General features: G+C 42.0%; 2 protein-coding genes and 3 long non-coding RNA genes across 5 annotated transcripts; 1 reads left to right on the top strand and 4 right to left on the bottom strand.

Moving 5' to 3' along the window:
• Window positions 1-248: 248 nt before the first annotated feature.
• On the bottom strand, window positions 249-1705 carry LOC123483131 (myelin-associated glycoprotein-like). Its single transcript, XM_045212627.1, has 3 exons — window positions 1230-1705; window positions 707-958; window positions 249-576 (listed from the first exon to the last, which is right to left on the bottom strand). The coding sequence occupies exons 1-3, from the start codon at window positions 1273-1275 to the stop codon at window positions 278-280; spliced, it is 597 nt and encodes a 198-aa protein (XP_045068562.1). The 5' UTR covers window positions 1276-1705; the 3' UTR covers window positions 249-277.
• A 31180-nt stretch (window positions 1706-32885) lies between these two features.
• LOC121543795 (sialic acid-binding Ig-like lectin 12) lies at window positions 32886-36607 on the bottom strand. The gene is made up of 10 exons (XM_041853946.2): window positions 36530-36607; window positions 36370-36445; window positions 35730-36092; window positions 35247-35537; window positions 34724-34975; window positions 34333-34593; window positions 34122-34218; window positions 33932-34017; window positions 33717-33792; window positions 32886-33573 (listed from the first exon to the last, which is right to left on the bottom strand). The coding sequence occupies exons 1-9, from the start codon at window positions 36596-36598 to the stop codon at window positions 33719-33721; spliced, it is 1569 nt and encodes a 522-aa protein (XP_041709880.2). The 5' UTR covers window positions 36599-36607; the 3' UTR covers window positions 32886-33573; window positions 33717-33718.
• Window positions 36608-39631: 3024 nt separating this feature from the next.
• LOC121542468 lies at window positions 39632-46328 on the top strand. The gene is made up of 3 exons (XR_005995911.2): window positions 39632-39720; window positions 39915-39975; window positions 46084-46328. It is a non-coding gene; the product is annotated as an uncharacterized LOC121542468 (long non-coding RNA).
• Window positions 46329-52891: 6563 nt separating this feature from the next.
• On the bottom strand, window positions 52892-60657 carry LOC123483129. The gene is made up of 3 exons (XR_006658085.1): window positions 60407-60657; window positions 60192-60267; window positions 52892-52918 (listed from the first exon to the last, which is right to left on the bottom strand). It is a non-coding gene; the product is annotated as an uncharacterized LOC123483129 (long non-coding RNA).
• Window positions 60658-60677: 20 nt separating this feature from the next.
• LOC123483130 lies at window positions 60678-61324 on the bottom strand. Its single transcript, XR_006658086.1, has 3 exons — window positions 61218-61324; window positions 60808-61068; window positions 60678-60691 (listed from the first exon to the last, which is right to left on the bottom strand). It is a non-coding gene; the product is annotated as an uncharacterized LOC123483130 (long non-coding RNA).
• Window positions 61325-72089: the final 10765 nt, after the last annotated feature.

The following is a 72089-nucleotide window of genomic DNA, read 5'->3' as shown; positions in this document are numbered from 1 at the left end:
TGACTCCTCCCACTGATGAGAAAAATGCCAAGATATCAAAACAGAACAAAACAGCTATCAAGAAACAAAAATCTACATAACTCCCTCCAAAAAGAAATAAAAGTGTAACTTACCCCTTCTTGGTCGACAGGCAAGCTGACATGATAATTAGTATTACTACCACCACTAATGCAGCAATACAAATTGAAACGTACAGCATGAACATCTTAACAGATAAATATGATTTATTCAATGTACCCATACTATTCCTTATGATATAAATATAGCATAATAATAATTAATTATTGATACACTTCCCTCCACTGTTTCCCTTACCATTTGTGGGCACAGTGAAGGACAAGGTGGCATTGCCCTGTGTGTTGCTGGCATTGCAGTGGATGGTCTCTGAGAAGCCTAGTGCCCTCTGTAGGGTCACCATGGTAACTGACCCATGCCTCTCCACCCTGGTACTGGGCAGGGGCCCTGCTGGAAGAGACCACTCCACAGTGCCGGGGGGCTCCGAATCCACAATGCACAGACAGGTTACCATGGAGATGTCTAATGTGCATGCAGAGCCCACTTTGATCTCAGGGGGGTCTGGGATGAGAATGACAAACATTTTGGTTTCAACTGAACATGTAGTGCTACATCCTGAAGAGTATTGTCTTCATATTATATACACAGAAAGGACATGATCCTTATTGACAGAACATCGGCATCTACTTACACTCTACATTGAGTTTCAGTGGGCTGGATTGACCTCGTCCCACTGTGTTGATGGCAGTGCAGAAGAGGGCTTCAGTGAGTCTGGTCACATTCTCCAGTGTGATGGTAGGTCCCGTGGTGGGCAGAGGCCCTCTGCTGTTGTGCCAGCGGTAGCTGTGGGCAGCAGGGTTACTGTCACTGGAGCATCTCAGCTCTACAGAGTCTCCCTCCTTCACACTGGACACTCCCTCAACCTTCACATCCACTGGGGCATCTATAAATATCAACATTAGTAAGAATGATATTACTATGTAATACAGATCTTAGGACAGATTCAGTGGATCAATCACATGCTAAATCTATTTCAATTTAAAAAGTGAAGTATGCCAAATCCAGGATCTGGACAAAGTTCATGATTCCTTTTCAAATTAGTTCAATTTAATTTATTGTTTCACTTTTGTCATATGCACAGAAGCATTCTGTTTTCACAGAAATCAAAGTGTAAATCTTCCAGTGTTATTAACACACAGGTGTGGTCCACTTACATTTGACATTGAGTATTTTAGACATTTTCACTGTCTTCCCTCCCATGTACGCTGCTGTGCAGACAAGAGACTGGTTGTGATCAGTGATGCTGGGGGTAAAGGTCAGGGATGATGTCACTTCCCACTGGCCGTTGGTCAGCTGCTGTGATTGGACACTGGGTGTTCCGGAGTGGCTCCAGGTGAGGAGAGGGGGATCAGATGGGCAGGAGTGAGACACAGAGTAGGAGGCAGATACCTCCTCCCCCACCTTCACCTCCTCCCTCACTGACAGAGAGGGGGGGTCTGGAGAGCCTGAAATCAGCAAAGAGAAGAGAACAGTTATTGCAGTTCTTTTGAGGTGTGCATCCACTAGTTCTTGGGTCTGTCCTTTCAGCACTATAATTGTAATCTAGAAGAAGCTATAGCTATCATTAGGGTAAATAATGGGATACTGTATTACATAAATTGAAATTCTCCTTGTCAATTCTTCCCAAGGGAACTTACTGCTCACTGCAATGGAGACTGTGTTACGTTTGTAGGAATACTTGTCATGGTCTTCGATTTCAATCCTGAAATAAAAGGGTCCTTTGTCACTGCGATGGAGCGGGTCGATTCTGAGTGAGCAGTTCTTCTGCCGGAGGTCTCCCACCAGCTTTGTACGACCCTTGTAGTCTTTGAATACTTTGGAACTGTCTGGGTGGTATATCACATCATTGGTGTCTTTGAACCAGATGCCAGTGAATTCAGAGGGCTTCTCATCTGGTTCTGGGTAGTTGAATGAGCAGGGAATCACGATGCACGAGCCCTGCAGGCCGGACACTGAGCTGGGCACCTCAGCAGTCCATGACGAGGCATCAACTCCCATCACTCAAATAGCAGTGGAGGAAATGTTAGTCAGAGGTGTTGGACACAGTCAAGGAATATGAGTATATGAATGGAATGCAGCTAGTTAGTTCAGCCTACTCAAACACCCGGCTCAAACAGAAAGGGATGCTATGTTAGCTAGCTGGCTATCCAAGGCTGGAACTCTTCCAAGTCAAGGTAAGCTTTTGGTTTTATTAATTTAAAGCCACCAGGGCCCGCCGGTGTAAATGCTAACTGCTTGCTGCTGACTGTACACTGTAGTCCATGATTGTAGCGGGTTTACTAACGCGTTGGTTCTAGCAGCTATGTTGGCTATGACGTGACAACGATGTAGGCTGTGTGAGGTTAGTAGTCATGATATGAAGGTTAGGCTTGGAAAGTTTTTTTCGCCTGGTCACAGACAGCTGATGTGTTGTGCACTGAAGTCCACAAACAAAGGGAAAAGGTGAAAGGAGGAGAGCGTGTAGATAGAGAAGGAATTTTATATACAATGAACTGTTTGTATATGGCTGGTATGAAAGTTAACTGTGTTTGCGTGTGATCAGGTGTGTATTCATTGTGGCGATTCTGTTGAAAAACGTTTCTTAAATGGACGCAAACGGAATGAAACAGGGATAAACATACCTGAATTGGTCCAATAGAAACTCTCATTTGCAACTGTTGGACTAATGATTATACTCTAAATCAGCTAAATGCAGGCAAGAGTGTGCAAAGCGGTATTGACTGTGTCACTGTCTGTCACCTTGATTACTCAAAATTCTCTCAACCTGTGCACCTACGTTGTAAACATGAATTCCTAGGCTAGGTTGTATCAACCTCATGATGGGTACAGGGAAAACTTGAGCATCATGTAGTAGCCTAAACCAATCGATGTTACATTGAGCTGGGTGAATGGAATGTGAATGACAGTCATCCAATATGCTGTAATAGAAATAAGGCCATGTTCATAAACGGCACAGACTGCCACTGCATTTGACTACAATATTTTTTACTGTATACAGAATCTATATTTGTAGCCTACCTCCAAGCCAAATGCTCCTCCCCTCAGTGCTGGACCTGAAGGAATAAGGAACATTTTATTATCACTAGAAGGTTAGCATTGCATATGATACTTTTAATATCTAAACTCCAAATCACTTACTTGCGTAGTTTGACAATTCTTGCTCGTTCATGTCAGATAACCACCCTCCTTCAGAGACTAAGGTCTCCTTCAGAGACATCTAAAATGATTTCTTTATTTTTGCCATCACGACTTCCCATATTTTGTCTCTGACTGATGGTAGGTGAGTTAACAATTCCCTTGATGGTTAACCGGCCTCCGCTCAGTACCCTGCCCTGAACCTTAGACACCGTCACTAGCCAGCTATCACCCAGTACTGCTGCCCTATGTACATAGTCATTGAACACTGGTCACATTAATAATGTTAACATACTGTTTTACCCACTTTATATGTATATACGGCCCAGCATTTCAAAACTTGTTCTGTGAAAGTTCCCAAATATTCTCACAACACAAAAACTGTCCAGTCGTGCTGATGATTTTTGAATGTTTGTATAAAACATTCGCCTGATGTTGCAAGAACGTTCCTAGAACATATTTAATCTGTTCTTTAAAGGTTCCTAGAATGTTTCATTAGGTTGTGGGAACAGTCTGGTAAGAACATAGTGGGGACATCAAAAAATATATGATCCCAAAACACAGAAAACTGTCCACTTGTGCGAGTGATTCTACAATGTTTATTTTAGGGTGCAAAAAAGCCTTTGTATTCAGGACAAAAGTTAATTGCTTTGCCACATTTTTTCAGTATTACTTTAGTGCCTTGTTTCAAACAGGATGCATGTTTAGGAATATTTTTATTATGTACAGGCTTCCTTCTTTTCACTCTGTCAAAATGGTTAGTGTTGTGGAGTAGCTACAATGTTGTTGATCCATCCTCAGTTTTCTCCTAACACAGCCATTAAACTCTGTAACTCTTTTAAAGTCACCATTGGACTCATATTGAAATCCCTGAGCGGTTTCCTTCCTCTCCAGCAACTGAGTTAGGAAGGACACCTTTATCTTTGTAGTGACTGGGTGTATTGATATACCATCCAAGTGTAGTTAATAACGTCACCATGGTCCTCTGTAGCTCAATTGGTAGAGCATGGCGCTTGTAACGCCAGGATAGTGGCTTCGATCCCCGGGACCACCCATACGTAAAAATGTATGCACACATGACTGCAAGTCGCTTTGGATAAAAGTGTCTGCTAAATGGCTTACTATTATTATGCTCAAAGGGATATTCAATGTCTGTTAGTTTTTTACCCATCTACCAATAGGTGCCCTTCTTTGCGAGGCATTGGAAAACCTCCCTGGTCTTTGTGGTTGAATCTGTTTGAAATTCACTGCTTGACGGAGGGACCTTACAGATAATTGTATGTGTGGGGTACAGAGGTAAATTCAAAATCATGTTAAACACTATTATTGCACACAGAGTGAGTCCATTCAACGTATTATGTGACTTAAGCAATGTTTTACTACTGAACTTATTTAGGCTTGCCATAGATGTCACAGATATTTTGGGGCAGCGTGCAATTGTCATGATGACTGAAGGAATGTCCACCAGAGCTGTTGCCAGAGAATTCAATGTTCATTTCTCTACCATAAGCCACATCCAACGTCATTTTAGAACATTTGACAGTACGTACGTCCAACCGGTCTCACAACCACAGATCACATGTAACCACGCCAGCCCAGGACCTTCACATCCGGCTTCTATACCTGCGGGATCGTCTGAGGGGAGAGGGGGGGAGGGGTGCTGAGGAGTATTTCTGTCTGTAATAAAACTATTTTGTGGGGAAAAACTCATACTCATTGGCTGGGCCTGGCTCCCCATTGGCTGGGCCTGGTTCCCATGTGGGTGAGCCTATGCCCTCCCAGGCCTACTCATGGCTGAGCCCTGGCCCAGTCATGTAACATCCATAGATTAGAACCTAATTTATTTATTTCAATTGACTGCATTCCTTATATGTACTGTAACTCAGCTAAATCTTTGAAATTGTTATGTTGTGTTCAGTATACTTATTGACTCAAGACATTTAAGCTTTTAATTTTTTGTTAATTTGTAAACATTTTGAAAAACATAATTCCACTATTACATTATTTTGTATTGGCCAGTGACAAAACAAATCTTACTTTAATCAATTTTAAATTCAGGCTGTAACACAACACAATGTGGAAAAAGTCAAGGGGTGTGAATACTTTCAGAAGGCACTGCAATTTGGCTGAATAGGCTTGTGCACATTTACATGAGTGTTTCATTAGTTAGTTAAGTTACTGACTGACTAAGCTAATTCTTATTAATGTTTTTGGTGTTGCATTTCAGGTGATGGGCCCGTTTTCATGAAACATCTCAGAGTAGTACTGATTTAGGATCAGTTTTGCCTTTTAGACCACAATGAATATGATTCAATTGACAAGGGGGAGCTGGTCCTAGATCACTGTTCCTAATCTGAAGACTCTTTGTGAATATGGGCCCGGGAAGAAAGTTGTTGCCCAATACCTTGCACAGTAGTCGTTTCACCACAGGGCCCTGGGGGTATTACAGTTAATGCTTATGAACTGAATATTCTATGTTAATTTTTATATATCAATCACACTAACAAAAGGGTTCAATTGTTCATGCTAACATTGCTTTGGTGATGAAAAGCACATAATGCATTTATGGTCATCTCACTATCATGCCACTGCATGCTGTGACATGGGCCTGGATGGTAACGCACATCCTCTTCAAGCTGCCTGACTGAATACTGGGGCCTATAGTGGTATCGAAAGCAAGGGCCTTACCTGGGAGTACAGCAACAATCCCTCTCTCTCTCAAATCAAATTGAATGACATTTTATTTGCCACGTGCTTCATAAACTACAGGTGTAGACTAACAGTGAAATGGTTACGGGTCATTTTACAACAATGCAGAGTTAAAGTTAAAGGTACAAAAATGAATAATAATAGAAAGTGACATGAGGAATAAAAACACATGCTATGTGTAGTTCCCACCGTAAAGCATGGAGGAGGAGGTGTTATGGTGTGGGGGTGCTTTGCTGGTGACACTGTCTGTGATTTATTTAGAATTCAAGGCACACTTAACCAGCATGGCTACCACAGCATTCTGCAGCGATACGCCATCCCATCTGGTTTGGGCTTAGTGGGACTCTCATTTGTTTTTCAACAGAACAGTGTCCCAACACACCTCCAGGCTGTGTAAGGGCTATTTTACCAAGAAGGAGCGTGATGGAGTGCTGCATCAGATGACCTGGCCTCCACAATCACCCGACCTCCACCCAGTTGAGATGGTTTGGGATGAGTCGGACCGCAGAGTGAAGGAAAAGCAGCCAACAAGTGCTCAGCATATGTGGGAACTCCTTCAAGACTGTTGGGAAAAGCATTCCAAGTGAAGCTGGTTGAGAGAATCCCAAGAGTGTGCAGAGCTTTCATCAAGGCAAAAGGTGGCTATTTTAAGAACCACAAATACAAAATATATTTTGATTTGTTTAACACTTTTTTGCTTACCAGATGATTCCATATGTGTTATTTCATAGTTTTGATGTCTTCACTATTATTCTACAATGTAGAAAATAGTCAAAATAAATAAAAACCCTTGAATGAGTAGGTGTGTCCAAACTTTTGACGTGTACTGTACATGGATAAAAATGTTTTCACACTGGACATGAGACTTGCATTTGTTGTATTTTAGACCTGTTGAATCATAAGCTCTAAGTGTATTTGTCTTGATGTTTAAGTTACCACAGAAGATAGTAAACGTGAAGACCAATGTGACAAACATGCTATGAAAAAGTAATTGTTTTATTAAAATAAAAATTAAAAGTAGTTCTTTAAACAAAACTTTACTGCATTTGGTCATCCCCAAAATGTGGCCTTTGAAAGCCTTGATAACACCATCCTTCCTCAGTGAATGGTCTGCGGGAAGCTGACAACAGGGTGGCAGGTTTGTTGATGCGCTGCGCTAGAGTTTCATAGCCCAGTAGACTCACCTGGGGATAGGGGGGTGGACACATGTACAGTGGGGAAAACAAGTTTTTAGTCAGCCACCAATTGTGCAAGTTCTCCCACTTGAAAAGATGACAGAGGCCTGTAATTTTCATCATAGGTACACGTCAACTACGACAGACAAAATGAGGGGAAAAAATCCAGAAAATCACATTGTAGGATTTTAATGAATTTATTTGCAAATTATGGTGGAAAATAAGAATTTGGTCAATAACAAAAGTTTCTCAATACTTTGTTATATACCCTTTGTTGGCAATGACACAGGTCAAACGTTTTCTGTAAGTCTTCACAAGGTTTTCACACACTGTTGCTGGTATTTTGGCCCATTCCTCCATGCAGATCTCCTCTAGAGCAGTGATGTTTTGGGGCTGTCGCTGGGCAACACGGACTTTCAACTCCCTCCAAAGATTTTCTATGGGGTTGAGATCTGGAGACTGGCTAGTCCACTCCAGGACCTTGAAATGCTTCTTACGAAGCCACTCCTTTGTTGCCCGGGCGTTGTGTTTGAGATCATTGTCATGCTGAAAGACCCAGCCACGTTTCATCTTCAATGCCCTTGCTGATGGAAGGAGGTTTTCACTCAAAATCTCATGATACATGGCCCCATTCATTCTTTCCTTTACACGGATCAGTCGTCCTGGTCCCTTTGCAGAAAAACAGCCCCAAAGCATGATGTTTCCACCCCCATGCTTCACAGTAGGTATGGTGTTCTTTGGATGCAACTCAGCATTCTTTGTCCTCCAAACACGACATGTTGAGTTTTTACCAAAAAGTTCTATTTTGGTTTCATCTGACCATATGACATTATCCCAATCCTCTTCTGGATCATCCAAATGCACTCTAGCACACTTCAGACGGGCCTGGACATGTACTGGCTTAAGCAGGGGGACACGTCTGGCACTGCAGGATTTGAGTCCCTGGCGGCGTAGTGTGTTACTGATGGTAGGCTTTGTTACTTTGGTCCCAGCTCTCTGCAGGTCATTCACTAGGTTCCCCCCCGTGTGGTTCTGGGATTTTTGCTCACCGTTCTTGTGATCATTTTCACCCCACGGGGTGAGATCTTGCGTGGAGCCCCAGATCGAGGGAGATTATCAGTGATCTTGTATGTCTTCCATTTCCTAATAATTGCTCCCACAGTTGATTTCTTCAAACCAAGCTGCTTACCTATTGCAGATTCAGTCTTCCCAGCCTGGTGCAGGTCTACAATTTTGTTTCTGGTGTCCTTTGACAGTTCTTTGGTCTTGGCCATAGTGGAGTTTGGAGTGTGACTGTTTGAGGTTGTGGACAGGTCTCTTTTATACTGATAACAAGTTCAAACAGGTGCCATTAATACAGGTAACGAGTGGAGGACAGAGGAGCCTCTTAAAGAAGAAGTTACAGGTCTGTGAGAGCCAGAAATCTTGCTTGTTTGTAGGTGACCAAATACTTATTTTTCACCATAATTTGCAAATAAATTCATAAAAAATCCTACAATGTGATTTTCTGGAAAAAAATGTCTCAATTTGTCTGTCATAGTTGACGTGTACCTATGATGAAAATTACAGGCCTCTCTCATCTTTTTAAGTGGGAGAACTTGCACAATTGGTGGCTGACTAAATACTTTTTTTCCCCACTGTACATTTTTCTTAAAGTCTGGGAGACATTTTCAGGGAGGAGAGAGCATGAGTACCTTCAGTCCCTACACCCAAACGAGGGCATTGCGTTCATCCACCTCTGGCCTGCTGGCCCCCCTACCTCTGCGGAAGCACAGTTCCCACTCAGCCCAGTCAAAACTGTTCGCTGCTCTGGCACCCCAATGGTGGAACAAGCTCACTCATGACGCCAGGACAGCGGAGTCACTCACCACCTTCCAGAGACACTTGAAACCCCACCTCTTTAAGGAATACCTGGGATAGGATAAAGTAATCCTTCTACCCCCCCCCTTACCCCACCCCAAAGAATGAAAAAAAAAAAAAACATATTGTAAAGTGGTTATCGCACTGGCTATAAAGTGAATGCACCAATTTGTAAGTCGTTCTGGATAAGAGCGTCTGCTAAATGACGTAAATGTAAATGAGTTTTGGAGTGAGTACAGTAAATCCAACCAATGGCCCTGGATAATATGTTATGTCATCATCACAAAGGCAGACTGCCATAGCGAAGGAGGTTTACACAGTGCATCAAGTATACTATTATGAGTGGAGCTTACTTCTCTGTGCTCGTGAGAGATTGCAGGTATTTGGTGAAAGGCACTGGAGGTCCTTGGAATATGCTGTCTTTGTAGCATCTGGAGAGAGACAAATAGAGGTAGCATGTCCTTGAAAGAGAGAGAGTCCTCATCCTTGACCTCCCACTGGCCCAGGGCCTTCTGCCTAACCCTCTAATCACACTTTATTCTGACAGGGAGTTACTCCAGGAGTAGACAGGTGTATGGTGCCTAGAGCCTCTCCACTCCTTATATGAGTAGAGTATTAGCTCTTGTAGTGTCGAGATAACGATGCTAATTATGCTGTGATGACAAGAAATCCGCTGACACTGTCCTTGATTATAATAGTTTATTACATCAAAGATTTCAGCGTCAATTTACAGACTCCTGCAGACATCTGGAGAACAACTGACCCAATCTCTAATATGTTGTTCCTCTCCGTCCTTTGTTCCAACCATGGTATTTATAATATGTAACATGATATGGGTGGTTCTCCCATAAACCAATCCCAGGCCTTCACATAACAGACTTCCTCTGTTTTAGGGGGCCCCTATAATGCTTTCCAGATGCTTCTGCAAGCTGAGTCAACTTCCTCTAACACACCATTTGCAAACGTCAGCAAAGTCATAAACTGTTTAGACACTACACTCTTGAAATGGTATTATGCAATGTAAAGGAAACAATAATAAGTCTTACTGAGACAGAGTGCTCCATGTTCCTGTTGGTAGCAAGTCTCAACCTGGATGTGTCCTGCCTTAGAGTGGTTGCATCTATCTCCACCAGGCTATAATAAATCAGATTACAAACCTGCAGAGATAAAACTAAATAAAATGGTACCTGTATTTAGGATGTATATATCAGTGTACCAACTTCATGATTCATGTATTTTATCCTCTGAACCAACAAGGACACTCTAATACATTTAATTTTTTCAGTATATAGCCATGGCAGTACGGTCAATCAGGAATTCCATGCTTCCTTTTTAGCCTTCTTAGACATAACTAACAGGGAAATACTGGTAACTGGGTTATTCAACATCACTTCACCCGTCCTCTTTATATACTGTGAACTTCTGGCCCCATATTTACAAAGTATCCAAGACTATGAGTGCTGATCTAGGACCACTTTTGCTTTTCAGATCATGAACAATATGACGGGGGGACCATATCAAGCGTCTAAAATTAGGAATTATATCAGGTGTGTTTTTAAAAAGTTGAACAGTCAATTTTTACACAATGTTTTATTTTTTACAGTTATTCTCAATTCTGCATTTCTGACTGGATTTATAAAACCGGACGAAATAAAACCTTCCCCTCACTTATTAGATTATATCTGAGCCTCCTTTTCACAGTTTAAAACAAACAAACATGGTTAAAGAATGTGTGATTGAACCTGCAATCTTCAACTCTGCAGCAAAATCATTAATCCTCTGCGCCACCAGTGGATAGCTGTGGTAGTGCATGGGGATTTTCAATCTTAATATGGTCAATCAGGACACAGAACACAATTTCTGAGTTATTAAAATGTTCCCATTCTCATATGCTATAATGAAACGTTTTAAAGAAAAAACGCACCCAATATCATTCCTAATTTTAGACGCTTGATATGGTCCCCCCTGTCAAATTGTATATGATCTGAAAAGCAAAGTGATTCTAGATCAGCACTCATAAACCCCATTTACACCTGGTTCTAACTTGCATCCTTTGTCCTGATCTTGTCCACATTCTGATTGTGCCCACATTTTTAGACTGGTGTAGACAATCAAAAGACACATTGTGATCAACTTTGGGTTGACAATTAGACTATAGTTTAAAGCTGGACAATATGGACAAAAATCCATATCGGGATAAATTGACACATTTTTAAGAGATAAATTACTATAAATTATATTTTTGGAAAGTGCTGAGTAATATGGACAAAACGTGATATCGTGATACATTTAGCTATTCTGCGATAAAAAAAAAAATGAAAAATGTTTTCCAGTACCAAGTAAGATGCCTGAGATGGTAGCTTATGATTCAAAAAGCAAACTATTTCATCCAACATATCCAGGGAATGCATGATTGATATTTTGATGTGCAAGCTGTCTAAATAGGATCCAGAATGATCAGATTTATTTTAGGCTCTTCAGAGAATTTGCCGACATCTTTGTGCATATTGGCCTATAGGCTATATTATTCACCACATGAGGAAGTGGGAACTCAAAACACAACTAGATTGACGACTCTAAATATGATATTGTTGCTTAATAGACATGTAGGCAGTAAATGTAGGCTAATAATGTTCTTCAAAAACTTGCCAGCGCTAGGCCTAAACTACTTGATGTAAGCCTATTCACTGCAAATGGCATGCTCTGCCCCGCTCCGCAAGCACATACAAAACCATACTACAGCCTACTCCTGTTGTAAAGTGGTGCCATGAACTCAATATTAAGAGGTGGGAAATAAATGACATACTCACAGAAAGCTGTGACTCTCCTCTCTGTAACTAGAACAATAGTAGTTGCTTTGAAAACTGTATTTTTCCCACAATTGCATTTTGAGCAAAGTAATCTGATTGTGCTTCTCAGAATGCATCTCTCCCTCCTCGGTGCGCACAGTGGGGGGAGGGAGAGCGGCTTGCTCACAAAGGAGCAGACAGCGAAATATGGACAGGCAGATACTTTCACAGCAGGAATCAACATAATGCATAGGCTATTAATGTTGACCAAATAATGGTTTTAGAACAATCTACAGGAACGTTGTGTAGCAATGTCATCAAAAATGACTGACATAAGCAAAATGCTTTGGTAAAAGGAAGGCAATGTCTGTGTCGATAATCTTCGGTTTATCACCTGGGGTCTACTCTGGTTGCTATGTTTTACTGTCAAAATAAGACTCCAGATAAAAAAATGTTTTCAATAGAGATTAATTACATACATCTTTATGAACATTAACTAATTTGAGGAAGTGGAAAACACCTGAGGAAGTGGAAACTCAAAACACATTTACTAGATAATTAACTCTAAATATAATATCCACTGCTAGCCATGTATTCATCCAACAGTAAATGTAATGTCCTAAAAAACTTTGCAGTTGTGGGCTACTACCTATGTCCTTGCAACAGCCGGTGCGCATTTAGCACGCGAGCCGCTCAGTATCTCAAAGCCATATAAATTATATTTTTAGTAAAATAGTTGCTATTGAGCTGAATACTGAAAGTTGAGAAATAAAAATGATAGCTACAGAAAGCTGAGACCCTCCTCACTTCGACAAGAACAAGGGGATGAAGATTCCAAAGCTGTGTTTGTCCCAAATTGCATTTTGAAATGTTAAATGATCAGAACGCAAATGGTCAGAAGGCATTTTTCTCTCGAACACATTGGGGGAGAGGAGAGGAGAGTGGCTCACTCATCACAGCAGCAGGCCCCAGCGAGGGCACAGGCACAGCAGGGCAGGGCAGACACTTTCATTACAGGCATCATGATGATAGTGCACTTTACTGTTTGATTCAAATCATTGTTTTAGCCAGCCAAAAAATAGCACGTTTTGAGTGACGTGACAATGTAGAATGTGCTCTTTCCACGTTTCTAGGCACCCTTTCCATTTTTTTTCCATCCATGATCTTGGCTGTGATCTAAGTGGACAGAGTCGGAGCAGCTTTCTTTCCTGATGCCATGTTTGAATTTGAATGTGAGTTTAAATGACCTCAGCTCAGCCCATCTTGGTATGGGAGCCAGCCATGCCCACTGACCAGCCAAAAGCTCATTATAGATAGTATAACAGAGAAATTGTGCAAAAAGCTAAAACAAAATATCTGTTTTAACAGGCCCATGGACTGCCAGCCATGTCACCTTTTTCCATTCTTTTATTTTTATATAAAAAATATGTTTTTGTGTGTGTCAATTTCGACCAGCCCACCCAACAAAAAAATTGTCCAGCCCATCTGGCATTTGCCAGAATTGCCTAATGGCCAATAGGCCCCTGCACTTTTCAAATGTCCTATGAATGCAATAATGTGCAGATTGTGTATAAAGTGTATAAAATGTGGTTGTGATTGTATGATTAAATGCTGTTCAAATGTCCTATGAATTAAATTAAAACTTCAATACAGTCCTCAAATGTGAATTGCCATTAAATTAGCATGCTGAGAATGGTTTGGTAATATTATGTATAACTTAAATAGAACATTTTCTAAATGTTCTTTAAATGTTCTGAGGACCTCCAAGACAAGTTAAAAAGTATATTGCATGACCATCTACAGAATATTAGCTTAAACCTAAAACAAATATGCTATGAACGTCATAAAAACAGACTTATTTGGAAATTGTGGAACATTCTGCAACTCGATGGGAATGTTATGCGCAAGCTTTCGCGAATATCACAAGAATATTCTTGCAACATCCCAGACAACTCCCATAACTGAATTAAATGTTCTGGGAACCTTTAAAGAACTCAGAAAGGCAACTCATTCTTGCAACATCAAAGGAGTGTTTTTGTGCACCCCAATACAATTTTTATCTGAATGTCAGCACAACTGGACAGTTTAAGTGTTTTGGGAACCTATCTCTTGTCATGTCACTACAATATTCCCATCCGACTGTTCCCACAACCTAATTAAACATTATGGTAACCTTTATATCATCAGCACGACTAGACAGTTTTTGTGCTATGAGAACATTTGCTGCCAACTAACGAATGTCCTGGGAACTTTCACAGAACCAATTTTGGTTTGCTGGAAAAACATTGCTGGCACATTGTGTTATTACATTACCTGGAAACCTAATGAGAACTTTTGGGGAATGTTCTATGGTGGTTGTTACAGATGTTGTGCACAACAGTTTAGAGAGTGTTTGGAGAACATCCCAAGGATATTTCATTTGAAACATTTATATTTTATATACAGTACAAGTCAAATGTTTGGACAAACCTACTCATTCCAGGGTTTTTCTTAATTTTTTACTATTTTCTACATTGTAGAATGATAGTGAAGACACTATGAAATAACACATATGGAATCATGTAGTAACCAAAGAAGTGTTAAACAAATCAAATTTAAGATTCTTCAAAGTAGCCACCCTTTGCCTTGATGACGCTGTTTATACACACAGCATATTTACTTTTATTCCGGATTCTTGACATAGCTCACTTTAATATATATGGGTACAAAACAGTGTACAAAAGATTAGGAACACCTGCTCTTTTCATGATGACATAGACTGACCAGGTGAATCCAGGTGAAAGCTATGATCCCTTACTAATGTCACTTGTTAAATCCACTTTAATCAGTGTAGATGAAGGGGAGGAGACAGGTTATAGAATGATTTTTAAGCCTTGAGACAATTGAGACATGGATTGTGTGTGTGTGCCATTCAGAGGTTCAATGGGAAAGACAAAGATTTAAGTGCCTTTGAACAGGGTATGGTAGTAGGTGCCAGGCGCACCGGTTTGAGTGTGACAACAACTGCAAAACAACTGCGTGTTTTTCACGCTCAACAGTTTCCCTTGTGTATCAAAAATGGTCCACCACCCAAAGGACATCCAGCCAACTTTACCCAATTGTGGAAAGCTTTGGGGTCAACATGGGCCAGCATCCCTGTGGAACGTTTTCGACAGCTTGTAGAGTCCATGCCCCAACGAATTGAGGCTGTTCTGAAGGCAAAAAGGGGTGCAACGCAATATTAGGAAGTTGTTCCTAATGTTTTGTTCACTCAGTTTATATAGATTGCTTTTGGATTACTGTTACAGTGCTATTTGGGTTGTTAATTTGATTCGTTCGGACATTTCTTAATTTATTTATTATTAATATTTATTTTTTTGTACTTGTTTGACATTTTGTTTGGAGCTTGTTACCTAACAATTTCGCAGCACCCGCTATAACATCTGCTAAACTGTGTACGTGTCCAATAAACCTTTATTTGATTGAACCTCTTAAAGTGTAATGTCCTTTACAATATTTATTTTGACTTTGCTTTCCACATTGCCAAACTCAAAGGTTTTCAGAAGCTACGGGTAAAATCTCTTGAAATTAGTATTAAATCTTATACAATTGTATCCTGTACCATTCCCCCATGTTCACTTTAGTCAGGGCTATTACTCACACTCAGTTAGTACCACTAAAACCCACATAATTAAATCAAACTGTTTATCATATGCATTGTAATTCACAATTTCTTTCAAACAATGTACTTGTTATCAAGTGTTTCACACTCTGTATCATGATCTGTGCTGTGACCATAGAATTGGGAAGATAATACTAGAATGGACATGAAAGGTCTTATAAAAGGTCAGCCATTTTGTTGAGGGAGTTGGTCAACAATGGTCAGCCAGTGTGGTCAACAATGGTCAGCCAGTGTGCTATGATAAGATACTGTGTAAAACAATCAACTTCAAGAATATCTGCACAGTATGTTTATAAGCTAGCTAGCCAGCCAGTTTAAGTGGAATGATTCCAACATTATTTTAAATTTACTGCCAATATGCCAACATTCCATTCAAACAATGCAGTCAATCCACAGCCATACACTGGCTGAAATCAGTTGATGATAGGACTTACATACAGCTGTTTACATATTTAAGAGGCTATTTATACTGAAAATGTGTATAAAACCTGTATATACAGTATTTCGAATTATATGGCAATATTGAAGGTTAACAATAATTCTGTTACACAGTTTCTGATACATCACATGCCTTACTTTTATTTTCCTGCATAAGTAAAAGCAGGAAATGCATCACCTATGCCTCTACTGCCATTCATTCCAAATAGACTGGGTTGGATTTCTCCCTGACCACAATGGCTGGCATTTTCATACATTCTGGAACTTTGAGGGTTTATGACATAGCCCCTCTAGTAATTTAATAGGATCTCTATGGCTGTGACTAGGTAGACATATTTCACTAATCTATCCCTTAATATTGATAAAGATCAGTAGTCATGCCCAATTCTAAATACAGTAACAGTTCCAAGCAAAAATGCTGCATACAGTATATATCCTACACTAACACGATTATTAAAATGGTCTTTACCTTATAACAATGTCTGGTCTTCGAGTAAATATGTGTATGGTGAGAAAGTGCTGGTTCAACATAGAGCGCCCCTCGCTCGCTTGTCATGTAGGGCTTTTCAGATCAAGTTGAGCAGTGACTCAATCAGGAAGTGGTCTAACTGTAGGACCTCATACATACAGTAGATAGTGGTTATAGCACCTGAATGCATCAACTAAACATTACCATTAAGATGATAAAGTGTTGAATGTAACAGTGAGTAATTAACAGATTACAAGTAAAGAATGTGCTAAACACAAATGCTGTAACACTTTTTGGTATTCCTGAGTGTAGCCTGACCCTTCAATGCTATCACTATCAAAACCCCTATGGGTGTCCTATTTTCATCTTTCAGTGGCTATGCGTTGCATGTAGTAGCCTACACAGGATGTGTCTTCATTATTCTATGTATTCTTGAGGAGTGAGTGAGTACACTCTATGGAGAGAACAGTAGAGAATCAGACCAAAGGCCTTGTGTAAATCTACTATTTTCACACCACCCCTTGCTCCCTCTCATGGTCTGTCTATGTAACATATCTGATATATTCATATTCTGGGTACTGTAGTCATATGGTCTAGAGGAAATCCTGACTTCCATGTGCAAAGAAATTCCAACTCAAACAAACGAAGTGGAGAAAAAAAACATGTAAATGTAATACTGCAAAATTAACATATTTAAATAGAGTAAAAACAAGTGTACAGTAAGTCCTGACCTAAAGACATTGCTGTCCCGAGTTTCAATGTCCCAACAGGCTCAGAAATGAGACTACAGGTTTAGTTCATTTCGGACAAGTTCTTCCCAATATTCTAAGCGTCAGAGGTATTCTTCCAGTTTTCAAATTAGTGTATAGCTGTCCATGGAAAACAGAAGTCAATGGTTCTTTCCTGGGTGACTCAGGAGTTCTGGTCATCTACAAAGGCTGGGTTACACATCTCTCCCCTGTTAAAACAGAAACTGCTGGTCTGAGGGCATGAAATGGGCAGGTGGACGTAACGGATGCAGCTGCTCCTAGAGAGATGCTCCAGCTTGTTCCCGGCACAGCCGTACTTGGGGACCGCCCACAGATCCTCTTCCTGTTTAGCCAGAAATTCCTCCAGCTTGGCCTTGTCCTCCTTGCGGCGGCCCTGGGACAGCTTCCCAAGAGAGTGGGACATGTGGCCGCTGGACCCTCTGGGACAGGAGGAGATTACTGTAGACAGGTAGAGGGGTAGTCTGTGGATCACAGTGCATATGAGATATGGAAGTTAAATACACTGTAATCAGTCATGAGGAAAAAGGACACATACTGGTATAAACCACCTAAATGACTGTGGTGGTGCTAGTTGTGTAACCCACTTACAGATGCTGCCTGCCAACAATTCTACAAATGTGTTGAGAGTAAGAAGTCATGAAAACATAATAGAGCCATAAAAACTGCAGCAATGTTATTTCTTACCAGAGATGAGTTTGGAAGTGTCTTGCCTCTGCGGTTTTGCCTCTGCAGTCAGCAACTGATGGAGAAGTGGGTGACTTACTCTGTTTATGGCAGAGGTCCCATAGGCCTTAGAGAGGTGTGAAAGGGCCTAGACACCATTAAACAAAAAGGTTTCACTCAAATCCATTTAGACAAGATTAATGTATCAATCAGAGGATTTCTGATTAGTTGAAACAATACAACTTCACGTCATCATTGCTGATGAATGAATTTGGCTCTCAGTCAATTGAAGATCAGTGGTACAAAAGAATGGGGAAAAGGGCCTCCCAAGTGGCGTAGCGGTCTAAGGCACTGCATCGCAGTGCTAGAGGCGTCACTACAGATCCGGGTTCGATCCGCCTTCAGCGACCTGGAGACCCATGCGGCGGCGCACAATTGGCCCAGCGTTGTCCGGGTTAGGGGAGGGTTTGGCCGGCTGAGATGTCCTTGTCCCACCGCGCTCTAGTGCCTCCTTGTGGCGGCCGGGTGCATGCACACTGACTTCTTTCGCCAGCTGTACAGTGTTTCCTCCAACACATTGGTGCGGCTGGCTTCCGGGTTAAGCGAGCAGTGTGTAAAGAAGCAGTGCGGTTTGGCGGGGTCGTGTTTCGGAGGACGCATAGCTCTCGACCTTCGCCTCTCCCGAGTCCGTACAAGACTGTAACTACCAATTGGTTATCACGAAATTGGGGAGATAAAGGGGTAAAAAGTACAGGTATTTATAATTAAAACATTATATTGGAAATATTGGAAAAATGTAGTGGAAAAAGGAGAGAAGGTGATATGCAACTGGCTGGCATGAGGCCAAGCGTGATGACTCAATCACAATTTAAGACATTGTTTGGATGGCTGACCATTTGTGGGCTATCACAGGGGTCAAACAAACCTTATCTGTGGCAATCTCAAAGAAAAGAGGTTCCCACAGAAGTCCTGGTAGCACAGACACTGTTGGAGGTGTGAAGACAGATGAAAACGTGAAATTGACTAAATGAATGTTACTGTTAGAATTGAATTGTCATGTTTAGATTGTTTCAAGAGTTCATAAAGAGCATGTTTTATTGTACTTTAAGTGCTATGGATGTATTGTTCCAGGGAAACTGTTATTTTGTTTGTCTGATGGTGGATAGTTCAAATAGGAGTGACACATGGGTGCGCTCCTATCATTTCAATTGAGTTGATTAGATTAGAATCTGGGTGTGTTGTTCCTGTCTTTTGTTTTTACTAGCAAGGTGCAAAGAAATGTTCATTCAGGTTGAGGGTGAGTGTCTGTTTGAAATTGGTTAAATTCCTCCAGAGACGCACAGGGCCTGTTGCATTTATTCACATATTATTGGAGTCAGATTGATTAATGTAGTTTATTATTATATTCAACATAATTTCTAAATAATGGCTGGATGATTTCTACACCTGACATTGTGCATTGTGTTTGTTCATCTTTCAGCCCTCTACTCTTCCTCATCATTCCTATGTCACATAAATATATGATGTAATACCTTCTACAAACCAACAGGAGGAGACTTGTCGATATACAGAGGCCACCACAACATGAAGAGTTTTCACTAGATAACACAGCCAAAAAGTAAAAATTGTCTACATTGTACAAAATATATAAAAATGAATAATTTACTTTTTGGTCTTAATTTAAGGTTAGGGTTAGGCACAAGGTTATGGTTAGGGTTAGGTTTAAAATCTGAAGAAGAGCAATTGTAGAAATAGGAGGGGTTTATGACTTCGTGGCTGTGTTAACTAGTGACGACACCTAAGAAGAGGTAGACAAGTGGAGACAGCAGCTCATTGGTGACAAATAATTACTTCTGCTTGACCTTTACATTCTTTGAGTACTTGAAGTTGATTTATGAAGTTGATTTATGATAATAGATGTTTGTTTTTCCCCACACAGCAGATCAATGTGGAGCAGAGTGTCCCAGTAAGAACATAAACTGTGGTAGAAAATAAGGATGAAAAATAACTCAGTAGTAGATTGGGAGATTCAGGAACAAACATTACAGACTATATTAAAATGCAATTAAACAGTTAAAAATAAAAATCTGTTGTTGTTGAACATTTACACATGTTCATATTTAATCTGATCTGTAGCAGATTTTCAAGTTACTGTAGTTTATAATTCTACATCTCAAGTACATACAGTATATCTCAATATGGCCTGTTTTGACAAATGACACTATACTGTATCTGTCTGTACATTCAAGGGGACCACAGAAGCACTGTGCTGACCTGAGTGTCAGTTACACATGAGTGGATTACAGTTGAAAGGGGCAACACAAAAACAATAATATACTGTATATACACTTCTCAACTGTTATAACTGTATAACCATTCATACCAGGTTTATTCTGAAATCAACCAAGCTATAGATAAAAACAAACGTTTCATAAAAGCCATAACACCACAGGCAGAACCCAAATAAAATAACATTTTCTTTAGCCTTTAGAACCATAGAGCTACATAAAGCTAACAAATATAAGCAGTCCCCTACACCTACATTAGGTAACATTGTAATATTGTACTGGAACATTTGACAGACTGAGTACAATGGCCATTGAGCCAGCTGACTCCCACATGCGTCTACAGGAAACCAGATAAGAGATATTGTCAACAACAACACCACCTCTATTGTTTTTGATTTCCTTTGTATTTAGAGCAAAGTTCTTCTCAGATCTCAGATATCTACTGTAAATGTCTGCAGTAGGCCTACAGTACATACCTCCATGTTGCCATATAGGTGATTGTTGGTGAAGTAGTTTGTGTGGATTTCATTGCTGGTGTCTTTCTGCTCTTTCCTGTGGATAGAGTTAGGGCCACTATGTGATGCATTCTCTTTATATGACACAACAAGAGTGAATGTAGGCTAATGGTCTTTAGCAACTCAGCAAGGGTTCTAGGTTATGATCACAGACATAGCCACGGGAGGTAGGGGTGCTGATGGGTGCTGCAGCACCTTCCTATTAAATCAGAATAAATAAAACAATTAAATAATAATAATATACATATTTTTTAATTGTCACAAAAGTATTGCACTGGGCCTTTATTACTCCTGTATGAGCGGACCAAAATAGCTGTTGAGAAAAAAATTAATCACTCCCACCCCTAAACAACTTCCATGATCACAGATAGAACAGCCTGTCGAAAAATACCTTGGATGCATCCATGTCCTGCATACTGGTTACTGGCTGGGCTAAACTGTGTACGTGACCAATAGATTTTGACCAGACTAACTGAAGCCCTCTATTGCACTGCCATCAACACAGACGGACATGGGCGCTCCAGAGAATGGACAACACGGTAGATTATAAGGACCAAGCCTTTACAACTTCTATTACCCAGCTTCTCCTTTAGCCAGGTACAGTCAATTAAGAGTCACTTCCTAGTAAGGGGATACACTTGAAACATTAATGTTTCTCACTAGTTTTGGTTGTCATGACAAGTTAACAGGTGTATTTCCTGAAGATCACAGTCATTAGGGCATTTCCAGGGTTATTGTAGTTCATTGCACTTCTGTAAGTGGTCTGTTAAAAGTATTCGGTGTGGCTGTAAACTAATGGTTTCATATTCTCCCAACAGACCCTCCAGAAGTGTTTGCGGATTACTTGGGCTGAACCAATGAAACCACACATTTGACTTGTCAGTGTGCTGTGGATGCCCACCCCCCTGCAGAGATCAGTTGGACAAGTGCATCTATAACTATAGTCAACATTTTCACAGTGGGTTCAACCTCAATGTCAACAAAACAAAGGAGATGATTGTGGACTTCAGGAAACAGCAGAGGGTGCACCCCCCTATCCACATCGACGGGACCGCAGTGGAGAAGGTGGAAAGCTTGAAGTTCCTTGGTGTACACATCACTGACAAACTGAAATGGACCACTCACACGACAGTGTGGTAAAGAAGGTGCAACAGAGCCTCTTCAACCTCAGGAGGCTAAAGAAATGTGTCTTGGCACCTAAAACCCTAAAAACTTTTACAGATGCACAATTGAGAGCATCCTGTCGGGCTGTATCACCACCTGCTATGGCAACTGCACCGCCAGCAACCGCAAGGCTCTCCAGAGGGTTGTGCGGTCTGCACAATGCATTACTGGGGGCAAACTACCCGCCCTCCAGGACACCTACAGCACCCGATGTCACAGGAAGGACAAAAATATATTTAAGGACATCAACCACCCGAGCCACTGCCTGTTCACCCCGCTATCATCCAGAAGGCGAGGTCAGTACAGGTGCATCAAAGCTGGGACCGAGAGACTGAAAAACAGCTTCTATCTCAAGGCCATCAGACTGTTAAACAGCCATCACTAGCACATTAGAGGCTGCAGCCTATAGACATAGACTAGAAATCACTGGCCACTTTAGGGAATGGAACAGTAGCCACTTTCTTTTTGGTGTTTTTCAGAGTCAGTAGAAAGGCCTCTTTAGTGTCCTAAGTTTTCATACCTGTGACCTTAATTGCCTACCGTCTGTAAGCTGTTAGTGTCTTAACGACCGTTCCACAGGTGCATGTTCATTAATTGTTTATGGTTCATTGAACAAGCATGGGAAACAGTGTTTAAACCCTTTACAATGAAGATCTGTGAAGTTATTTGGATTTTTACGAATTATCTTTGAAAGACAGGGTCCTGAAAAAGGGACGTTTCTTTTTTTGCTGAGTGTATATATTCTTAATTCATTCCTTACTAAGATTTGTGTGTATTGGGTATATGTTGTGAAATTGTTAGATATTAATTGTTAGATATTACAGCACTGTCGGAGCTAGAAGCACAAGCATTTCTCTACAACCGCAAAAACATCTGCTGAACACGTAGCTAATTTTCCCCCAACATCGGACACCCCCTAACTTCGGACACTCTCTAGCGGTTGGAGGACTAAATCACCTTGAGCTCAACATTTAAATGGACTGGAAAATAACGACACCCCTCTAGCTAGCTGACCACCGATTTTCAGTGCAATTTGTGTAAGTTAAATTAGGTTTTGAGCGTTTTCAAAAAAGTTATATATGTACACATTTTGTGTAACACGCTGCATATTGTAAAATTCGACTGCGCGACAGACCACACATAATTTAATATCCAACTTTTTACCTCTGAAATATAGCTAACGGATTGTCTAATGTTACTAGCTTAGTTGCTAAATGTTGATAGAACTGCTAAGACAGCAAAAAGGAAAGAAATTGTAAGCGTTAGATAATACATATCACGAAAACAGCGGAATGTTGTCAAGCTTTATCGTATCAAAATTGGAGTCCTCTGACGGAGGCATTTTGCACAATCTGCACAAATGTATTTTGAACCATTAACTTTTTGACAACTATCACTGTTGGTTATGTTTAATCTTACAACAGCTACATAGAGGCAGTTTTTAGTGAAATTGTACAATGTATGCATCAATATTAAACTAATTGGGACACTAATTTTCATTACAGATAACATCAAACAAAAAACGTGGGTACACATTCAGTTATTGTGAAAACGTTCATTACCTTTCAATGCCTTAGCTCTGAAATGTAAATGTTTATACATTTTCAGATTTAGTTATCTTTCTAAAATGTGTATAGTATGCCAAGTTATTTAGCTACATGTATTAACACCACAGCATGGAGAAAGTCAAGAGGAAGCAGTGGAGTGAGGTGGACATGTTCCATGCCATGGAGGACTGCGGGGCAGGGATGGCTATCCGCCAGGCTGCCAAGGTTAGGCATCTTTTGTTTTTAGGAGATTACGATGTGTATGTGAATTTTATCTGCTAGTAACAGTTTTCTTTTCTTATCTTTCAAGGTGCATGGTGTACCTCGGCAGACCCTGGCGGACAGGCTGAGCGGCCGGGTGACCCATGGTTGTCGCAGTGGACCACCCACATTGCTTGCACCAGAGGATGACAGTTCTCTGATGCAGTACTTTATCTACTGCGCCAGCCATGGGTTCCCCTTCACCAGACAGAGGCTGATGAAATACGCCAACAAAATACGCAGGTATTTGTTGTTCTATGTATTTATGTATGTAGATTGGTGGACTGACTGTTCTCAATGTGTGTGATGTAAATGTGGATGTGTATGGTGATGCCAAAACAAACATTTTCATCCTGGATGGACAATTATATATTCTATTCTATTGTAGGTTTCGGCACCCAGGGGAAACAATCCCACCACTGGGGAAGAGGTGGTGGGAAATGTTCAGGAGGAGGCACAAGAACCTGAGCATGAGGAGGCCGGATACCCTGGACAGGGGGAGTGCTAAGTGTGCCACACGTCCGACGATGGACACCTTCTTCACTTCTTATGAGAAGCACTTGGAGGAGAGTGGGTTGAGAGAGAAACCCAGACAAATCTATAACTGCGATGAGTCTGGGTTTCGTAGCGACCAGAGCAGGCACAAAGTGCTGGCTCCCCGGGGCGCAAAACACGTGTACCAGCAGGCTCCTGGGACCAAGGAGCACATCACAGTGCTGGCCTGCACCCCCCTCCCCCCTCCCCATTTATCATCTACCCCAAGTGTTTCCCCGGTGGCCACTACACACTGGGAGGCCCCCCCCCAAGCCTTGGCTACATTGACGGGGACCTGTTCAGGAAGTGGTTTCTGCACTTCATTAAGCATGCAGTGAAGGAGCGCCCTCTCCTTCTCCTCTTCGATGGGCACGAGCCACATGGACCTGGAGGTGCTCGCGGCGGCACTAATGGAAGGGGTTATACTTCTTTGTCTTCCACCACACTGCACCCATGTCCTGCAGCCGCTGGACGTGGCATACTTTGGCCCTTTAAAGGCTGTGTTCTCCAAGGTAGCTGGAGACCTTAGCCATTTTAACCACTCCTACATGGTAAACAAATCTGAATTTGCCAGAGTATTCCGCTACCCGTACCAGCGATGCAAGGACATGCGCTATGTGGTGGAAGGGTTTAAGAAGTGTGGCCTCTTCCCTTTTTGACCCTTCAGCCATTGAAGGGTCCCGTTTAATGTTGTCTCGGTCCCTACTGAGTCCCACCACTGCCTCTCCTGGAACCAGCAGCACTGTGCCATCCATCAGCGCCTCCTCCCCAGCGACCACAGGAGGACCCTCAGCCCCATCTCCAGTCCCAGTCCCTAATCCTGTCCCAGGCCTAGCTCTAGAAGAGCACCCCCTAATAGAGGGTGGACTGATAGCGAAGGACCTGGGGCACATCCTTACTGTCCTGAAGTATCGGCTGGACGGATACAGAAGACTCCCTGTGGTCGCAACATGCCTCACCGGGGAGGAATACACGCGCTAGTGGCAGGAGAGGGGTGAGAAGGAGAGGGCAGAGGCAGAGGCAGAGAAGAAAGAGCGTCGGGCAGCCCTCAGAACACAGAGGGCACAGGATCCGCAATTTTTTTATTTAACCTTTATTTAACCAGGTAAGCCAGTTGAGAACAAGTTCTCATTTACAACTGTGACCTGGCCAAGATAAAGCAAAGCAGTGCGATAAAAACAACAACACAGAGTTACATATGGGATAAAACAAAACATAAAGTCAAAAATACAACAGAAAATCTATATACAGTGTGTGCAAATGTAGCAAGTTATGGAGGTAAGGCAATAAATAGGCTATAGTGCAAAATAATTACAATTAGTATTAACACTGGAATGATAGATGTGCAAGAGATGATGTGCAAATAGAGATACTGGGTTGCAAATGAGCAAAATAAATAACAATATGGGGATGAGGTAGTTGGGTAGGCTAATTTCAGATGGGCTGTGTACAGGTGCAGTGATCGGTAAGGTGCTCTGACAACTGATGCTTAAAGTTAGTGAGGGAGATAACAGTCTCCAGCTTCAGAGATTTTTGCAATTCGTTCCAGTCATTGGCAGCAGAGAACTGGAAGGAATGGCGGCCAAAGGAGGTGTTGGCTTTAGGGATGACCAGTGAGATATACCTGCTGGAGCGCAGACTACGGGTGGGTGTTGCTATGGTGACCAATGAGCTAAGATAAGGCGGGGATTTGCCTAGCAGTGATTTATAGATGGCCTGGAGCAAGTGGGTTTGGCGATGAATATGTAGTGAGGACCAGCCAACAAGCGCGTACAGGTCACAGTGGTGGGTAGTATATGGGGCTTTGGTGAAAAAACGGATGGCACTGTGATAGACTACATCCAATTTGCTGAGTAGAGTGTTGGAGGCTATTTTGTAAATGACATCGCCGAAGTCAAGGATCGGTAGGATAGTCAGTTTTACGAGGGCATGTTTGGCAGCATGAGTGAATTTAACTTTGGATTGGAGATTCTTAATGTGAGTCTGGAAGGAGAGTTTACAGTCTAACCAGACACCTAGGTATTTGTAGTTGTCCACATACTCTAGGTCAGACCCGTCGAGAGTAGTGATTCTAGTCGGGTGGGCGGGTGCCAGCAGCGTTCGCTTGAAGAGCATGCATTTAGTTTTACTAGTGTTTAAGAGCAGTTGGAGGCTACTGAAGGAGTGTTGTATGGCATTGAAGCTCGTTTGGAGGTTTGTTAACACAGTGTCCAATGAAGGGCCAGATGTATACAAAATGGTGTCGTTTGCGTAGAGGTGGATCTGAGAGTCACCAGCAGCAAGAGCGACATCATTGATATACACGGAGAAAAGAGTCGGCCCAAGAATTTAACCCTGTGGCACCCCCATAGAGACTGCCATAGGTCCAGACAACAGGCCCTCCGATTTGACACATTGAACTCTATCTGAGAAGTAGTTGGTGAACCAGGTGAGGCAGTCATTTGAGAAACCAAGGCTATTTAGTCTGCCAATAAGAATGCGGTGGTTGACAGAGTCGAAAGCCTTGGCCAGGTCGATGAAGACGGCTGCACAGTACTGTCTATTATCGATCGCGGTTATAATATCGTTTAGGACCTTGAGCGTGGCTGATGTGCACCCATGACCAGCTCGGAAACCGGATTGCATAGCGGAGAAGGTACGGTGGGGTTCGAAATGGTGGGTGATCTGTTTGTTAACTTGGCTTTCAAAAACTTTCGAAAGGCAGGGCAGGATGGATATAGGTTTGTAACAGTTTGGATCTAGAGTGTCACCCCCTTTGAAGAGGGGGATGACCGCGGCAGCTTTCCAATCTCTGGGGATCTCAGAGATGCCATGTTGGGTTGTGCTGTGACTTCTGTCAGCACTGGTTCCACTTTAGGTGTGTGCAGTGGGATCAAGTGGTAGCGGTGGAGCTGGATTATTATTGTGATTTTTGTGACAATATAGGGATGGAGGTCGAGATTTAATTGTTTGTTTTGTTTGTGTTCATATTAAATTATTTATTTGTACAAAAAAATAAATGTCTAAAATAAAATATATATATATTTATTGAACCACTCTTGTGTATTTCTTCCTTAACTTTCCATGTGCATCTCTGCAACTCAAACTCCAACAGTGTTTTCATTGTTTATGTCAATGCACATAACTGAAATTAAAGTTTTATGTGACGTAAATTATTAATACTCATATTTTTGAATTCAACTGTTATCTACTTTCTCAAAACATAAGATGAATCTGTAAAACAAATGATGAGACATTATTTGGTTACAACACTGAATATGTTGGTGAAGAAACCTCCACAGGAGGGCGCACCGGGCTACACAATGAAAAGTTGACAGGCAAGTCTTTTTTACCGGAAGGCTAGTCAACTATCTAGTAAAGACTTCGGAAACGAGGTTGGTGTCTCTTTTTTGAACAAAATTAAACGGATATATCTTGTAATTGAACAGAATAGTAAGGTGGCCAATAACTGGGGGCCGTATGCCGATAATACGGGACGTATTTTTTTGCTAAACCGCTTATCAAAAAGCTGATAGTAGTAGTATTTCCACTGAAATGTCAAAAAAATTTACATCACCAATAATCACATAACATTGATGGCTTGATCACAAGATAATACTGTTGAAGGTAATGTATTTTTAAATGCTGTTGAATATGCCGATAATACGGGGATCCAAGCTATATGTGACCAATAACATAACATTTGATTTGATTTGATTGACAGTTTTAGTGGAGGGGGAGTTTGAGGATAAGGACACTATATCCTGCACTGCCAGGAATGAGTATGGGGAGGCCTTTCTCACCATATAATTAGGAATTAGAATACTAAAATTTAATTAAAATATGAATTATTAGAATAATTTAATAGGATCGTTATGTTTCTCACCCTTTCAATGACGTAGGTAGGAGATCACACCATGCCCACAATTCATTACACTAAATCAATTTATACATTCTATACCTTTCAAAACATATGAAATATTTGCTCAAAATAAACGTTTTGTGAAACAAACTATTTTTTTAAAATTCAGATTCGATAATGCATACAGAGCTATAATCAAAACCTAATACAAATTAATCATTGTCTGTATTTTGATTTTATATTCCTGTTACTGGTATGTTCTTATAGAGTGGGTCAATAAACCTAAAGCTACAGTATATTGACAAAAGCAGTATTGTGAAATAGCTCAAACCCTGTGGAAATAAACAGACATTGAAAATCTCAATAAATGAAAGAGCAACCCCAAGTGGAGAAACACTGAAAGTCCCACACTCGTATTCAGATCCTCAGATTACCCTCAAAACACAATTGCAACAGACAGCTGGGGAAGTGTGAAACAAGCTATTGTTAAATACTGGATATTTTATTGTGCATATTTAACGTTTAGTAAAAACATTGCTGAATTACCCAAGCCATAGATATTAAACAAAAGCCTTGTAAAAGCCATTACACAAAGCCACAGCCCAAATAAGAATGTACCATATTCATTAGCCACAAGAACCATAAAGCTAACAGATATAAGCAGTCACCTGTTCTGCTACATTGGGTTAAAATGTTAATATTTTACTGGAACCTTTAAAAGACTGAGGACCATGCCCACTGAGCCAGTTGACTTCCACATTCTTCTTGTTGTGTTCACACGTTAGCATAGACTGCATCGTCTCCACCATCACACTGGTATGGGTCGCCATCCTCTTCAGCCTACAGGAAACCAGATCAGAGATATCGTATCATCATCATCATCAACAACACCTCTATTGTTTTTTAAATCCTTTGTATTTAGAGCAAAGTTCTTCTCAGATATCTACTGTAAATGTCTGCAGTAGGCCTACAGTACATACCTCCATGTTGCCATATAGGTGATTGTTGGTGTAGTAGTTTGTGTGGATTTCACTGCTGGAGTCTTTCTGCTCTTTCCTGTGGATAGAGTTAGGGCCACTATGTGATGCATTCTCTTCATATGACACAACAAGAGTGAATGTAGGCTAATGGTCTTTAGCAACTCAGAAAGGGTTCTAGGTTATGATCACAGACATAGCCATGGGAGTTAGGGGTGCTGATGGGTGCTGCAGCACCTCCTGATAAATCAGAATAAATAAACAAATTAAATAATAATAATATGTACTGAACAAAACTATAAACACAACATGTAAAGTGTTGGTCCCATGTTTCATGAGCTGAAATAAAATATCCCAGAAATGTTCCAAATGCACAAAAAGCTTATTTCTCTCAAAAGTTGTGCACAAATTTGTTTACATCCTTGTTAGTGAGCATTTCTCCTTTGCCAAGATAATCCATCCACCTGACAGGTGTGGCATATCAAGAAGCTGATTAAACAGCATGATCATTACACAGGTGTACATTGTACTGGGGACAATAAAAGGCCACTCTGAAATGTGCAATTTTGTCACACAACACAATGCCACAGATGTCTCAAGTTTTGGGGGAGCGTGCAATTGTCATGCTGACTGCAGAAATGTCCACAGAGCTGTTGCCAGATGATTTAATGTTCAGTTCTCTACCACAGGCTGCCTCCAACGTCGTTTTAGAGAATTTGACAGTATGTCCAACCGGCCTCACAATTGCAGACCACATGTAACCAAGCCAGCCCAGGACCTCCACATCCGGCTTCTTCAACTGTGGGATCGTCTGAGACCAGCCACCCAGACAGCTGATGAAACTGAGTATTTCTGTCCAATGTTCCCTCTAAGCTGCGCGTGAGTAGCCACGAGCCTGCCGCTCAGCTCCCCCGGGACTGCTGCACAGAAATATCAGCCCACAGAGAGAGAAGCATGAGATTGAACTTCACTGAACTCTCTAGAGCTGGTCGATCTCCAAGGCATTCCTAGTTGACCGCCAAACATTTCTGTAAAAAACCCAATGATAAAGCCTTGTGTTCCTACTTCTTTTTATTCGTCTCGGACTGTTGGTGGTAGGTGCACCCGAATCAGCTGCCCTGCACACCGGGTAGGCGAACTGTTGCCATTTTGAACCATTTCATGTGTCTGAAGGCACAAACTCTGCCTTCCTGGTGGGCCCAGAGAGCAAATTAGGTGCACTATAGGTCTACCGCTGGCCAATCGGATGGCTCAGATAACGGTGTCTGCAGTAAAGTAGCAGACATATAAGAAAGCTACAGATACTGTGAGATTTCAAACGTTTAAAACCATGACTAGAGAGACTAGCAAAGAGAATGATTTTATAAGTGAGTTCATGTTTAAGTTCTTACTCAGCACAGTCAACACTTTGTATTCAACACTTTTATAAGCCATAAAATGCACGTTCTTCCTACCCTTACAAAAAAAGATTGCAGTTTTGTAACTGCAGAAAAAAGTCAATTGTGGTATTTTGGACGCAGTAATTGCAGAATAACTACAGAGTATTGCAGTTGAACTGCAGTTATACTGCACTTTAACTGCAGTTACACTGCAAAATTACTGCACAAAAAAACAGTGTTATATTGGATACAGTATTTGCAGCATACTGCAGTTATACTGCACTCTAACTGCAGTTATACTGTGCTCTGACTGCAATCTGTTTTCGTAAGGGTATTTCCACTCAGCACTACAACAAGCACTGCAGCAGTAATGAATGAGTAGGAAAGTGTATCTATAGGCTTGCGTTGTTGTTATTATTAGTGGCTTTGGACTTTCTTAATATCGAGGAATATTTCACTTTCTCTGTTCATAGGAGTAACAACATGAATTTGTACATGAGGCAGAAATAATGCGATGCGATTCGAGTTTCGCCATCAACTGGAAGACGGTGTCCCTTTATGGTCAGTGTCAGCGGAGGAAAGGGAGAGCGGTGGCGGACCTCAGTCTGCTGCTCTCTCCCTCTGCTGAGACTGGCCTTCAGATGCTGTCACCATCAGCCCAGTAAATAAAGAAATGGCCGAACAACAATGCATTGGCAGGGCAATTCAAGCAAAGACAATATGCAGTGATAATATATCGGGCCTAGAGCTCACTGCACAAACCTCATTGCTGTAGTACTGTTTTTAATTGGTTAATGTTGCATAGGCTTCCATTTTTTAAGTCATGTTAAAAAATAATCTGAGCGGTAGATCTCGGCTTGCATTTTGACTCAAATTGATCTTGACTCAGAAAAGGTTGGTGACCGCAGTTCTAGAGTTTTCCCTGTTAACACTATCAACGTTGCCATTTACTGTGGCAATTGTGATCGAATCAATGCAATATTAGCCACTTTCATTGCAACATACCGAAACAAAACAAACTATAAAACAGATTTTGTTGTAGGCAGAACACATCGGAGTAGGATTCTATTGTCTTGACATGCACTACTCTACCATACTCTGCACAGACCGTACTCTACACAAACTGTTGCGGCATAAACAATCAGAGCTGCAGTAGGCTTATAGGCAAATAGACCATTACCATATATGGATCTGTGCCATTTACTTTGAACTGGACTGTGTTTACAGCATTAGCGGTCGTGTGTAGATGAGCTTGTTTTGAGATCAAAGTGAGAGCTGCATGTAGCCATGGGTGCACATTTTGTTCATATCCTTTGCAAGTTAGTGAGTTATTAGCCCAGTTATAGATCATTTGTAGTCAGAAATAGGGGAGTGATTGCTTCCTACAAGAGCACAAAACGTATTCATCTTTGAAAAGTGAGTCAGGTAAAGAGCTTTTTAATTGTCTTAAAGGTGCAGTGTCATATTTTGAGACAGGCTTGAATAAGCTAAGTAGCCAATAGGCAGAGGGTAGCATAATTCTGTAATAATGGTATGGAAATAATAACGCATTTTATTTTGTAAAGTGGTTTCTTGCATCAAACAACAACAACATTTTTAGTCACCTCCTTGTCTGAAGGACAAGTGGATAAACAGGTTAATGCCTACATTGAACACCACACATTGGATGCTACTGTAGGCTGAATGATAGAACAGCTATTTCCATGTTAAAATGTTATGAGATGCATTCTCTCCACTGTTTTTGATGGTAAGCCACTTTGGTAGGCCTACATTATGATCAAATAGCCACAGTAGCCTACATGGCCACTGTTAAAACTAACTTAAAACTGGTACAGCCTCAGTGTTCACAGTAAACGCACACTGGAAGTTGCACAGAATTTTCACAACGTTCAAGTATGCGCTCAGTAGACCTGAAATTTCCTCAGTGCCTAAAATAAATAGAGGGAACATTGCTCCACACTATATCAAAGCGTAGGTTTAGGTCTTGTGCTTCAATTGAGTGGAATTGTACAGCTCTACAGTGGATGGTTAGGACAAATCCACTTGAACGGCCCTCCAACTGGTAATTACTAGTTAAATCAGCCATGAATCCCCTTGTGACAAGAAGAATGGAAGCTTGTTGAGTGCAACAGGGAGGGGCAATTGAATGCAATATTCACACATACGTTTAAATTGTTAAAACATTTCTAGCCTGTCTATCTATGGGTAACAGGGTTGACGTGTTATGCTAGACCCGCTCAGTTTTTTACCACAAAACACCAGAAAATGGCCAAAAGAGTAAAACCAGCTCAACTGCTTTTACACTATAATTTAAAAAGGAATAGTTTCACCATATTAAAATGAGAGTTCACGTAACAGGGTTGACCTTAAAATGAAGGACAGACAAATGAATCACTATTCACATAAAATAAATAATAATCTTCTGAAATAACTTTGTCAAAGCAACGAAATCACTAGGGCTTTACAATGATGGTGAAAACTTTGAGTATTTTGGGGGTTAGTGGGTTAAAATCTTTCTAGAAGTCACAGAGGGTGCATGGAGTGCAAAATGCAGAATTATGGCACTTTAGCAAGTCTCTATTCATATTTAAATCTGATTTATTGAATTCTCCATGTGGTCTATATTAAAGGGCACTTCATTTCATATAATAGGGTTTTCAAATGCAATATTGGTGCATCATTTCTACTTTACATATCAAAGGGATGCAAAAACAATTCATTTCTGCCCATTGGACGTTGGTTGCAACGCTCTCATCAAGTTTGTTTGTTTCTTTGTTATACACATGAAAGACATGGAGTCACTACATGAGAGATAATGTATCATTTCTGTAGTAATTTAAGTGCATTTAAATGCATGTTATGCTTTTGGTATGTGTCAAGTACAATAAAAATGCATTTTGACTAATGAGACGGATTGTCATGCCAGTTAATGTGTTATGTTGTGTTCTGTAATTAAAGGTGAAGTTTGCACACAGTTCTGCAGTCTTAATGAGACTGACATAAGTGTATGTGATACCAAAGAGCCTGAACTACCCAAGCATTAGCCCTTTTTTTTTGTACTGTAAAAGCCATAACACAAAGCCACAACACAAATAAGAATGTACCATATTCTTTAGCCACAAGAACCATAAAGCTAACAAATATAAGCAGTCGCCAGCTCTGCTACATTGGGTTAAAATGTTAATGTTAAACTGGAAACCTTGACAGACTGAGTACCATGGCCTCTGAGCCAGACTCCCACATGCTTCCTATTGTGTTCACAAGTTGGCATAGACTGCATCGTCTCCACCAACACTCTCGTATGGGTCGCCATCCTCTTCAGCCTACAGGAAACCAGATCAGAGATATCGTATCATCATCATCATCATCAACAACACCTCTATTGTTTTTTTAATCCTTTGTATTTAGAGCAAAGTTCTTCTCAGATATCTACTGTAAATGTCTGCAGTAGGCCTACAGTACATACCTTCATGTTGCCATATAGGTGATAGTTGGTGTAGTAGTTTGTGTGGATTTCACTGCTGGAGTCTTTCTGCTCTTTCCTGTGGATAGAGTTAGGGCCACTATGTGATGCATTCTCTTCATATGACACAACAAGAGTGAATGTAGGCTAATGGTCTTTAGCAACTCAGCAGGATGTATACATTATGATCACAGATAGAACAGCCTGTAGAAAAATACCTTGATGTTGAGGGGATCTAAAAAAAGCACCCTTGGCTGTATCCACGTCCTGCTTGCTGGTTACTGGCTGGTCACTACGACAACTCCTACAGTTGAGAAAAATAATGCGAAGTTATCAAAACAGAACAAAACAGCTAAAAACAAATACAAATCCATGTAACTCCCTCCAAAAACAAAAAGAGCAACTTACCCATTCTTGGTCAACAGGCAAGCTGACATGGGAATTAGTATTACTACCACCACTAATGCAGCAATACCAATTGAAACGTACAGCATCAACATCTTATCTGTCCAAAAACAAATAATTATGATTTATTCATGTACCCATAATATCCTTTATGATGTAAATATAGTATATAATACTTCATTTATGATACACTTTTCCCCACTGTTTCCCTTACCATTTGTGGGCACAGTGAAGGACAAGGTGGCATTGCCCTGTGTGTTGCTGGCATTGCAGTGGACGGTCTCTGAGAAGCCTAGTGCCCTCTGTAGGGTCACCATGGTAACTGACCCATGCCTCTCCACCCTGGTACTGGGCAGGGGTCCTGCTGGAAGAGACCACTCCACAGTGCCGGGGGGCTCCGAATACACAATGCACAGACAGGTTACCATGGAGATGTCTAATGTGCATGCAGAGCCCACTTTGATCTCAGGGGGGTCTGGGATGAGAATGATATACAGTTTGGTTTCAACTGAACATGTAGTGCTACATCCTGAAGAGTATTGTCTTCATATTATATACACAGAAAGGACATGATCCTTATTGACAGAACATCGGCATCTACTTACACTCTACATTGAGTTTCAGTGGGCTGGATTGGCCTCGTCCCTCTGTGTTGATGGCAGTGCAGAAGAGGGTTTCAGTGAGTCTGGTCACATTCTCCAGTGTGATGGTAGGTCCCGTGGTGGGCAGAGGCCCTCTGCTGTTGTGCCAGCGGTAGCTGTGGGCAGCAGGGTTACTGTCACTGGAGCATCTCAGCTCTACAGAGTCTCCCTCCTTCACACTGGACACTCCCTCAACCTTCACATCCACTGGGGCATCTATAAATATCAACATTAGTAAGAATGATATTACTATGTAATACAGATCTTAGGACAGATTCAGTGTATCAATCACATGCTAAATCTATTTCAATTTAAAAAGTGAAGTATGCCAAATCCAGGATCTGGACAAAGTTCATGATTCATTTTCAAATTAATTCAATTTAATTTATTGTTTCACTTTTGTCATATGCACAGAAGCATTCTGTTTTCACAGAAATCAAAGTGTACATCTTCCAGTGTTATTAACACACAGGTGTGGTCCACTTACATTTGACATTGAGTATTTTGGACCTTTTCACTGTCTTCCCTCCCATGTCCACTGCTGTGCAGACAAGAGACTGGTTGTGATCAGTGATGCTAGGGGTAAAGGTCAGGGATGATGTCACTTCCCACTGGCCGTTGGTCAGCTGCTGTGATTGGACACTGGGTGTTCCAGAATGGCTCCAGGTGAGGAGAGGGGGATCAGATGGGCAGGAGTGAGACACAGAGCAGGAGGCAGATACCTCCTCCCCCACTTTCACCTCCTCCCTCACTGACAGAGAGGGGGGATCTGGAGAGCCTGAAATCAGCAAAGAGAAGAAAACAGTTATTGCAGTTCTTTTGAGGTGTGCATCCACTAGTTCTTGGGTCTGTCCTTTCAGCACTATAATTGTAATCTAGAAGAAGCTATAGCTATCAATAGGGTAAATAATGGGATACTCTACTACATAAATTGAAATTCTCCTTGTCAATTCTTCCCAAGGGAACTTACTGGTCACTGCAATGGAGACTGTGTCACGTATGTAGGAATACTTTTTATGGTCTTCTATTTCAATCCTGAAATAAAAGGGTCCTTTGTCACTGCGATGGAGCGGGTGGATTCTGAGTGAGCAGTTCTTCTGCCGGAGGTCTCCCACCAGCTCTGTACGACCCTTGTAGTCTTTGAATACTTTGGAACTGTCTGGGTGGTATATAACATCATTGGTGTCTTTGAACCAGATGCCAGTGAATTCAGAGGGCTTCTCCTCTGGTTCTGGGTAGTTGAATGAGCAGGGAATCACGATGCACGAGCCCTGCAGGCCGGATACTGAGCTGGGCACCTCAGCAGTCCATGACGAGGCATCAACTCCCATCACTCAAATCGCAGTGGGGGAAATGTTAGTAAGAGGTGTTGGACACAGTCAAGGAATATGAGTATAAGTCACAGGGGTTGATTTGAACAAATTGTTCATTTTGCCATTTTATTGTTCATTTTGTTCTATTAATATTTGAAAGGGGGAGGTGCCCTCCCCTGCACATGCACTTTTCACTTCTCTTTTTAACTCTCCTCACATAGTTTTCTATTTTCTTGTGTAAAACTGAATAAATAAATACAATATTTTATACTGTATACATCTATATTTGTATCCTACCTCCAAGCCAAATGCAATGAATAAGAAAAGGCCACGGTAATGCTTCACTCCGCATCCCCTCCTCTTTGTACAGGACCTGAGGGAATAAGAAACATTTGATTATCACTAGAATGTTAGCATTGCATATGATACTTTTACTGTCTAAAAGACAATCACTTACTTGCTTAGCAGGATCTTTCTTTCTCTTGTCAGTTAACCACTCTCCTTCAGAGACTAATGGCATTGACATATAAAGGAAATATTACCATCCTGCTCACACTTCCCATTTCACATATAACGTGATTTCTTTATTTTTGCTATCAGGACTTCCCATATTTTGTCTCTGACTGATGGTGGGGTGATTTAACTCTTCCCTTGAGGGAAGCATTAAATGTAATGTTTTTGAGAATATTTATTTTGATTATGTTTTCCACATTGCAAAACTCAAAGGTTTTCAGAAGCTGAAGGTGAAATCTCTTGAAATTAGTATACAATCTTATAAGATTGTTACTGTACCATTCCGCCACGTTAACTTTAGTCAGGGCTATTACTCACACTCAGATTATAGTAGCACTAAAACCACATTATTAAATATAACTTTTTGTCATATGCATTGCAATTCACGATTTCCTTCAAGCAATGTACGTGTGATCAAGTCTTTCACATCCTGTATCATGATTTGTGCTGTGACCATTATAGATGCGATGATAGTCACGTCTATTATAGGGATTGGATGAAGCTCAGTGTTAAATTCAAATCTCCCTATCACCATAACTAAGCCAATATGACACCAATCTCTGAAAATTCTCAAATGAACTATATTGGAGGTAGTCAACACACATCTCAACCAAAAAAAAGAGGGGGGAGTATGAATTAGGGTGTTTGAGAAGGTTTGAATCCTAAGCAAACTGCCTACACATAGTTTGAAGTACAATAGACCCTTTTCAGCACACAACACACTGACGTCACGCACAGATGCGCGCAACGTGGATTTATGTTTTTATTACTTCTAAACAAAATAACTGTTTGGGGTTCTCATACGCTTACAATGATGCTTTGATTCTTGCTAGAACATTTGCTACGATTATTTTAGGTTGTGATCGTTGTAAAATAACTATTTTGGTGCAGCAGTTGTTAGCTAGAAGGCTAACGCTCATTGATATCGGCTGTAGCAGAAGCTAGCCAAAAAGCCTTTTTACTGGTTGAAGTTGAAGTGTTTTTTTAAGTATAATGCAGTTGATTTGTGAAGATGACAAAACAATATACACTGCTCAAAAAAATAAAGGGAACACTAAAATAACACATCCTAGATCTGAATGAATGAAATAATCTTATTAAATACTTTTTTCTTTACATAGTTGAATGTGCTGACAACAAAATCACACCAAAATTATCAATGGAAATCAAAATTATCAACCCATGGAAGTCTGGATTTGGAGTCACCCTCAAAATTAAAGTGGAAAACCACACTACAGGCTGATCCAACTTTGATGTAATGTCCTTAAAACAAGTCAAAATGAGGCTCAGTAGTGTGTGTGGCCTCCACGTGCCTGTATGACCTCCCTACAACACCTGGTCATGCTCCTGATGAGGTGGCGGATGGTCTCCTGAGGGATCTCCTCCCAGACCTGGACTAAAGCATCCGCCAACTCCTGGACAGTCTGTTGTGCAACGTGGCGTTGGTGGATGGAGCGAGACATGATGTCCCAGATGTGCTCAATTGGATTCAGGTCTGGGGAACGGGCGGGCCAGTCCATAGCATCAATGCCTTCCTCTTGCAGGAACTGCTGACACACTCCAGCCACATGAGGTCTAGCATTGTCTTGCATTAGGAGGAACCCAGGGCCAACCGCACCAGCATATGGTCTCACAAGGGGTCTGAGGATCTCATCTCGGTACCTAATGGCAGTCAGGCTACCTCTGGCGAGCACATGGAGGGCTGTGCGGCCCCCCAAAGAAATGCCACCCCACACCATTACATTTACATTTACGTCATTTAGCAGACGCTCTTATCCAGAGCGACTTACAAATTGGTGCATTCACCCTATAGCCAGTGGGATAACCACTTTACAAATGTTATTCATTTTATTTATTTATTTATTATTATTATTATTTTTTTGGGGGGGTAGAAGGATTACTTTATCCTATCCCAGGTATTCCTTAAAGAGGTGGGGTTTCAAATGTCTCCGGAAGGTGGTGAGTGACTCCGCTGTCCTGGCGTCGTGAGGGAGCTTGTTCCACCATTGGGGTGCCAGAGCAGCGAACAGTTTTGACTGGGCTGAGCGGGAACTATGCTTCCGCAGAGGAAGGGAGCCAGCAGGCCAGAGGTGGATGAACGCAATGCCCTCGTTTGGGTGTAGGGACTGATCAGAGCCTGAAGGTACGGAGGTGCCGTTCCCCTCACTGCTCCATAGGCAAGCACCATGGTCTTGTAACGGATGCGAGCTTCAACTGGAAGCCAGTGGAGTGTGCGGAGGAGGGGGTGACGTGAGAGAACTTGGGAAGGTTGAACACCAGACGGGCTGCGGCATTCTGGATGAGTTGTAGGGGTTTAATGGCACAGGCAGGGAGCCCAGCCAACAGCGAGTTGCAGTAATCCAGACGGGAGATGACAAGTGCCTGGATTAGGACCTGTGCCGCTTCCTGTGTAAGGCAGGGTCGTACTCTCCGAATGTTGTAGAGCATGAACCTGCAGGATCGGGTCACCGCCTTGATGTTAGCGGAGAACGACAGGGTGTTGTCCAGGGTCACGCCAAGGCTCTTCGCACTCTTGGAGGAGGAGACACAACGGAGTTGTCAACCGTGATGGCGAGATCATGGAACGGGCAGTCCTTCCCCGGGAGGAAGAGCAGCTCCGTCTTGCCAGGGTTCAGCTTGAGGTGGTGATCCGTCATCCATACTGATATGTCTGCCAGACATGCAGAGATGCGATTCGCCACCTGGTTATCAGAAGGGGGAAAGGAGAAGATTAGTTGTGTATCGTCAGTGTAGCAATGATAGGAGAGGCCATGTGAGGATATAACAGAGCCAAGTGACTTGGTGTATAGGGAGAAAAGGAGAGGGCCTAGAACTGAGCCCTGGGGACACCAGTGGTGAGAGCACGTGGTGCGGAGACAGCTTCTCGCCACGCCACTTGGTAGGAGCGACCGGTCAGGTAGGACGCAATCCAGGAGTGAGCCGCGCCGGAGATGCCCAGCTCGGAGAGGGTGGAGAGGAGGATCTGATGGTTCACAGTATCAAAGGCAGCAGGTTTAATGGCACAGGCAGGGAGCCCAGCCAACAGCGAGTTGCAGTAATCCAGACGGGAGATGACAAGTGCCTGGATTAGGACCTGTACATCAGTTAGCTGCACTGACAGGAAAGACATATCAGGTAAAGGAACCGATGTCCTTTAATATCAGATAGCAACAATATTAAACATTTTGATAATAATTGATAAATCAATAATAATCAATAATAATTTATCACTTTAAAAACAAATCTCTCCAAAAGGTCGATTTTCTTTGCTATCCATAATCACTTAATTACTTTTCTGTCACCCCAAAATCCCCTCCCACCCCCTTTAGGTGCTCTTTGAGGAGGTGCACTCAACCATTGGAAGAGATCTTTCAGAGATCAAAATGCAAGGTATTCTAAGCCAGGTTGCAGTAGCACAGCAGACATTCACTTCTTTGCTTGAGAAACGTATCCCAGTGCTGGGTACTGTAGCATCAGCTGGGGTCACCTTCACTGCTTGTTACTACCTGCTGACATCTGCCCTCAACGACCTGAGGGAAGACGCAGAGAGAGTGATGCGTAAGGAACTTGGAACATCTGTCACTGAGTAGACTGAGAGCATATGAAGTTACTAGACTTCATATAGAAGTGAAGAAAGGCTTATATAAATGTAAATCGGTAGTACAGAATTTTTCAGGCACATTCCATACATGTATGTATGCTATGCACACATGATTGTAAGTCGCTTTGGATAAAAGCGTCTGGTAAATAGCATATAATATCTTATACTAATCAAGGTACCGGTAATATCTGCATACAGTATGTCACCAGATTTACAAGACAAGGTTCTTGAACCTGTTGGTTTTGGTTGAAAATAATAAAATACTTACTTAAAGAACTTTTTCTTCTTTGTTCTTACCTTTTAGGTATGTGAACAGTTATTTGAATATTCGAATGAATGTTAGTATTCGATTACTTTGGAGAGTGTTCCTTTTTTAGGAGAAAAGAAATAGGCCTATTTTAATGAAAAGGCTTTGTCTAAATTGTTATTAAATTGTCTATGTGACATTGCTATATACAAGAATAGACCATAACCTTAGAATTTTTTATAAAACAACAGTTTTATGACCGTATTTAGGAGTGTGCCCCATAAATGTTCAGGTAGCCTACACACTTTTTATGCGTGTAGCTTGTTATTGTCGGTCAATCAAAGTAGCACTATTTGTCAGAGGCTCCATGTGTGTCACGCTCGTTGAAGAGAGTGGACCAATGCGCAGCGTGATAAGTGAACATACTTTTATTTAGATTCACCACACGAACAAAAACAAAACGATAACGTGAAGTCCTTGGTTACAATACAAAACCAACACGGAACAAGATCCCACAAAACACTGTGGAAAACAGGCTGCCTAAGTATGGTTCCCAATCAGAGACAACAAGCAACAGCTGATACTCGTTGCCTCTGATTGAGAACCACCCCGGCCAACACAGAAACACATGAGCTAGATAAACCTAGAACACAAAACACATACAGTGGGGGAAAAAAAGTATTTAGTCAGCCACCAATTGTGCAAGTTCTCCCACTTAAAAAGATGAGAGAGGCCTGTAATTTTCATCATAGGTACACGTCAACTATGACAGACAAATTGAGGAAAAAAATTCCAGAAAATCACATTGTAGGATTTTTAATGAATTTATATGCAAATTATGGTGGAAAATAAGTATTTGGTCACCTACAAACAAGCAAGATTTCTGGCTCTCACAGACCTGTAACTTCTTCTTTAAGAGGCTCCTCTGTCCTACACTCGTTACCTGTATTAATGGCACCTGTTTGAACTTGTTATCAGTATAAAAGACACCTGTCCACAACCTCAAACAGTCACACTCCAAACTCCACTATGGCCAAGACCAAAGAGCTGTCAAAGGACACCAGAAACAAAATTGTAGACCTGCACCAGGCTTGGAAGACTGAATCTGCAATAGGTAAGCAGCTTGGTTTGAAGAAATCAACTGTGGGAGCAATTAATAGGAAATGGAAGACATACAAGACCACTGATAATCTCCCTCGATCTGGGGCTCCACGCAAGATCTCACCCCGTGGGGTCAAAATGATCACAAGAACGGTGAGCAAAAATCCCAGAACCACACGGGGGGACCTAGTGAATGACCTGCAGAGAGGTGGGACCAAAGTAACAAAGCCTACCATCAGTAACACACTACGCCGCCAGGGACTCAAATCCTGCAGTGCAAGACGTGTCCCCCTGCTTAAGCCAGTTAATGTCCAGGCCCGTCTGAAGTTTGCTAGAGTGCATTTGGATGATCCAGAAGAGGATTGGGAGAATGTCATATGGTCAGATGAAACCAAAATAGAACTTTTTGGTAAAAACTCAACTCGTCGTGTTTGGAGGACAAAGAATGCTGAGTTGCATCCAAAGAATACCATACCTACTGTGAAGCATGGGGGTGGAAACATCATGCTTTGGGGCTGTTTTTCTGCAAAGGGACCAGGACGACTGATCCGTGTAAAGGAAAGAATGAATGGGGCCATGTATCGTGAGATTTTGAGTGAAAACCTCCTTCCATCAGCAAGGGCATTGAAGATGAAACGTGGCTGGGTCTTTCAGCATGACAATGATCCCAAACACAACGCCCGGGCAACGAAGGAGTGGCTTCGTAAGAAGCATTTCAAGGTCCTGGAGTGGCCTAGCCAGTTTACAGATCTCAACCCCATAGAAAATCTTTGGAGGGAGTTGAAAGTCTGTGTTGCCCAGCGACAGCCCCAAAACATCACTGCTCTAGAGGAGATCTGCATGGAGGAATGGGGCAAAATACCAGCAACAGTGTGTGAAAACCTTGTGAAGACTTACAGAAAACGTTTGACCTGTGTCATTGCCAACAAAGGGTATATAACAAAGTATTGAGAAACTTTTGTTATTGACCAAATACTTATTTTCCACCATAATTTGCAAATAAATTCATAAAAAATCCTACAATGTGATTTTCTGGATTTTTTTCTCTCATTTTGTCTGTCATAGTTGACATGTACCTATGATGAAAATTACAGGCCTCTCTCATCTTTTTAAGTGGGAGAACTTGCACAATTGGTGGCTGACTAAATACTTTTTTTTCCCACTGTAGAAACAACACACCCTGGCTCAACATAACAGAGTCCCAGAGCCAGGGCGTGACAGTACCCCCCCCCCCAAAGCGCGGACTGCGACCGCGCCAAACATAAACCGAACAGGGGAGGCCCGGGTGGGCATTCCTCCTCGGAGGTGGTTCCGGCTCCGGGCTTGAGCACCACCCTCCGTAGTGCCCCTGGTCCGGTCTGGCCCCGCTGGCTGGAGCTGGACTGGACATCGGTGGAGCGGATTGCTTAGGCTCCGATGTGGAGCAGCTGACCGGTACCTGACCAGGCACCGATGACTCAGGCACGGGCTGTGCCGGACTGACGACGCACACCACAGGCTTTGTGCGGGGTGCAGGAACGGGCCGGACCGGGCTGACGATGCGCACCACAGGCTTGGTGCGGGGAGCAGGAATGGGCCGGACCGGGCTGACGACGCGCACCATTGGCTTGGTGCGGGGAGCAGGAACGGGCCGGACCGGGCTGGCGACGCACACCATAGGCTTGGTGCGGGGAGCAGGAACAGGCTGGGCCGGGCTGGTGACGCGCACCATTGGCTTGGTGCGGGGAGCAGGAACAGGCCGGGCCGGGTTGGCGACGCGCACCATAGGCTTGGTGCGGGGAGCAGGAACAGGCCGTGCCGGGCTGGCGACGCGCACCATTGGCTTAGTGCGGGGAGCAGGAACAGGCCGGGCCGGGCTGGCGACGCGCACCATTGGCTTGGTGCGGGGAGCAGGAACAGGGCAGACCGGGCTGGCGACGCGCATCACAGGCTTGGTGCGAGGGACAGGAACAGGCCGGACCGCACTGGGAACACACGCCACTGGCCTTACCCGGGGATCAGGAACGGGCCGGACCGGACTGGCAACACACCTCAGTACCTCTCGCCGTGCCTCTACATTTTCCTTCCCTCTACTCGCCAATGGCTCCCGTAACCCGGTGGCCTTCTCTCCTCGTCCACTAACTCGCCCCTTATCTGCCTCCAGCAGCCCCGTCGTCCACGGTGTGAGCCCCCCCCCCCCTAAAAATTATTGGGTTTGTCTCTCCCCCGTGGCTATGGCCTTCATGGCTCTCTCATGACTCTCCATCCTCTGCTCCCAAGTCCAACCTCTCTCCTCCTCACGCGGCTTGACCCAGTCGAGGTTGATATCCATTAGAGTCCTCTCTGGCGTTGGCTCCTGGACACGCTGCTTGACCCAGTCGAGGTGGACATCAATCAGAGTCACCTCTGGCGTTGGCTCCTGGACACGCTGCTTGGTCCAGTTATGGTGGGATCTTCTGTCACGCTCGTTGAAGAGAGTGGACCAATGCGCAGCGTGAGAAGTGAACATACTTTTATTTAGATTCACCACACGAACAAAAACAAAACGATAACGTGAAGTCCTTGGTTACAATACAAAACCAACATGGAACAAGATCCCACAAAACACTGTGGAAAACAGGCTGCCTAAGTATGGTTCCCAATCAGAGACAACAAGCAACAGCTGATACTCGTTGCCTCTGATTGAGAACCACCCCGGCCAACACAGAAACACATGAGCTAGATAAACCTAGAACACAAAACACATAGAAACAACACACCCTGGCTCAACATAACAGAGTCCCAGAGCCAGGGCGTGACAATGTGTAGCAAGTCTAGTGGGAGATTTCTAATCAATGTCAAATGGAATTACAATTACGGAATAAAGTTGGCTAGGAGGAGGCTACAATTATCAACCAACAGGTAGGCTGTTGTTTAATATAAATGGAGTTGTTGTAGACAAGTACGAGAGGGAGCTCATTAAAGTAGCCTCAATTAGCCTTGCTAGCAGGCTAACTAACTTGGCTGTCTAGCGTAGCTAGCTTCTTTACATCGATTTGATGCTGTCAAGACAGACACTACCAGATGAGATGATAGATAACCTATTGCAGCAACAAGTTTGTCTAACTTGAGTGAGCCAGTTTGGCTACTTTCTCGCTCTCTCTCTCCCTCTGTGTCAGACACACCGGCTCCTGCTCCTCTCACGCCCCCTCCCCCAACTCCCCTGTGCTGAAACAACAAGAGTGCACCGCCACCCCCTGAGTCTTACGAGCAAGTCCCCATTGAAGTTACAAAATAATATACCTTTTTTTCTTTAAGATACCTGTATTTCAACTATCCGGATATCCGAAAAAAAATATCATGATATTATTTGAATGGCGAAATCATTTCCCATTACCTTTTAAGTGATTGCAAAACTTGATAGGAAAAATAACTGTTGGAAGACCGAGAATGAAACATGTTACATCATAGTTTCATAGGACAGTGTGAACAGCATAACCAGTTTTGATTTCAAAGGTCAAAGCAAGAATGGGATAGTCTGGCTGAGGTATAACGTGGTCCCGGTTCCAGGATAGAAAATCACTGGATAGAAAATCCAATATGGCTGCCAACGCAATGCAATATATGGACATGTGTGTGTGTGATGTCCAAACTCAGTAGCTCAACTCTCATTGGTCCTAACGATTTGTTTATGTTTTTTGCATTTAGCTTGCGACACAGCCATCAAGACATCATGGATGAAATCAATGGATCATCAGAAATTGGTATAGAGAGATAGCTAAATAGATATCTACTTAGTCAGTTTGCAACAACAAAATTAAATTTATAAAGCAAATTTGAATGCGATGCTCACGAGTTCTGTTCACTAAATGATCAGCTAGCTAGCTAGCTTGGTTAGCTAACATTAGCTAGCTAGCTATGTTTAACTAGCTACAAATAGTTAGATAGATGTGTAATGGCACATATTTAAGGTGTTAAACAGGGGAAATAGTGTTAGAAGTGGTTTTATATATCTCTCCTCCATTGTCCATACATTCACACAAACACACACATACACACACACACACAAAGGATTGGGATAACCTGGCTAGTTGCTCACCTGTCTGTCATTGTAAAGTGTTTGTGTACCCAGGCTGTGTTCAGTAGAGAACAACATTGTCGAAAGTTCAGATATAAATGTATTGTCTAGATATGATCTTATGTGTTTCTCTGCCAAGTAGGTCTAGCAATTAATCAGATAATCTCTATTCATTACATTAGGCCTACTACTATCTTCAACGTGTACATTGTCATCCACCAGAACTCAACCCTGTTGATGCTGTCCTCTTGATGTTCTTTATTGAAGCTGGGTTGTGTTTATTAGAGCACACACCATAACAAAACGTGTTGCAACGAAAACAAATAAACAAGCATTTGATATTGCACAAGTTCAGATAGTATTCTACCTCCTGTTTTACTGTGTTTTCTTATGTGTTGTGCCTTCTGAACATTACCCTGTCCTTTATTGACTTATTCTCTGTCTGTCTCTGTTGTGGCCTGTTGTTGTTATTGTTGTATTGACAATGTTGCCTTCAGTTCTTATTTCCCCCAGTGGCCTGGCTGCGTTGGGCCGGCCTGTGAGGTGTTGGTGGTGGTCTCTGGGTGCTGGTCTAGGCGGAGAGGCAGAGGCAGGAGGAGCCTGCAGTGGAGGAGTGGCTGTTGGTGTTGAGGTGGTGCCCGTGCCAGGCCATACCTGGGGGTCGGAGAGGGCCAAGTAGATAGCAGCTGAGCCGTTCTGCTCTGCCCTCCCTAGAGACACTGGTAGGAGGCAGCATCAGCAATGGCAACAGACCCAGAAACAGGTGAGGAATGGATTAGGGGAGACGACACACAGAGAGAAACACACACACACGGAAGTACTGTACTACAACCAGCAGGCTTAACATCCCCTCCCCAAACACACACATACTTTACTTATTTACACAAGGCACATGGGAAATTAAAAGTGTTGAGGCCTATTTGACCCAACCACCTTTTGAGAATCATTTTGAAGATGACTATCAGCCTGCAGCTACCATAAGACGGTCATATCTTCTTCCTTCCCATCCTGACTGTGATTAACATTAACATTTTAGTCAATTAGCAGACGCTATTATCCAGAGCGACTTACAAGAGCAATTGGGGTTTAGTGCCTTTCATCTTGTCAGCTCGAGGATTCGAACCAGCGACCTTTCGGTTACTGACAACGCTCTAACCGGTGATGTAAGATTACCTGCCTTTTAAAATTCTCTAACATAATAGAGGTTAGGTTAGTCAGATAAATCATTTATGTGACAGAGGGACTAAAGATTATTTACCTTGTCTGAAATATTTCCCCAGAGGGGCAAGGTATGGCAACACAGATAGGAGGAGAGGTACACTATACAGTTGAAGTCGGAAGTTTACATACAGTTATGTTTGAGTCATTAAAACTCGTTTTTTAACCACTCCACCAATTTCTTGTTAACAAACTATAGTTTTGGCTTTGCGCATGACAAGTAATTTCTCCAACAATTTTTTATAGACAGATTATTTCACATATAATTCACTGTTACACTAAGACTGTGCCTTTAAACAGCTTGGAAAATTCCAGAAAAGGATGTCATGGCTTTAGAAGCTTCTGATAGGCTAATTGACATCATTTGAGTCAATTGGAGGTGTACCTGTGGATGTATTTCAAGGCCTACCTTCAAACTCAGTGCCTCTTTGCTTGACATCATGAGAAAATCAAAAGAAATCAACCAAGACCTCAGAAAAGACCTCCACAAGTCTGGTTCATCCTTGGGAGCAATTTTCAAACACCTGAAGGTACCATGTTCATCTGTACAAACAATAGTATTCAAGTATAAACACCATGGGACCACGCAGCCATCATACCGCTCAGGAAGGAGATGAGTTCTGTCTCCTAGAGATGAATGTACTTTGGTGCGAAAAGTGCAAATCAATCCCAGAACAACAGGAAAGGACCTTGTGAAGATGCTGGAGGAACAACAGGAAAGGACCTTGTGAAGATGCTGGAGGAAACAGGTACAAAAGTATCTATATCCACAGTAAAATGAGTCCTATATTGACATAACCTGAAAGGCCGCTCAGCAAGGAAGAAGCCACTGCTCCAAAACCACCATAAAAAAGCCTGACTACGGTTTGCAACTGCACATGGGAAAAATGTCTTACTTTTTGGAGAAATGTCCTCTGGTCTGATGAAACAAAAATATAACTGTTTGGCCATAATGACCATTGTTATGTTTGGAGGAAAAAGGGGAGGGACTGGTGCACTTCACAAAATAGATGGCATCATGAGGAAGGAACATTATGTGAATATATTGAAGCAACATCTCAAGACATCGGTCAGGAAGTTAAAGCTTGGTTGCAAATGGGTCTTCCAAATGGACAATGACCCCAAGCATACTTCCAAAGTTGTGGCAAAATGGCTTGAGGACAACAGAGTCAAGGTATTGGAGTGGCCATCACAAAGCCCTGACCTCAATCTTATAGAAAATGTGTGGGTAGAACTGAAAAGGCATGTGCGAGCAAGGAGGCCTACAAACCTGACTCAGTTACACCAGCTCTGTCAGGAGGAATGGGCCAAAATTCACACAACTTATTGTGGGAAGCTTGTGGAAGGCTACACAAGCCGTTTGACCCAAGTTAAACAATTTAAAGGCAATGGTACCAAATACTAACTGAGTGTATGTAAACTTCTGACCCACTGGGAATGTGATGAAATAAATAAAAGCTGAAATAAATAATTCTCGCTACTATTATTCTGACGCTTCACATTCTTAAAATAAAGTGGTGATCCTAACTGACCTAAAACAGGGAATTTTTACTAGGATTAAATGTCAGGAATTGTGAAAAACTGAGTTTAAATGTATTTGGCTAAGGTGTATGTAAACTTCCGACTTCAACTGTATATACAAAAGTATGTGGACTCCCCTTTCAATTAGTGGATTCGGCTATTTCAGCCACACCCGTTGCTGACAGGTGTATAAAATTGAGCACACAGCCATACAATCTCCATAGTCAAACATTGTCAGTAGAATGGCCTTACTGAGGAGCTCAGTGACATTCAATGTGGCACCGTCATAGGATGCCACCTTTCCAACAAGTCAGTTCGTGAAATTTCTGCCCTGCTAGAGCTGCCCCGGTCAACTGTAAGTGGCGTTGTTGTGAAGTGGAAACGTCTAGGAGCAATAACGGCTCAGCCGCAAAGTGGTAGGCCATTCAAGCTCAAAGAACCGGACCGCTGAGTGCTGAAGCACGTAGCGCGTTCTAAACTGCCTCTGGAAGCAACGTCAGCACAATAACTGTTTGTCGGGAGCTTCAAGAAATGGGTTTTCCATGGTCCAGCAGCCGCACCCAAGCCTAAAAACCCCAATGCGCAATGCAAAGCGTTGGCTGGAGTGGTTTAAAGCTCGCCGCCATTGGACAATTGGAAACGCGTTCTCTGAACTGATGAATCACGCTTCACCATCTGGCAGTCCGATGGATGAATCTGTGTTTGGCGGATGCCAGGAGAACGCTACCTGCCCCAATGCATAGTGCCAACTGTAAAGTTTGGTGGAGGAGGAATAATGGTCTGGGGCTGTTTTTCATGGTTTGGGCTAGGCCCCTTATTTCCAGTGAAGGGAAATCTTAACGCTACAGCATACAATGTAATTCTATATAATTCTATTTTAAGACTAAGGAAGTGGGCGAAGCGGTCGAGAGGGGGAAACTGAAGATGGTTTTTTATTTATTTTTATTTAACCTTTATTTAACCAGGTAAGCCAGTTGAGAACAAGTTCTTATTTACAACTGCGACCTGGCCAAGATAAAGCAAAGCAGTGCGATAAAAACAACAAAACAGAGTTACATATGGGGCAAAACAAAACATAAAGTCAAAAATACAACAGAAAATATATATACAGTGTGTGCAAATGTAGCAAGTTATGGAGGTAAGGCAATAAAGAGGCCATAGTGCAAAATAATTACAATTAGTATTAACACTGGAATGATAGATGTGCAAGAGATGATGTGCAAATAGAGATACTGGGGTGCAAATGAGCAAAATAAATAACAATATGGGGATGAGGTAGTTGGGTGGGCTAATTTCAGATGGGCTGTGTACAGGTGCAGTGATCGGTAAGGTGCTCTGACAACTGATGCTTAAAGTTAGTGAGGGAGATAACAGTCTCCAGCTTCAGAGATTTTTGCAGTTCGTTCCAGTCATTGGCAGCAGAGAACTGGAAGGAATGGCGGCCAAAGGAGGTGTTGGCTTTAGGGATGACCAGTGAGATATACCTGCTGGAGTGCATACTACGGGTGGGTGTTGCTATGGTGACCAATGAGCTAAGATAAGGCGGGGATTTGCCTAGCAGTGATTTATAGATGGCCTGGAGCCAGTGGGTTTGGCGACGAATATGTAGTGAGGACCAGCCAACAAGAGCGTACAGGTCACAGTGGTGGGTAGTATATGGGGCTTTGGTGAAAAAACGGATGGCACTGTGATAGACTACATCCAATTTGCTGAGTAGAGTGTTGGAGGCTATTTTGTAAATGACATCGCCGAAGTCAAGGATCGGTAGGATAGTCAGTTTTACGAGGGCATGTTTGGCAGCATGAGTCAATTTAACTTTGGATTGGAAGGAAGTGAAGGAGGCTTTGTTGCGAAATAGGAAGCCGATTCTAGATTTAACTTTGGATTGGAGATTCTTTATGTGAGTCTGGAAGGAGAGTTTACAGTCTAACCAGACACCTAGGTATTTGTAGTTGTCCACATACTCTAGGTCAGACCCGCCGAGAGTAGTGATTCTAGTCGGGTGGGCGGGTGCCAGCAGCGTTCGATTGAAGAGCATGCATTTAGTTTTACTAGTGTTTAAGAGCAGTTGGAGGCTACTGAAGGAGTGTTGTATGGCATTGAAGCTCGTTTGGAGGTTTGTTAACACAGTGTCCAATGAAGGGCCAGATGTATACAAAATGGTGTCGTCTGCGTGAGAGGTGGATCTGAGAGTCACCAGCAGCAAGAGCGACATCATTGATATACACGGAGAAAAGAGTCGGCCCAAGAATTGAACCCTGTGGCACCCCCATAGAGACTGCCATAGGTCCAGACAACAGGCCCTCCGATTTGACACATTGAACTCTATCTGAGAAGTAGTTGGTGAACCAGGTGAGGCAGTCATTTGAGAAACCAAGGCTATTTAGTCTGCCAATAAGAATGCGGTGGTTGACAGAGTCGAAAGCCTTGGCCAGGTCGATGAAGACGGCTGCACAGTACTATCTATTATCGATCGCGGTTATAATATCGTTTAGGACCTTGAGCGTGGCTGAGGTGCACCCATGACCAGCTCGGAAACCGGATTGCATAGCGGAGAAGGTACGGTGGGATTCGAAATGGTGGGTGATCTGTTTGTTAACTTGGCTTTCAAAAACTTTCGAAAGGCAGGACAGGATGGATATAGGTTTGTAACAGTTTGGATCTAGAGTGTCACCCCCTTTGAAGAGGGGGATGACCGCGGCAGCTTTCCAATCTCTGGGGATCTCAGAGATGCCATGTTGGGTTGTGCTGTGACTTCTGTCAGCACTGGTTCCACTGCAGGTGTGTGCAGTGGGATCAAGTGGTATCGGTGGAGCTGGATTATTATTGTGATTTTTGTGACAATATAGGGATGGAGGTTGAGATGTAATTGTTTGTTTTGTTTGTGTTCATATTAAATTATTTCTTTGTACAAAAAAATAAATGTCTAAAATAAAATATATATATTTATTGAACCACTCTTGTGTATTTCTTCCTTTACTTTCCATGTGCATCTCTGCAACTCAAACTCCAACAGTGTTTTCATTGTTTATGTCAATGCACATAACTGAAATTAAAGTTTTATGTGACGTAAATTATTAATACTCATATTTTAGAATTCAACTGTTATCTACTTTCTCAAAACATAAGATGAATCTGTAAAACAAATGATGAGACATTATTTGGTTACAACACTGAATATGTTGGTGAAGAAACCTCCACAGGAGGGCACACCGGGCTACACAATGAAAAGTTGACAGGCTAGTCTTTTTTACCGGAAGGCTAGTCAACTATCTAGTAAAGACTTCGGATACGAGGTTGGTGTCTCTTTTTTGAACAAAATTAAACGGATATATCTTGTAATTGAACAGAATAGTAAGGTGGCCAATAACTGGGGGCCGTATGCCGATAATACGGGACTTATTTTTTTGCTAAACCGCTTATCAAAAAGCTGATAATAGTAATATTTCCACTGAAATGTCAAACTTGTCAAATGTTTACGACACCAATAATCACATAACATTGATGGCTTGATCACAAGATAATAATGTTGAAGGTAATGTATTTTTTAAACGCTGTTGAATATGCCGATAATACGGGGATCCAAGCTATATGTGACCAATAACATAACATTTGATTTGATTTGATTGACAGTTTTAGTGGAGGGGGAGTTTGAGGATAAGGACACTATATCCTGCACTGCCAGGAATGAGTATGGGGAGGCCTTTCTCACCATATAATTAGGAATTAGAATACTAGAATTTAATTAAAATATGAATTATTAGAATAATTTAATAGGATCGTTATGTTTCTCACCCTTTCAATGACGTAGGTAGGAGATCACACCATGCCCACAATTCATTACACTAAATCAATTTATACATTCTATACCTTTCAAAACATCTGAAATATTTGCTCAAAATAAACGTTTTGTGAAACAAACTGTTTTTTTTTTATTCAGATTCGATAATGTATACAGAGCTATAATCAAAACCTAATACAAATTAATCATTGTCTGTATTTTGATTTTGTATTCCTGTTACTGGTATGTTCTTATAGAGCGGGTCAATAAACCTAAAGCTACAGTATATTGACAAAAGCAGTATTGTGAAATAGCTCAAACCCTATGGAAATAAAGACATTGAAAATCTCAATAAATGAAAGAGCAACCCCAAGTGGAGAAACACTGAAAGTCCCACACTCGTATTCAGATCCTCAGATTACCCTCAAGGCACAATTGCAACAGACAGCTGGGGATGTGTGAAACAAGCTATTGTTAAATACTGGATATTTTATTGTGCATATTTAACGTTTAGTAAAAACATTGCTGAATTACCCAAGCCATAGATATTAAACAAAAGCCTTGTAAAAGCCATAACACAAAGCCACAGCCCAAATAAGAATGTACCATATTCATTAGCCACAAGAACCATAAAGCTAACAGATATAAGCAGTCACCTGTTCTGCTACATTGGGTTAAAATGTTAATATTTTACTGGAACCTTTAAAAGACTGAGGACCATGCCCACTGAGCCAGTTGACTTCCACATTCTTCTTGTTGTGTTCACACGTTAGCATAGACTGCATCGTCTCCACCATCACACTGGTATGGGTCGCCATCCTCTTCAGCCTACAGGAAACCAGATCAGAGATATCGTATCATCATCATCATCAACAACACCTCTATTGTTTTTTAAATCCTTTGTATTTAGAGCAAAGTTCTTCTCAGATATCTACTGTAAATGTCTGCAGTAGGCCTACAGTACATAGCTCCATGTTGCCATATAGTTGATTGTTGGTGTAGTAGTTTGTCTGGATTTCACTGCTGGAGTCTTTCTGCTCTTTCCTGTGGATAGAGTTAGGGCCACTATGTGATGCATTCTCTTCATATGACACAACAAGAGTGAATGTAGGCTAATGGTCTTTAGCAACTCAGAAAGGGTTCTAGGTTATGATCACAGACATAGCCACGGGAGGTAGGGGTGCTGATGGGTGCTGCAGCACCTCCTGATAAATCAGAATAAATAAACAAATTAAATAATAATAATATATACTGAACAAAACTATAAACACAACATGTAAAGTGTTGGTCCCATGTTTCATGAGCTGAAATAAAATATCCCAGAAATGTTCCATATGCACAAAAAGCTTATTTCTCTCAAAAGTTGTGCGCAAATTTGTTTACATCCTTGTTAGTGAGCATTTCTCCTTTGCCAAGATAATCCATCCACCTGACAGGTGTGGCATATCAAGAAGCTGATTAAACAGCATGATCATTACACAGGTGTACATTGTAGTGGGGACAATAAAAGGCCACTCTGAAATGTGCAATTTTGTCACACAACACAATGCCACAGATGTCTCAAGTTTTGGGGGAGCGTGCAATTGTCATGCTGACTGCAGAAATGTCCACAGAGCTGTTGCCAGATAATGTAATGTTCAGTTCTCTACCACAGGCTGCCTCCAACGTCGTTTTAGAGAATTTCACAGTATGTCCAACCGGCCTCACAATTGCAGACCACATGTAACCAAGCCAGCCCAGGACCTCCACATCCAGCTTCTTCAACTGTGGGATCGTCTGAGACCAGCCACCCAGACAGCTGATGAAACTGAGTATTTCTGTCCAATGTTCCCTCTAAGCTGCGCGTGAGTAGCCACGAGCCTGCCGCTCAGCTCCCCCGGGACTGCTGCACAGAAATATCAGCCCACAGAGAGAGAAGCATGAGATTGAACTTCACTGAACTCTCTAGAGCTGGTCGATCTCCAAGGCATTCCTAGGTGACCGCCAAACATTTCTGTAAACAACCCAATGATAAAGCCTTGTGTTCCTACTTATTTTTATTCGTCTCGGACTGTTGGTGGTAGGTGCACCCGAATCAGCTGCCCTGCACACCGGGTAGGCGAACTGTTGCCATTTTGAACCATTTCATGTGTCTGAAGGCACAAACTCTGCCTTCCTGGTGGGCCCAGAGAGCAAATTAGGTGCACTATAGGTCTACCGCTGGCCAATCGGATGGCTCAGATAACGGTGTCTGCAGTAAAGTAGCAGACATATAAGAAAGCTACAGATACTGTGAGATTTCAAAACATTTAAAACCATGACTAGAGAGACTAGCAAAGAGATTGATTTTATAAGTGAGTTCATGTTTAAGTTCTTACTCAGCACAGTCAACACTTTGTATTCAACACTTTTATAAGCCATAAAATGCACGTTCTTCCTACCCTTACAAAAAAAGATTGCAGTTTTGTAACTGCAGAAAAAAGTCAATTGTGGTATTTTGGACGCAGTAATTGCAGAATAACTACAGAGTATTGCAGTTGAACTGCAGTTATACTGCACTTTAACTGCAGTTACACTGCAAAATTACTGCACAAAAAAAACTGTGTTACATTGGATACAGTATTTGCAGCATACTGCAGTTATACTGCACTCTAACTGCAGTTATACTGTGCTCTGACTGCAATCTGTTTTCGTAAGGGTATTTCCACTCAGCACTACAACAAGCACTGCAGCAGTAATGAATGAGTAGGAAAGTGTATCTATAGGCTTGCGTTGTTGTTATTATTAGTGGCTTTGGACTTTCTTAATATCGAGGAATATTTCACTTTCTCTGTTCATAGGAGTAACAACATGAATTTGTACATGAGGCAGAAATAATGCGATGCGATTCGAGTTTCGCCATCAACTGGAAGACGGTGTCCCTTTATGGTCAGTGTCAGCGGAGGAAAGGGAGAACGGTGGCGGACCTCTGTCACACCCTGGCTTTGGGGACTCTAATATGTTGAGCCAGGGTGTGTAGAGTCAATGTGTTTGTTCTATGTTCACATTCTAGTCTGTTGTATTTCTATGTTGGCCAGTGTGGTTCTCAATCAGAGGCAACGTGAATCAGCTGTTGCTTGTTGTCTCTGATTGGGAACCATACTTAGGCAGCTTGTTTTCCACAGTGTGTTGTGGGATCTTGTTCCGTGTATGGTTTGTGTCTGTAACCGAGGACTTCACGTATCGTTTTGTTCGTATGGTGATTAGTTAATAAAGTATGTCTTCATATCACGCTGCGCATTGGTCCACTCCGTTGAACGATCGTGACAGAAGTACCAAGCAGCGTGTCCAGGAGCAGACAGCCTGGACATGGGAGGAGATACTGGACGGGAAAGGGTCCTGGACTTGGGAGGAGATCCAGGCCGGTATGGATCGGCGTCCGTGGGAGGAGACGGTGGAGGCGCGCCGTAGAGAGGAGCAGCGGCGCCAACCGGGTCGACGTCGGACACGCAGGAGGCAACCCAATAAATTTTTAGGGGGGGGCACACGGCATGGACGACGGGGCTGCTGGGGGCAGCTACAGGGCGAGCTTGGGGATTAGGAGAGGAGGCCACCGGGTTTGGGGGGCCGGAAGGGAGGTTGGCGGAGCGTAGAGGTAGAGCAGAGCCAACTCCCCGTACTCAGGCTAGGCAGCGTGAGACTGGGCAGGTTCCGGGCTATGCGGAGCTGCGTACTGTGCCGCGAGTGGTCCGGCACAGTCCGGCACGTCCTGTGCGAGCACCACGCACGTCTCGTGCTAAGGTGGGCATGCACCCAGGACGGAGTGTGCCGGCTCAACGCTCGTGGCCTCCAGTACCCCTCCTCGGTCCCGGATATCCTGCGCCAGTGTCACGTGCTGTTGTGCCAGTACGTGTACACACCCCTGTACGTCCTGTGCTGATGCCTCACACAGAGTGTGTGAAGATAGGCATTCAGCCAGGACGGGTTGTGTCAGCTCTTCAGCTCCCCTGAAGTTGATTTATGATAATAGATGTTTGTTTTTCCCCACACAGCAGATCAATGTGGAGCAGAGTGTCCCAGTAAGAACATAAACTGTGGTAGAAAAAAAGTATGAAAAATAACTCAGTAGTAGATTGGGAGATTCAGGAACAAACATTACAGACTATATTAAAATGCAATGAAACACATTGTTTTTTAATTTGATCTATGCTGTTGTTGAAAAATTACACATGTTCATATTTCATCTGAAGCAGATTTTCAAGATACTGTAGTTTATAATTCTACATCCCAAGTACATACAGTATATCTCAATCTGGCCTGTTTTGACAAATGACACTATACTGTATCTGTCTGTACATTCAAGGGGACCACAGAAGCACTGTGCTGACCTGAGTGTCAGTTACACATAAGTGGATTACTGGTGACTGTTTTTTCAAAGACAATCATATATATTTACTTCTCGAATATTATAACTGTATAGCCATCCATATCAGGTTCATTCTGAATCACCCAAGCCATAGATAAAAACAAAAGCCTTGTAACATCCATAACACAAAGCCGCAACCCAAATAAGAATGTACCATATTCTTTAGCCATGAGAACCATATAGCTAACAAATATAAGCAGTCGCCAGCTCAGCTACATTAGGTTAAAATGTTAATATTTTACTGGAACCTTTGACAGACTGACTACCATGGCCTCTGAGCCAGACTCCCACATGCTTCCTGTTGTGTTCACACGTTAGCATAGACTCCATCATCTCCACCATCACACTCGAATGGGTCACCATCCTCTCCAGCCTACAGGAAACCAGATCAGAGATATCATCAACAACAACAACAACACCTCTATTGTTATTTTAATCCTTTGTATTTAGAGCAAAGTTCTTCTCACATCTCTACAGTAGCTGTAAAGATATGCAGTAGGCCTACAGTCAAGGTGTGAATTAAAGGGGAGCCAGGGGGGGCTCAGCTCCCCTGAATGAGATATTAGCTCCCCTAAATGCAACAAAAGTCCAACTTTGAGGGGGTCTCTAATAAATGCTAATTTAACCATTCTCCTATTTGTTTAAACTGTAGTGGTAAATATGTTTTACAGTGGTAAATATGAAAATAAAAGCTTCCAAATTAAATGAACACCCATGGCTGTCATGGTCTAAACTATTAATTACTATGTGGCAGTGCTGTCCACCCAGTAGTGTTGAATTTTGGCCTCGGCTGAGCTCCTTGCGCATAGATTTTCCTTTGTATTTCCTGATTTTCACAATTTCTTTGCCATGCGTCCTTGATAAAAATAGCTTTTATTCCAATGCATTAGATCTATCCGTTGATTTATCATTGTTTGATTTTGTCAGTTGTTTAGAGCACTCATTGCTTTGTTTTTCAGGTGCGCATGGGTACTGGTGTTCTCTGTGCCATCTGTGGCCAGAAGTAGTAGAACATTTATTTAGCTTTATCATTTTCTATTAATATTGTTTTCTTTCCTGGATAAGCTGATGATGGTCGACAATATCACTAGACAACTGGCCTACAGCTAGACACAAATGCGCATTAAATAAGGTGACTCTTTCGGTTAGAAGAGTGTAACGTTCGGTTAGAAGCATTCGATTTTGCAATGCTATAGGACAAACATTATTTTGGATTTGTGTGTCCATGAGAACTGTTTTCACGGCGAAACATAATGAAATGTTACGTAGGCATAGTTACACTTAAAGTGCATTTTCCGAGACCTCCAAGATTCATGATTCATACAGGGTTTAAGTTCAATGTTCTAATTCAATTGTTAAATGCTTAATAATGACAAATAACATTGTCATAAATGTCATTAATGTAAGGAAAAGAAAGGTAGTGTTATATGTCACATGATCTATGAAGAATCCAATAATTAACTAAGGAATTATGGACAACTCATGAACTAGGGTGTAAAACATGTTTTGATTCAATTATATTGAATGTAGGCTACCTGTTCTGCATGTGTTCGAACATGTGTGTAAAATTGCCTCGACTGAGAGGGTAGGCTACCGGCAGTGGAGTAGGCCTAGTGGAGGGTAAACGCAAGTAAACGCTGTTTACCCACCTTTTTCCGAACAATTAATTGAAAATATAGGGAGCGTTACCAATTTCTTTACCCCTTACCGGCAATCAGAGTTTACCCACCTATTTTTTTATCACTACATAACTGGCTACTGGTAGGCCTATTTCAAGTTTATGGTAATACACATTGTAACCTAGTCTAGTAAGTTGACTTTGTATGTTAGGCAGTGGAGGCTCCTCAGAGGAGGAAGGGAAGGACCATCCTCCTCAGTGAATTTCATAAAAATAAAAATAGTGAAACAATAAAAAAGGTGTCCTTTTTAGATAAAACTATTCTAAATATATCCACGTCACCAAATAATTGATTAAAACACACTGTTTACTGTGAAGGTCTACAGTAGCCTCAACAGCACTCTCCAGGGTAGTACCATGGTGTAGCCGGAGGACAGCTAGTTTCCGTCCTCCCCTGGGTACATTGACTTCTAAAACAAAACCTAAGAGGCTCATGGTTCTCACCCCCTTCCATAGACTTACACAGTAATCATGACAACTTCTGGAGGACGTCCTCCAATCTATCAGAGCTCTTGCAGTGTGAACTGACATGTTGTCCACACAATCAAAGGATCAGAGAATTAATCTAGTACTGAAAGCATAAGCTTCAGCTAGCTTGCACTGCAGCGCATAAAATGTTGTGAGTAGTTGACTCAAAGACATAGAAAGACAATAGTTGAACAGTTTTGAACAAATACATATCTTCAAAAATGAAGGAGAAGAGAGAGATAGCTATATTTCATTGTATTTTTTGTTTCACTTTCACTTACCTAGCCAGTGAATGCAGCTAGCTAGTTTAGCCTACTCAAACACCTGGCTCAAACAGAGAGGGATGCTATGTTAGCTAGCTGGCTATGGCTATCCAACACTGGAACTCTTCCAAGTCAAGGCTTTTGGTTTTATTAATTTATTGCCACCGGGGCCCGCCGGTGTAACTGCTAAACTGCTTGATTTACATTGTACTGCATGATTGTAGCGGGTTTATTAACACATTAGTTCTAGTAGCTAATGTTAGCTATGTTAACTATGATGTTAACTAATATGGTGACAACGATGTAGGCTGTGTGTAGCGGTTATGGTATGAAGCTGTTGTATTGCGTAATGAAGTTCACAAGCGAAGGGAAAAGGTGAGAGGAGGAGAGCGCGTAGATGCGAGAAGGAAATATATAATGAGAAAATTATCAAGCTGTTTGTATGTGGCTGCTATGAAAGTGAACTGTGTTTGCGGTGATCATGGGTGTATTCATTCAGTCCATAATATTGAAAAACATTTCTTAAATGGAAGCAAACGGAACGAAACAGGGATAAACATACCTGAATTTGTCCAATAGAAACTCTTGTTTGCAACTGCTGGAGTAATGATTATACCTTAGATCAGCTAGATGCAGGCAAGTGTGCAAGGCGGTGTTGACTGTGTCAATGTCTGTCACCTTGATTACTCACATTATTCTCTCGACCCGTGCAGCTAGGTTGTAAACTTTCATTCATAGGTTGTAGCAACCTCATGATGGGTATAGGGAAAATGTTTGTATCATGTAGTAGCCTAAAATGGACTATGAATGACAGTCATCCAATATGCTGTAATAGAAATAAGACCATGCTCGTACAAAAATTAAACAATCGTCCTCCCTCATCTTAAACGGCACTGACCGCAACTGATGTTAGGGTGACCATCCCGCTTTTTCTAATAATGTAGTCCTAATCATTGGCAATCGCTGAATGTCATTGGCAAACTTTTTGGTGTTTTGTAAGAGATGTATATTTCCATTCATCAAATGGGGCAATTATAGACTACATACAGTTTGGATGCTGTAATTATTTTTGAGTGGACCAACATGCACAGGTAGCTTACTTTTTGAAGTGATTTGTTTGACAATCAGAGGAAAATATCATGACTGGTTGTGTTCATGCCACATTGAAAGGTAATACATTTTGATTGTTTAATTTACGTCTTTATTATTTATTGAAAAAAACTCTGCACGGGCAAGCGAATGCACTCAATAGAGGCCCCCCTGAATGTCATGGTGAAATTCACACTCTGTCTACAGTACATACAGTACCTCTATGTTGCCGTGTAGCTGATCGTTGGTGTAGTAGTTTGTGTGGATTTCACTGCTGGAGTCTTTCTGCTCTTTCCTGTGGATAGAGTTAGGGCCACTATGTGATGCATTCTCTTTATATGACACAACAAGAGTGAATGTAGGCTAATGGTCTTTAGCAACTCAGCAGGATGTATACATTATGATCACAGATAGAACAGCCTGTAGAAAAATACCTTGATGGTGAGGGATCTGAGGAAGCACCCTTTGCTGCATCCATGTCCTGCATACTGGTTATTGGCTGGTTACTATGACTCCTCCCACTGATGAGAAAAATGCCAAGATATCAAAACAGAACAAAACAGCTATCAAGAAACACAAATCTACATAACTCCCTCCAAAAAGAAATAAAAGTGTAACTTTCCCCTTCTTGGTCGACAGGCAAGCTGACATGATAATTAGTATTACTACCACCACTAATGCAGCAATACCAATTGAAACGTACATCATGAACATCTTATCTGTCCAAAAACAGATGAATATGATTTATTCAATGTACCCATACTATTCCTTATGATATAAATATAGCATAATAATAATTAATTATTGATACACTTCCCTCCACTGTTTCCTTTACCATTTGTGGGCACAGTGAAGGACAAGGTGGCATTGCCCTGTGTGTTGCTGGCATTGCAGTGGACGGTCTCTGAGAAGCCTAGTGCCCTCTGTAGGGTCACCATGGTAACTGACCCATGCATCTCTACCCTGGTACTGGGCAAGAGTCCTGCTGGAAGAGACCACTCCACAGTGCCGGGGGGCTCCGAATCCACAATGCACAGACAAGTTATCATGGAGCTGTCTGAAGTGCAGGCAGAGTCCACTTTGATCACAGGGGGGTCTGGGATGAGAATGATGAACAGTTGTTTCAACTGAACATGTAGTGCTAACTACATCCTCAAGAGCATTGTCTTAATATTATATACACAGACATGACATGCCCCTTAGTGACAACATGTGGATGAATCAACTAACTCTGGATCTACTTACACTCTACACTGAGCTTCAGTGAGCTGGATTGGCCTTGTCCCTCTGTGTTGATGGCAGTGCAGTAGAGGGCTTCAGTGAGTCTGGTCACATTCTCCAGTGTGATGGTAGGTCCCATAGTGGGCAGAGGCCCTCTGCTGTTGTGCCATCGGTAGCTGTGGACAGCAGGGTTACTGTCACTGGAGCATCTCAGCTCTACAGAGCCTCCTTCCTTCACACTGGACACTCCCTCCACCTTCACGTCCACTGGGGCATCTATGAATAACATAATTAGCAAGAATTCCATTACTATGTAATAAACATCTTAGGACAGATTCAGTGGATCAACCACATGCCCTCAATCTATTTTAATTTCCAAAGGTTAAGAGTGGACAAAGTTTTAGTTTCCTTATCATGTAAGTTTAATTCTAGTTTCACTTTCCTCATATTCACAGAAATATTCTGTTTTCACAGAAGTGAAAGTGAAAATCTTCAGAACAGTGTTGTTAACACACAGGTGTGGACCACTTACATTTTACATTTAGCGTCTTGGAGCTTCTCACTGTCTTCCCTCCCCTGTACGCTGCTGTGCAGACCAGAGACTGGTTGTTATCAGCGATGGTGGATCTAATAGTCAGGGATGATGTCACTTCCCACTGGCCGTTGGTCTGCTGCTGTGATTGGATGCTGGGTGTTCCAGAGTGGCTCCAGGTGAGGAGAGGGGGATCAGATGGGCAGGAGTGAGACACAGAGCAGGAGGCAGATACCTCCTCCCCCACCTTCATCTCCTCCCTCACTGACAGAGAGGGGGGGTCTGGAGAGCCTGAAATCAGCAAAGAGAAGAGAACAGTTATTGCAGTTCTTTTGAGGTGTGCATCCATTAGTTCTTGGGTCTGTCCTTTCAGCACTATAATTGTAATCTAGAAGAAGCTATAGCTATCATTAGGGTAAATAATGGGATACTGTATTACATAAATTGAAATTCTCCTTGTCAATTCTTCCCAAGGGAACTTACTGCTCACTGCAATGGAGACTGTGTTACGTTTGTAGGAATACTTGTCATGGTCTTCTATTTCAATCCTGAAATGAAAGGGTCCTTTGTCACTGTGATGGAGGGGGTCGATTCTGAGTGAGCAGTTCTTCTGCCGGAGGTCTCCCACCAGCTCTGTACGACCCTTGTAGTCTTTGATGACGCTGGAGCTGTCTGGGTGGTATATAACCTCATAAGCGCCTTTGAACCAGATGCCAGTGAGTTCAGAGGGCTTTATCTTTCGTTCTGGGTAGTTGAATGAGCAGGGAATCACGATGCATGAGCCATGTAGGCCGGAGACTGAGCTGGGCACCTCAGCAGTCCATGACGAGGCATCAACTCCCATCACTCAAATAGCAGTGGGGGAAATGTTAGTCAGAGGTGTTGGACACAGTCAAGGAATATGAGTATATGAATGGAATGCAGCTAGTTAGTTCAGCCTACTCAAACACCCGGCTCAAACAGAAAGGGATGCTATGTTAGCTAGCTGGCTATCCAAGGCTGGAACTCTTCCAAGTCAAGGTAAGCTTTTGGTTTTATTAATTTAAAGCCACCAGGGCCCGCCGGTGTAAATGCTAACTGCTTGCTGCTGACTGTACACTGTAGTCCATGATTGTAGCGGGTTTACTAACGCGTTGGTTCTAGCAGCTATGTTGACTATGACGTGAAAACGATGTAGGCTGTGTGAGGTTAGTAGTCATGATATGAAGGTTAGGCTTGGAAAGTTTTTTTCGCCTGGTCACAGACAGCTGATGTGTTGTGCACTGAAGTCCACAAACAAAGGGAAAAGGTGAAAGGAGGAGAGTGTGTAGATAGAGAAGGAATTGTATATACAATGAACTGTTTGTATATGGCTGGTATGAAAGTTAACTGTGTTTGCGTGTGATCAGGTGTGTATTCATTGTGGCAATTCTGTTGAAAAACGTATCTTAAATGGACACAAACGGAACGAAACAGGGATAAACATACCTGAATTGGTCCAATAGAAACTCTCATTTGCAACTGTTGGACTAATGATTATACTCTAGATCAGCTAAATGCAGGCAAGAGTGTGCAAAGCGGTATTGACTGTGTCACTGTCTGTCACCGTGATTACTCAAAATTCTCTCAACCTGTGCACCTACAGTGGGGAAAAAAAGTATTTAGTCAGCCACCAATTGTGCAAGTTCTCCCACTTAAAAATATGAGAGAGGCCTGTAATTTTCATCATTGGTTCACGTCAACTATGACAGACAAATTGAGAATTTTTTTCTCCAGAAAATCACATTGTAGGATTTTTAATGAATTTATTTGCAAATTATGGTGGAAAATAAGTATTTGGTCACCTACAAACAAGCAAGATTTCTGGCTCTCACAGACTTGTAACTTCTTCTTTAAGAGGCTCCTCTGTCCTCCACTCGTTACCTGTATTAATGGCACCTGTTTGAACTTGTTATCAGTATAAAAGACAACTGTCCACAACCTCAAACAGTCACACTCCAAACTCCACTATGGCCAAGACCAAAGAGCTGTCAAAGGACACCAGAAACAAAATTGTAGACCTGCACCAGGCTGGGAAGACTGAATCTGCAATAGGTAAGCAGCTTGGTTTGAAGAAATCAACTGTGGGAGCAATTATTAGGAAATGGAAGACATACAAGACCACTGATAATCTCCCTCGATCTGGGGCTCCACGCAAGATCTCACCCTGTGGGGTGAAAATGATCACAAGAACGGTGAGCAAAAATCCCAGAACCACACGGGGGGACCTAGTGAATGACCTGCAGAGAGCTGGGACCAAAGTAACAAAGCCTACCATCAGTAACACACTACGCCACCAGGGACTCAAATCCTGTAGTGCAAGACGTGTCCCCCTGCTTAAGGCAGTACATGTCCAGGCCCGTCTGAAGTTTGCTAAAGTGCATTTGGATGATCCAGAAGAGGATTGGGAGAATGTCATATGGTCAGATGAATCCAAAATAGAACTTTTTGGTAAAAACTCAACTCGTCGTGTTTGGAGGACAAAGAATGCTGAGTTGCATCCAAAGAACACCATACCTACTGTGAAGCATGGGGGTGGAAACATCATGCTTTGGGGCTGTTTTTTCTGCAAAGGGACCAGGACGACTGATCCGTGTAAAGGGAAAGAATGAATGGGGCCATGTATCGTGAGATTTTGAGTGAAAACCTCCTTCCATCAGCAAGGGCATTGAAGATGAAACGTGGCTGGGTCTTTCAGCATGACAATGATCCCAAACACACCGCCCAGGCAATGAAGGAGTGGCTTCGTAAGAAGCATTTCAAGGTCCTGGAGTGGCCTAGCCAGTCTCCAGATCTCAACCCCATAGAAAATCTTTGGAGGGAGTTGAAAGTCTGTGTTGCCCAGCGACAGCCCCAAAACATCACTGCTATAGAGGAGATCTGCATGGAGGAATGGGCCAAAATACCAGCAACAGTGTGTGAAAACCTTGTGAAGACTTACAGAAAACGTTTGACCTGTGTCATTGCCAACAAAGGGTATATAACAAAGTATTGAGAAACTTTTGTTATTGACCAAATACTTATTTTCCACCATAATTTGCAAATAAATTCATTAAAAATCCTACAATGTGATTTTCTTGATTTTTTTTTTCTCATTTTGTCTGTCATAGTTGACGTGTACCTATGATGAAAATTACAGGCCTCTCTCATCTTTTTAAGTGGGAGAACTTGCACAATTGGTGGCTGACTAAATACTTTTTTTCCCCACTGTACGTTGTAAACATGAATTCCTAGGCTAGGTTGTATGAACCTCATGATGGGTACAGGGAAAACTTGAGCATCATGTAGTAGCCTAAACCAATCGATGTTACATTGAGCTGGGTGAATGGAATGTGAATGACAGTCATCCAATATGCTGTAATAGAAATAAGGCCATGTTCATAAACGGCGCAGACTGCCACTGCATTTGACTACAATATTTTTTACTGTATACAGAATCTATATTTGTAGCCTACCTCCAAGCCAAATGCAATGAATAAGAAAACGGTGTGGTAATTTCTCACTCCCCATCTCCTCCCCTCAGTGCTGGACCTGAAGGAATAAGGAACATTTTATTATCACTAGAAAGTTAGCATTGCATATGATACTTTTAATATCTAAACTCCAAATCACTTACTCTCGTAGTTTGACAATTCTTGCTCGTTCATTTCAGATAACCACCCTCCTTCAGAGACTAAGGTCTCCTTCAGAGACATCTAAAATGAATTCTTTATTTTTGCCATCACGACTTCCCATATTTTGTCTCTGACTGATGGTAGGTGAGTTAACAATTCCCTTGATGGTTAACCGGCCTCCGCTAAGTACCCTGCCCTGAACCTTAGACACCGTCACTAGCCAGCTACCACCCAGTACTGCTGCCCTATGTACATAGAGTCATTGAACACTGGTCCCATTAATAATGTTAACATACTGTTTTACCCACTTTATATGTATACACGGCCCAGCATTTCAAAACTTGTTCTGTGAAAGTTCCCAAATATTCTCACAACACAAAAACTGTCCAGTCGTGCTGTTGATTTTTGAATGTTTGTATAAAACATTCGCCTGATGTTGCATGAACGTTCCTAGAACATATTTAATCTGTTCTTTAAAGGTTCCTAGAATGTTTCATTAGGTTGTGGGAACAGTCTGGTGAGAACATAGTGGGGACATCAAAAAATATATGATCCCAAAACACAGAAAACTGTCCACTTGTGCGGGTGATTCTACAATGTTTATTTTAGGGTGCAAAAAAGCCTTTGTATTCAGGACAAAAGTTAATTGCTTTGCCAAATTTTTTCAGTATTACTTTAGTGCCTTGTTTCAAACAGGATGCATGTTTAGGAATATTTTTATTATGTACAGGCTTCCTTCTTTTCACTCTGTCAAAATGGTTAGTGTTGTGGAGTAGCTACAATGTTGTTGATCCATCCTCAGTTTTCTCCTAACACAGCCATTAAACTCTGTAACTCTTTTAAAGTCACCATTGGACTCATATGGAAATCCCTGAGCGGTTTCCTTCCTCTCCAGCAACTGAGTTAGGAAGGACACCTTTATCTTTGTAGTGACTGGGTGTATTGATATACCATCCAAGTGTAGTTAATAACGTCACCATGGTCCTCTGTAGCTCAATTGGTAGAGCATGGCGCTTGTAACGCCAGGATAGTGGCTTCGATCCCCGGGACCACCCATACGTAAAAATGTATGCACACATGACTGTAAGTCGCTTTGGATAAAAGTGTCTGCTAAATGGCTTACTATTATTATGCTCAAAGGGATATTCAATGTCTGTTTGTTTTTTACCCATCTACCAATAGGTGCCCTTCTTTGCGAGGCATTGGAAAACCTCCCTGGTCTTTGTGGTTGAATCTGTTTGACAATCACTGCTTGACGGAGGGACCTTACAGATAATTGTATGTGTGGGGTACAGAGGTAAATTCAAAATCATGTTAAACACTATTATTGCACACAGAGTGAGTCCATTCAACGTATTATGTGACTTAAGCAATGTTTTACTCCTGAACTTATTTAGGCTTGCCATAGATGTCACAGATATTTTGGGGCAGCGTGCAATTGTCATGATGACTGAAGGAATGTCCACCAGAGCTGTTGCCAGAGAATTCAATGTTAATTTCTCTACCATAAACCACATCCAACGTCATTTTAGAACATTTGACAGTACGTACGTCCAACCGGTCTCACAACCACAGATCACATGTAACCACGCCAGCCCAGGACCTTCACATCCGGCTTCTATACCTGCGGGATCGTCTGAGGGGAGAGGGGGGAGGGGTGCTGAGGAGTATTTCTGTCTGTAATAAAACTATTTTGTGGGGAAAAACTCATACTCATTGGCTGGGCCTGGCTCCCCATTGGCTGGGCCTGGTTCCCATGTGGGTGAGCCTATGCCCTCCCAGGCCTACTCATGGCTGAGCCCTGGCCCAGTCATGTAACATCCATAGATTAGAACCTAATTTATTTATCTCAATTGACTGAATTCCTTATATGTACTGTAACTCAGCTAAATCTTTGAAAATGTTATGTTGTGTTCAGTATACTTATTGACTCAAGACATTTAAGCTTTTAATTTTTTGTTAATTTGTAAACATTTTGAAAAACATAATTCCACTATTACATTATTTTGTATTGGCCAGTGACAAAAAAAATCTTACTTTAATCAATTTTAAATTCAGGCTGTAACACAACACAATGTGGAAAAAGTCAAGGGGTGTGAATACTTTCAGAAGGCACTGCAATTTGGCTGAATAGGCTTGTGCACATTTACATGAGTGTTTCATTAGTTAGTTAAGTTACTGACTGACTAAGCTAATTCTTATTAATGTTTTTGGTGTTGCATTTCAGGTGATGGGCCCGTTTTCATGAAGCATCTCAGAGTAGTACTGATTTAGGATCAGTTTTGCCTTTTAGACCACAATGAATATGATTAAATTGACAAGGGGGAGCTGGTCCTAGATCACTGTTCCTAATCTGAAGACTCTTTGTGAATATGGGCCCGGGAAGAAAGTTGCTGCCCAATACCTTGCACAGCAGTCGTTTCACCACAGGACCCTGGGGGTATTACAGTTAATGCTTATGAACTGAATATTCTATGTTAATTTTCATATATCAATCACACTAACAAAAGGGTTCAATTGTTCATGCTAAGGTTGTGCTGAAAACTGAAAAATGGCGGACGGAAGACAGGGTGGTGTGGCAGGTGCCGCTTCTGTTGGGTTTTATTTTTTAATTGGATCTGTATGTGATGAATAGCTTGGAAGGAATGCATTAATGAGGAGCACTGTACTGATATGGATTGTTTCACATAACAGGCTGATAAGAACACTCTCTCCTTGTTGTCTGTGAAACTGTCCTTGAACATGGCTACAGTGGATTTGTGTATTTTCGGTGCTGACTCCGCAGGTTATTATCATAGCAACTATGCCTGGCAACAAATGGAACGGATTGGCTGAAATGGAGTCTGGACCACACTCAATCCTTTGCTCTGGTTGGCCAACAGAAGAAGTGGAGGCTTTCTGTCAGAGTATTTGAAGAAGAACTTAGAACAATGGATCAGTTCTCAGAGTGCCCTGCGTGGTATCTCAGCGGACCCGTATATACGAACCTTCATACTTATCATACATACATTTTGCATATAATAAATTAAGCTTGGATTGAAGATCTCTTGATTCTTATTCCAATACCAGATTTGAATTACGCAATAACTAACAATTGGTGACCTCCGACTGTGATCTGGTGGCGGAACTTCGCTGGAATTCACCCAGCCTATTGGACATCACTGTCATCGAACTGTGTTTCACAAATTGCCCGGGCTTCTATAAAGGTAAGCAAAACACCTATTGTAATATAACTGAAGTTTTGCACATTGGCTTTATCCAAATTAATTTTGTGAAGCACCTGTTTGATGTAAGTGAACCCTATTCTACTATAAATAACAATTACAGTATACTACTTCGATTTCATAATGTACTATGCAAATGTTTGATAATTGTGATGGTTAAACCCATGGAATAGTAGAGGTGGCTGTGTGCCCCATAGTAGAGGTGGCTGTGTGCCCCATAGTAGAGGTGGCTGTGTGCCCCATAGTAGAGGTGGCTGTGTGCCCCATAGTAGAGGTGGCTGTGTGCCCCATAGTAGAGGTGGCTGTGTGCCCCATAGTAGAGGTGGCTGTGTGCCCCATAGTAGAGGTGGCTGTGTGCCCCATTGTATACCTTTGTTATCTGTGTGTCCTAAGAAACTTTAGTTGTGTGACAAAGAATTACGATTGTGTGTCGAGTGTAAGTGTGTCATTTATGACTGTGATAGGATTATGACTGTGTATTGTGAGTGAGTGTGATAACTGTATGCTACGTTTAACTGTGTAATAACTGTGTACCATTTTGGCTGAGAATACAAACAATATTTTAAAACAGTAAATAATGAGAATTACAATTAGGAAATAAAGTTTAAATTGTGCAAACGTTAACAAAAGACACCCATAGGAGGTACTTTAAATAAATAGGCAGTGCGACGCTATGGCACATATCAGTTCAGACTAGATATGACTAGGTTCAAAGGAGACACTTAAAATTATTTAAGACAGGGGTGACGTATGCATGAGAGTGTGAATGATAAACCTGTATACCTTGATAGAAAACTAATTGGGAATCAAAGACGTCTGTGCCTGTCCAAACTGTATAAATTTGGGGATAACTGTTGGGTTTGTGGTTGCTTAAACCATATAACCCGTTAATAACAATTAGGAACATAAAGCTAAAGTGATGAATGACTAGTGTGACTGAACTGAAACGTTTGAGCTGATATGATTGAACTGTGGCGTTTGACCCTGCAAAATACTGGTTAAACAATTAGACTGAAATAATTTGGTTTATCGTTTAAATATAAACATGCACCAACTTTAACTAATTAGGTGGGAATAATTTGATTTAAATAACTAGATTAAAGTACCTTAAATAACGACAGAATATTGGAAACACAGCTCCTCAAAAGCTGAAGAGAGAGTTGCGATGGGAGGGGCTGGAGAGAGCGAAAGTGTGGCTTTTGGAGCGAGGAAAGACTGGGAGTTGGCTGGGAACACCACGGGGTGATTATTTGAGAGGTGCCTGTGGGTTTCTGACGAGGGATGAGATGGGTGAGAAAGTAGAGAATATTTACATTTGCATTTTTTGTGATTTGGCAGACGCTCTTGTCCAGAGCGACTTGCAGGAGCGATTGGGGTTGAGTGCCTTGCTCGAGGGCACATCGGCAGATTTTTCGCCTGGTCGGCTCGGGGATTGGAACCGGCGACCTCTCGGTTGTTGGCGCGGGCGCTACTGATCACTAAGCTGCCTGCCGCCCCATATGAGTTTAAGGTTGTGGCGTTGTTTGATCATGTGATAAGGTTTAATTTGTAATCGGACCATAACTAAAGTGGTTGTAGAAGTAATGTATAGGTAGGGGAGAGCCAATAGGGGGCTCCATTGAACTATTATGGTTTATTTGGCATTTCAATGGCATAAGGTGAAATCTGTATGCATGAGGGGAATTTGATTATATATTATTATAGTATTATGGACACTCCGTAATAAATAAACTGAACCAAACAAGACGTTACTACAGCAATAGAGAATAGTTAATGTTGTTACGTTAGTTCTTAAACCTGATGATAGAGGTAAATGCAGAACGCTGTTAGAGTGTGTTTTATTTTTGCTAATAGGGTGTTTGAGACGGAAGGGCTGGCTAGACGGGGGTGATGACGTGGCTGGATGTGCGACGTGAAAGTATTTACTTTGAGAGAATCGTAGATGGTGTGGAGTGACTGGCGATGTCCCTGGTTCGAACACAGGTAGGGACAGTAGACAAAGCTTTCGCAGTGGGGCTATATACCTAGATTACTATGTCGATTCTTAAATAGAAGTATTCTAGAAAAGTCTATGAAGATATGTTATACGGTTACCATGCGCTCTCCCCGAAGGAGCAAGGGGAGGGTGAGAGACAGTACAGTTCAGATGGTAGAAACATCATTAAATGTATGCTAATCAACGATAGCAAGTAGTTGTTTTATTAATTAGGGCATAATCAGAGAGAACAGTTAAATAAATTGAATAGCGAACTGAAATGGTTTAGCGGGAAATGAGGAATTAGATTGATACAAACAATTATTGATGGGTTAAGACTGGGGATAACCAGGAGAAAGAGATTAGCTCATCTCGTTGGAATGTTGCCAAGGGCTAGGGGAGCAGTAGTGGAGTTAGGCAGTATTTAGGTCATAAAAGTGAGCTACCAAATTAAGGCCTGGCTATTTGTGGTAGTTTTTCAAATTGGGTTTTTCAAACAAAAAACAACACACCTAGTATGATGTTTATAAAGCCTTGTTGTTTCAATTTTGGGGGGGTTTCAGCAGGTCAAGGGTGATAGGTCTTAGAGGAGCACACACACAGTGAATTTTATGGAGTTTTTTAGCTTTTGGCTGAGTTTGGGGTATATATGATTTCTTATGAGAATGAATGTCATGAAGACTTAATGAACACTTGGGATAACTAACATTTATGAAATATTTAGAATAATGGTAATGTTTAGTATACTATGGGATTAAACAGTTCGTTAAATCATTTCAATTGCCTCTGAACTCTGTTTTAACATTCTGGTGTTAATTAATCATCCACACTAGTAAATTCTAAAGCCATGAGAGGAGGACTTTAAGATAGTTTATTTTACTAAGTTGAGGGTAATTTATAGTACTGTGAAAATTGTGAAGAAGATTATAATTTGGTAATAATATATTTGATTTGAACCATAAAATAACAGAAGAGAGAGTGGAGGAATGGCAATTGGATAATGAATTACCAATATTAACTAAAGTGATTGTTTAGGTAGGTGGTAATATTGACACATGGCCAAATCATGTGTCAAAAAGGGGGGTGGTTGGATTAAATATTAAATATATACGAAGGAGAGGACAAAATACTTAAAAAAACAAACAAACAATGTATGATAGTTTATTAACCACACCTGTATGTCAGAGGTTTTGTGCCCCACAGGTGAACTAAAGGAGAAGGTGACCCACTCTATCTAACCAGGAGACTGAAGCAGGCCTGGCGTGAAGGGCCCTACCAAGTACTGCCTTTGCCAGCAGAATAGCTGAGATATCCATTTGGGTGCATGTCACTCACTGCAAAAAGGTAAACCCAGCTACACCTGACGAACAAACACAGAGTTAGGAGAAAGATCCGATCACCACTAGGGCTCGGGGGTTGGCTCCTTAACGAAGATTCCCTTACCCTGTCTGATCATCCCTGTGTGAGTTCAATAGAAGGTGAAGCAATGGGTTGGCCTCTGGCATCTGACATGTTCTCAGGGCAAGGGTGGGG

Source organism: Coregonus clupeaformis, unplaced genomic scaffold, assembly GCF_020615455.1.
Source record: "Coregonus clupeaformis isolate EN_2021a unplaced genomic scaffold, ASM2061545v1 scaf0033, whole genome shotgun sequence".
NCBI classification, from domain to species: Eukaryota; Metazoa; Chordata; class Actinopteri; order Salmoniformes; family Salmonidae; genus Coregonus; species Coregonus clupeaformis.
Note: the sequence above shows the minus strand (reverse complement) of the source record. Positions and strands in the feature narration are given on the sequence as shown.

Excerpts from the sequence above, each read along its gene's own strand:
- LOC123483131 (XM_045212627.1), bottom strand. The coding sequence starts at position 1,275 with ATGGGAGGGAAGACAGTGAAAATGTCTAAAATACTCAATGTCAAAT. Across the intron at positions 959-1,229 it reads TAAAATACTCAATGTCAAAT|ATGCCCCAGTGGATGTGAAG; the intron begins GTAAGTGGACCA and ends TGATATTTATAG. Across the intron at positions 577-706 it reads ACTGAAACTCAATGTAGAGT|ACCCCCCTGAGATCAAAGTG; the intron begins GTAAGTAGATGC and ends TTCTCATCCCAG.
- LOC121543795 (XM_041853946.2), bottom strand. The coding sequence starts at position 36,598 with ATGTCAATGCCATTAGTCTCTGAAGGAGAGTGGTTAACTGACAAGAGA. Across the intron at positions 35,538-35,729 it reads AGTCTCCATTGCAGTGACCA|GCTCTCCAGATCCCCCCTCT; the intron begins GTAAGTTCCCTT and ends TGCTGATTTCAG. Across the intron at positions 33,793-33,931 it reads TAGATCCCCTCAACATCAAG|GAAAGAGCAGAAAGACTCCA; the intron begins GTATTTTTCTAC and ends CTCTATCCACAG.